Raw genomic sequence first — 60,948 nt, forward strand, 5'->3', positions numbered from 1 at the left:
GGCAGGATGGACAGGAGTTGTGGGCAGGGGGATGGGGGATTGAAGGGACCATAATTCACTCTGGGAACCTTGAGAAAAGCTTCTCCAAGATGGGTCCCCACCACACCAGGAAATGTTCCTGCCCAGGACATGATCAACCCCTTATGGCCAGAATCTGTGACGTCCAACTCTGGGGTAAGTCACCCACTCTCCTTCAAGCTCTCACCTTCCCCAGCTTCAAGGAGACCCCATCTTCCTATTTTACTCCTCCCTTCTCAGCATCTCCTTTGCAGTCATACTAACTCCTCCTCCTCCTGCCCCTGGGAACATAGGCAACTCAGCCTGCTGCACACCCTCATTTCCCTAGATTGACAACCTCACTCAGGCCCAGTTACCTTCTCCAAGCTGAGCTCTGCCCTGAGCTCCCAATGTGTAAATGCAGCACCTCCTAGAGATGGCCACGGATGACCCCCAAGCCCCCCAACTGAACTCGACCCACTCTGGACTCATCGTTTTGCTCTCACCTCCAACCTGCTTCTCCTTCTGAGCTCCCTGTCCTAGGGCATCACACCTAGATGTTGTCCCATGTGATTTCTGCTGTCTTTGTCCCCACATGCAGTCTTCAGTCCAATCAACTGCATCTCCCCATAGCTCTAGAATCCATCCCCTTCTTTCCAGCTCTCCTGTCGTTGTGTACTTCACACCCCCTGGTTCAGGACTCTATACGCTCTCATCTGGATTATTTTAACAGCCTCTTAAACTGTTCCTTAAACTCTTCCTGTCTCAGGTCTTATCCCTCACTTTAGCTGGGGGGATCTTTCTGAGACACAGGTCTTGTTTCTGCCTCAAACCTTTAGTCATCCCTTGGAGCCTTAAGGGTATAATCCAAACTCTTCCTCCTCCCCTTCAGTGCTCAGCTGGGCAGACTGATACTCTCCTCTCCACCCCACTGTCTCAGCATTTTGCACAAAAAGCAAAATTGAACTCTTACTAAATGCTTATATCACGGTGAGCCAGTTATCTTTAAAGTTTTATCCAAGCCTTATAGCATCCCACGATTGTTATTCTTTATTGATGAGAAAACTAAGGAAGAGAGAGGCAGGGTAAGCTACCCAAGGTTGTATGTGAAAAAGTGGAAATGTTAGTTGCTCAGTCAAGTCCAACACTTTGTGACTCTGTGGACTGTAGCCCACCAGGCTCCTCCATTCATGGAATTCTCCAGGCAAGAATACAGGAGTGAATAGCCATGGATCAAACCTCGGTCTCCTGCATTACAGGCAGATTCTCTACCCTCTGAGCCACCAGAAACACCCACCCAAGTTCAAACAGCTAGTAAATAGCACAGCTGGGATTTGCACCTGAGTCTCTCTAGCTCCCAAGTTGGTGCTCTTCACTGCTCTGATCTTGAGCCACTTCCTCCCAGTTGGATCGTGTTCTCATTTTTTGTGTCTTCCTTGATATCTAAGGAAGCTATTAGGTGGCTTCCCTGATAGCTCAGTTGGTAAAGAATCCACCTGCAATGCAGGAGACCCCGGTTCAATTCCTGGGTTGGGGCGATCTGCTGGAGAAGGGATAGGCTACCCACTCCAGTATTCTTGGGCTTCCCTAGTGGCTCAGCTGGTAAAGAATCCACCTGTAATACGGGAGACCTGGGTTGGGTTCGATCCCTGGGTTGGGAAGATCCCCTGGAGAAGGGAACAGCTACCCACTCCAGAATTATGGCCTGGAGACTGCCACTGACTGTATAGTCCATGTGGTCGCAAAGAATCAGACACAACTGGGCAACATTTTTGGTGTCTAAGAGGATAACTAGAATATGATGGATGACTTTTAAATTAATGAAACCACTCTATCCACACTCCCATTTGATTCTTACAACAACTCTGAAAACCACAGAACTTAAGAAAAAAACTTTATTATGTAATATTTGGTGAATACCAAAAGAAAATGTGTGATGAATATCTGGTTTATGAAGACGACAACAATGAACCCACTGCCCCAGTTTAGGAACTAGAACTTCACCAGCACTGTTGAAACCAAATATATGTTTCCCCAGTTCTGTTCCTTGCCTTCCTCCAGAGTTCAACACGATCCTGAATTTTGTGATCACCATTCACTTGCTTTGAGAAAAAATACTGTCACTTTATGGGGATGCATCCTACACAACATAGTTTTGTTTGCTTTTTGACTTTTATAAAAATAATATGATGCATAGGTATTCTTCTTTGGCTTGACTTTTCATGCATCACTAAGTTTCTAAAATACCTACCTGATTTTACATTTTAGCTGACATTCACTCACTTTCTCAGCTCTCTAGTATTCCATTGTCTAAGTTAGACCTCAGCTTCTTCATCTATTCTCCAGTCAATGAGCATTAGGTCGTTCTAGTTTTTTTGCTATAATAGTAGGTCTGCCATGATCGTTCTTAAACATGTTTCTGGCTGCACAGAAGTGAGAATTTCTCTAGGCTGCATATCTGAGATTGAAATTGTGGGTCATCAGGTATGCAAATGCTTAACTTCACAAGTGCTGCCGAGTTTGTTTTCCAAAGTACTGTACCCATGAACACACCCCTCTGGCTGCCAGGGGGGATGAGAGTTCCAGTGGCTCCACACCCTCACCAACACTTAGTACTACCAGACTTCTTCATGGTGCCTAATATGTCAGTTGTCATTTGCATTTCCCTAACCAGATGAAACCTCTTTTCATTTATTTATTTTGCCTCCTGGTTTCTTTCTCAGTGAATTGCCTATTCAAACTTTCGCCATTTTTCTCTTAGGTTGTTTAAGTTTTTTTTCTTACTGCTTTGAGGCAATCTCAGGGAAGTGTTTTGGTTTTGTTTCTTAATAGAGTTGTAATCGGAGACCCAAGTTCACAGGGGACAGAGCTGGATCCCAGTCCCATGTCTATCTGATTCCAGGGCCCTTTGTACCATCCCTCTCATTCATTAATTCATTCATTTATCCTTCAACTGTCTACTGATGACCTTCTCAATAAACACTGGAGAAGGAGGAGAGAGTTGTGGCTGAGGATAGACTGTGGAGTCCCTCTGCCTGAATTGTAATCTCTTCTCTGCCACTCACTAGCTGTCACGGTGGGTAAATTTCTCACCAATCTCTACTTTAGTTTCCTTACATGTAAAATAAGGATGATACTGGTACTAACAGGACCTCTTTTACAGGACTGATTTATGGGAACTGAATGTGCAAATTCATTTAAAAGGGTTTAGGACTGTATCCAGTAGTCAGTGCTGAATAAATAGCTAGCACAAGCCAGGTGGTAAGCTAGTAGGGTTCTTGTTCTTCTGGAGACATGGGGATGAAAAGACAGGCAAGGACACTGTCCTCATCAAACTCACAGTCCAGCAAAAGGAGCCAGACACAAAACAAGCTGATGAGTTAACTAAGTAGGCTTAAAATAAGGGCAAGGAAGAAGACCATGGGTGACAAATCAGAGTGACCAGGCATTGACTCAGTTGGGTGGTCATGCAGGGAAAGCCCCTGGAAGAGGTGACATTTATGCTGAAGTGTGGAGGGTGAGAAAGAGCCACCCAGGCAAAAAGCAGAGAGGACAGCAGCCCAGGGTTATCTTCCAACAGAGGTAAGAGCATGCACAAAGACCCCCAAGGCAGGAAGGGCAGGGCATGTCCAGAGACCCCCAGGAGCACAGCACCGCTCAACCAAATGAGTCAGGAGGTGAGGGGCAGGATGGAAGGGTGGGGAAGCCACCAGGGCGAAGAGTCTAAATTTCCCTACAAGTACAGTGGGAGGTTCTGGACAGTGAAGTGTTGTTTATGTTTTTAAGAGATGACTCCAACTGCTGTGTGAAGATCAACTATCTATGAATTCATCTAAATACTTCTTGTAGCCACTAGTATTTTTAGCCAGTACCCCCTCAGTGCAGAGCAAAACTTCCCTTTATTGGTCTTAAATTTACTGCTTTCAGGTTTCGAGGGGAGCCCCCCTTCTGCCTTGTATCTGAGGGCTATCAGGCCCCAGAGATCTCTGGTCAAGGTTTTCAGAGTGGTTGAGAGGAAGGTCTCCTGGCTTGAGCCTTACCCACCCGTGATGTTTCCTCACCTGTGAAATGAAAATAACCCAGGTGTCCACTTCAGAGGGGCTCTGAGGGTGAGGTGAGATGCAGAGTGGCAGCAATGAAGGCCAGATGCAGGCCAGCTCCCAGGAAGATGCTCATGGTGCTGATGACATGATGATGGTGGTGAGAGGATGCTGGGGGCCCTGCTGGGTGACCTTGGGTGTGTCACTGAAGCTCTCCAGCCTGAGCTGAGAAATCACATAAAATCAGGGTGTTACAAAACAAGCCTATAAAATAAGGACACTGGACCAGAAGATCTGAGGGGATCCACCCAGCCCTGGTGCCCCAGAATCCCCTGATTTACATCCCCTCTTCTTCCTTTCAGCCTACGTTATTCTCCTCCCTGCCATTCTGCCGATCCCTACTGACAGTTGATGAGAGATGGAGCAACTTGGCCCAGAGAAAACTGGCCTGGAGTCAGGAGGCCTGAGGTTCCAGCTGTGCTGTTATACCAGAGTCCCATGATGGTGCATTTGGCTTATTTTGTGGTTTTTTTTTTTTTTTTTTGGTTGTGCCATGCCCAGCATGTGAGATCCTAGATCCTAGTTCCCCTGCCATGGATAGAACCCCAGCCCCCTGCATTGGAAGCTTGGAATCCCAACCACTGGGCCACCCTGGAAATCCCTTAGTTTACATTTAAACACACGGAGAAGGAGAAAAGAACGACAGCGATGGGCAGGAATCATGGTGTGGAGTCACTCCCCTCCCACCACGTGAGCACGCATACTCAGTAGGAATGTGACTTAGTGTGACCTGCCCTGCTCCCCCAGCTGGTCCCAGTTGCCCCGCATCCAGCAAAGTGTGAGCTCTCACCATGCCCAGGGTGATCCTGGCATCCAGTGGGACTTTATACTGCCCTAAATATAAGCCAACCTCTTTATCTGGGGGTCAGCGGAAGCCACAGCTCTCTGTAACAATACTGGAGAACGAACCTGCCGCATTCGCTGTCAGCTGATGAATGACCCTGCTTCCTGTTTCACTGGAAAAACAGAAGCAATCAGAAGGAAGCCCCCCCTACCAGACTCCCACCTTACCCTCTGCTCACCAGCCGTCCTGGGCGTCCTTCCTCTGCTTCTCCCCATTAAGTGGATGCTTGGAGTGTACACCTAAGACCACGTCCTCCACTTGGGCGATGCTCTCGGTGCCTCTTGCCCCCTTTGCCCCACATCCAGCAAGTCCTCGTTGTCTCTCTGACAGCATTGGTTTCCTCCCCTTTCTACTGGCTATTCTCATCAACACACAACCATGCTGCAATTCTCCCCATCTTAAACACACACACGCGCGCGCGCGCACACACACACACACACATACACACACACACACACACTCTGTAAACAGTCAAACTTCTCCAAGAGTTTTCCAGATTGACACTCTGAATTGCTCTTTTCCCTTTCTCCCTCTCTCTTCTCTCTCTCTTTTCTAAAGATTTGCTTATTTTCACCTGTGCTGGGTCTTCCTTGCTATGTACGAGCTTTCTCTAGTTGCGGCGAGTGAGGGCTACTCTCTAGTTGCGGCGAGCGGGCTTCTCATTGCGTTGGCTCCTCTGTCGCAGACCACAGGCTCTAGAGTGCAGGTCTCAGTGGTTGTAGCTTGCAAACTCTGGTGCACGGGCTCAAGAGCTGTGGCACACGGGCTTAGTTGCTTGGATGCATATGGAATCTTCCTCGACCAGGGATTGAACCCATGTCTCCTACATGGGCAGGTGGATTCTCAACCACTAGACCACAAGGGACTCCCCTCCCTTTTGTTCTTCAATTCACTCTAATTGGGCTTTTTCCCCCACCACCCCACTGGAGCTGCTCTTGTCAAGGTCCTCACTGATCCCATGGACCATGCCCAGTGCTACGGTCAGTTCTAGGTATCCTTACCAAAAAAAAGTTGAAAGAAAATGTGGCTATTTGGGGATAGAATGATTTGGGGAGATTTTTGTTTGTTTGTAGTTTCATTAAATTTCTACAATGAGCATCTACTACCTTTACAAAAATGATGAAATTATTTAAAAATAAAAGATAGCCTGGGAATTTCCAGGTTAGGATTTGCTGCTTTCACTGCTGGGTTCAACCCCTGGTCGGGGAACTAAGATCCTACAATCTGTGTGGCTCGGCTGAAATATAAGTAAATATTAATAAATAAAAAATATCTCATCATACAAAGTGTCTTTTACTTTAAAAAAAAAGAATAGTTGCCTTGATAGTTTAAAATCAAAAAGGAAAAACAATAGCAATTCTTGCAAATAGAGAGTTGGGTAAATAAATTATGAGAGTCATAGAAAGACTATGCTACTGTTTAAAAAGGTGTTATAAAAAAAGATATTATAGTACTTTAATAAGTGAAAAAACAGGCCATAAAGTCTGTATGGTATTAACTCATTTTTGAAAAAACAATGTATAACGCCTACCCAGAGAAACAGCTGGAAATATCCACTCCAAAATGTTAGCAGTAGTTTTCTTTGGGAAATGGAATTACCAGTATTTTTTTCCTCCTTCCTATTGCTTATTTGAATGTCATTAGTCAGTTTTGTCCAATAGAACTTTGTGAGGTGATAGAAATGTTTTATATCTGCCCCGTCCAATATGGTAGCTGCTAGCCACATGTGGCAACTGAGCACTTGATATGTGGCTAGTGAAACTGAAGAACTGAATTTTAAATTTTACTTAATTTTAATTCATTTAAATCTAAATGACCACGTGTAGTAAGTGGCTATTGCATCAGGCGGCACAGTTCTGAAGTGTTTACAAAGAACACACACTGGCTTTGCAAAGAGGAAAAGGAGCTTTTCTGGACTTCCCGGCTGGTTCAGTGGTTAAGAACTCACCTGCCAATGCAGCAGATGTAGGTTTGATCCCTGGTCTGGGAGGATTCCACATGCTGCAGAACAACTAAGCCCATGTGCCATAGCTACTGAGCTGTACGCTTAGAGCCCATACTCCACAACAAGAGATGCCCAAAATAAAAAATTAATTAATTAATTTTTTAAAAAAAAGCAAAAGAGCTTTTCTTTCTTGTTTGTTTCATTTGTTCATTTGCTTTGCCATGCTTCTTGCAGAGTTCCCTTGAGATCTCAGCAAGAGGCAGTGAATGCAAGGGCTTTGCAAACTGTAAAATGCCATACTCCTGTTGGTGGGAATGTATATTGATACAGCCCCTGTAGAGAACAGTATGGAGATTCCTTAAAAAAAAAACAAAACTAAGAATAAAACTACCATCTGACCCAGCAATCCCACTACTTGGCATATACCCTGAAAAAATCATAACTGCAAAAGACACATACCCCAACATTCCTTGCAGCACTGTTTACAATAGCAGGACATGGAAGCAACCTAGATGTCTGTTGATGGATGAATGGATAAAAAAGCTGTGGTACATATATACAATGGAATATTACTCAGCCATAAAAAGGAATGCATTTTAGTCAGTTCTAATGAGGTGGATGAATCTAAAGCCTATTATACGGAGTGAAGGAAGTCAGAAAGAGAAAAACAGATATCATATATTGACACATATACATGGAGTCTAGAAAAATGGCACTGATGAACCTATTCGCAGGGCAGCAATGGAGACTCAGACATAGAGAACAGACTTGTGGAAGGAGTGGGTGAAGGAGAGGGTGGGATGAACTGAGGGAAACATATGCCTTACCGTATATAAAACAGATGGCCAGTGGGAATTTGCTGTATGATGCAGGGAGCTTAAAGTGGTGCTCTGTGACCACCTAGAGGGGTGGGATGGGATGGGAGGTGGGAGGGAGGTTCAAGAATGAGGGGACAGATGTATACCATGGCTGATTCATGTTGATGTATGGCAGACACCAAGACAATATTGTAAAGCAATTACCCTCCCACTAAAAAACTAATTTTTAAATAATTTTGAAAAAAAATAAAGCATTGCACTCAGGAGATGCGGCTGTACATGACTCTCCTTCCTCTTGCCCAGGCCCCTTTTCTCCCCACCTCCTTCTGGGCTTTGATGTGGAAACTTGACGAGAGAAAGCACCTCCTGGGGACTCCTGGAAGGTGGAAAGTGTGTCCTGGGGTCTGCCCTCTGCAGCTAGGGAGGCGTTCATTCACTCATGCAGTCATTCAACAACCTTTGCACGCCCTCCCTCTCCTGACCAGGCCCTGCACTAGGCCCCGGGTATAGAGGGGTCATGGCATGTGGAATCTGCCCACATGGAGATGAGCCAGGCTTGGGAGGCTTAGAGCGAAAGGTCACAGGGTGTGACCACAGAAGGCCTGGGTTCGTGCCCCAGCTCAGCCTCCTCTGGGCAGGCCACTTCGTGTTCCCAAACCTTCATTTTTTCTTCTATGAAAGTGGGAAACTGACCAACCTCGACAGCATATTAAAAAGTAGAGACATTACTTTGCCAACAAAGGTCCATCTAGTCAAAGCTATGGTTTTTCCAGTGGTCATGTATGGATGTGAGAGTTGGACTATAAAGAAAGCTGAGCGCCAAAGAATTGATGCTTTCCAATTGTGGTGTTGGAGAAGACTCTTGAGAGTCCCTTGGACTGCACGGAAATCCAACCAGTCCATCCTAAAGGAGATCAGTCCTGAATATTCATTGGAAGGACTGATGTTGAAGCTGAAACTCCAATACTTAGGCCACCTGATGCCAAGAGCTGACTCATTGGAAAAGACCCTGAAGCTGGGAAAGATTGAAGGAGGGAGGAGAAAGGGACAGCAGAGGATGAGATGGTTGGATGGCATCACTGACTTGATGGACATGAGTTTGAGCAAGCTCTGGGAGTTGGTGATGGATAAGGAGGCCTGGCGTGCTGCAGTCCATGAGGATGCAAAGAGTTGGACATGACTGAGCAACTGAACTGAACTGAACTGAACTGCCCTGCTAATTTCTTGGGGCTCATTAGGCCTGGGAAAGCAAATTGCAAAGACCTGCAGTGAAGTTCATGGTCAAAGACCATACTCTCCTGGGGAATAAGTGGGCGATTTGATGTAGATAATATTATTGTTAATATTTTATCATAGATTCAGTTTGAAGATTTATTTATTTTACTTTTTGGCTGTGGTACGTCTTTGTTGCTGCCTGAGGACTTTCTCTAGTTGCAGCAAGTAGGGGCTACTCTTCATGGCGGTGCTGGGGCTTCTCACTGCGGTGGCTTCTCTTGTCTCCAAGCACAGGCTTTAGGTGCACAGTCTGGGTAGTTGTGGCTCACAGGCTTAGCTGCTCAGTAGCAAGTGGGATCTTCCCAGACTGGGGACCGAACCGGTGTCCTTTGCATTGCAAGGTGGATTCTTAACCCCTGGACCACCGAGGAAGCCTCAGATTCTTTTGTTTTGTTTGCTTTTGTTTTATTGAAATATTTATTTATTTGTATCACGTCTTAGACTTCATGTCCATGCAGGATCTTTTCTTGCGGCCTGCAGGCTTTTCTAGTTTCAGCCTTTTGTCTTCTCCCTAGTTGGGGCCCTCAGGCTCAGTAGTTGCAGCAAATGGGCCTAGTTATTCCACGGCCTGTGGGATCTTAGTTCAGCCAGCAGGGACTGAACCTGCACCCCTTGCATGGGAAGGCAGATTCTTAACCACTAGACCACTAGCGAAGTCCCCACAGTCTCTTTTCTGCTTGTGTTGCTGTTTAGTTGCTCAGTCGTGTCCGACTCTTTGCGACCCCAGGGACTGTAACCCGCCAGGCTCCTCTGTCCATGGGGATTCTCCAGGCAAGAATACTAGAGTGGGTTGCTACCTCTCCACCAGAGGATATCTTTCCAACCCAGAGACTGAACCTGCGTCTCTGTCTCCTGCATTGGCAGGCCGGTTCTTTACCACTGAGCCACCTGGGGAGCCCCCAAGGGATATAAGCATAATTAAAGTATCAACCTTAGGAAGGCCAGAAAAACATGCACCATTCATTCATGGGACATTTACTCACCCTCTATGTTGTTTCAGGCCAAGGTGGGGTAGGAGTCTGTCTGGAAACACGGACCTGGATTGTGTCCCTTCCCTTGGAAGGGGACAAGGGGGCAGAAGGTATACAGGGAACTGGACAAACTTCGTTCGGCCGGTCCACCGCTGTTTGCCAGGTCACTAGGGACGCAATGGGACCAGACAGCCTCCGCTCTCAGGAAGCTTTCAGAGGAAGTGAGGGAGGCAGATATTCATCAAATAGCCACCCAGATATGTAATTACTGACTGTGATAAGGTTAAGAGGAGGAAGCGCTGGGTGCTATGAAGGCATATCGTGAGGGATCTTGATCTAGTGGCGGTGGGAGGGTCAGAAATGTCTCTGAGGACCTGAATGGGTTTTAATAAGAGGTGAAGGGGTGCAGAAAGAGGGTCTGGGTGGAAGAAACCATGTGCGCAAAGCCCAAGGTGGGAGGGGGAGGAAGGCTCCTGAGTCCAGAGTGGCTGGAACCCACTGGGCGGAAGAGATGGGCTATGTTACGTGGTTGGGGGCAGGGCAGAGCCCAGAGGGTCCGGTGGGCCCTGTTTGGGAGCCAGTGAAGGGCCTGAGGGGAGGGGTGGTGAGGGTAGTCGTTTCATCCTGGGCATGAACTCTGAAGGGGCAGGGTGGGCACAAGGGTGGCTGGTGTAAGGGCAGTGGCCTTGGGGATGAGGATGGGGGAGAGAGGCGAGAGTCATATGGAAGGTAAATAACTTGGTTTTGGATTTGCCCTGGGGGAGGTGGCAGGAGGAATCCTAGTGTGAGTAGCTCTGTGAGCAAGGAAGTTCTGATTAAAGTGGACTTGAGGGGCCTGGAGCAGGTGGAGAGGCTCTTCCCTGGCTAGGAATGGGTTGCAGCGTCCCTGGTGGAGAGACGAGGGAAACACAGTCTCTGCGGATGAACCCAAGGAACAAAACGTCTGTGCTTGCTTGGTGGGCATGCTGTGAGATGAAACTGACATTTGCTGGATACTGGTGGTTGGCCTGGTCATATTCCAAAGGCTTTACCTTCACCACCTCATTTAATCCCTACTCCTGCCCTACAAGATCAGAGCTTTTCTCACTCCCATTTTATAGATGAGAACACTGAGGCGCAAAGAGGCTCTGCTTCTAGCCAGGCTGACTCCAGAGCTGCCTTGGGGCCATGGTGTCTAACTGCTCTTGTAGTTTGGGGTGACTAGAGCCTGGAAGAGTTAGAGAGGCAAGAGAGATGAGACTGAGGCTGGAGAGATGGGCTGGGACCAAACCCTGAAGATTTGTGTTCAGCTGAGGGATCTGGACTTTATTTAGCAGAATAGGTAGCATGTTCTTAGGGTGAGGATGTTGAGATCAGATGTGCTTTTTTGAGAGTCACTCTAGGACCACAGGGGGAGAAAAGTCAGAGGGGATCGGGAGACAGGTAGGGGAGAGGCCACTGGAACAGTGGAGGGCAGGAGCTCTAAGGCTTGGGCGGGGGAGACCCCAGCCAGACAGTTCCAGGTTCCATTCAACTGGGTGGCTGGCAGGCGGGATGTGAGGGGAGAGCAATCAAACTCGAGGGACTGAATGATGCAGATTATTTCATTCATGCAGAGATCACACTGCACCTACTAAGTGCCAGGTCCTAAGCAAAGTGCTGAGAACATGGGTGGGATTGCTGGTCTGAAGGAGCCAAGAAGAGAGAGGTGGGAAATGATGAAAGAGGAGAAGGAAGGGGAGGCGATGATGAGTTTGGCTGGGGGTGCTCTGCATGAGAGAGACCAGGGGTAGCCATGTGGCAATGCCCAATAGGGCTCTGGAGAGAGAGTTCAGGACTCTGGAGAGAGGTCGAATTTGAGATACACGGCTTGGAAAATCAAATCTTGAGCGCTGCCTTGTATCCCTCCCTCAGAAGAGAAGACGTCATGTGGTTTATTGCCAGCTTTTTGTTTACTTCTCTGGCTTGTGCTCAAAGATTTAATAAAGAAATCAAAGTTTGTGTGTGTGGGGAAACAGTTCCTAAAAATTATCAAATCGTACACTTAAAATGGTTAGATTTTTATGATATATAAATTAGAGCTCAATAAAGTTTAAACATATAGTTATGGTTGGGGGGAGTCTCAAATTTTTTAGGAAGTCAGGAAACCTGGATGGGAAGAACATTCCACACAGAGGGCAGGAGTGACGTCTGGTGCAGCTGGACCTAGGTAACGCAGTGTGGCTGAATCTGGGCCACTTGGGAGGGAAGGGGAGCTGGCGCCTCTCTGAAGCCAGCTGTACCAGTCACATCACTGAGCACTGACCCCCTGCAGGTGCTGCAGACGTCTTTCATCCTGGATGGAATCAACCAATCATCCTAGATGGAATCAGGCAACCCCCGAAGGAAACATGCCATCAGCATTCTACAGATGGGGAAACTGAGGTTCAGAGAGGTTAAGCCAGTTACCCAAAGTCACACTGCCTTGATTAAAGGGGTAGAATCAGTCCTTTGGCCTCTTGATGTGAAGAACTGACTCATTGGAAAAGACCCTGATGCTGGGAAAGATTCAGGGCGGGAGGAGAAGGGGTCGACAGAGGATGAGATGGCTGGATGGCATCAGGGACTCGATGGACATGAGTTTGAGTAAGCCCCGGGAGTTGGTGATGGACAGGGAGGCCTGGCGTGCTGCAGTCCATGGGGTCGCAAAGAGTTGGACCCGACTGAGCGACTGAACTGAACTGAGCTGAATCAGTGCAGTCTGGGTCTGTCGGCTCCAAAGTCTGACTCTTAATGAACACTCTAGATCCAGTTTTTGCCCGCTTCCACAAATATCATCCAAGCAGAGGCAGGCCGCTGTGCCGTGAGGCTGGGACCCGGAGCCCGGTTGTAGGGAGGCGAGGGGCCGAGAGGCGGGCGCTACGATGGCCCCACCTGCTGGCCAAACGTGGAACTTTGGCTCTTTCCAGCACAATTCTCTTTTTCTGCCTCTCTTTCTCGGCAGTTTCCTCCCAACCATCCTGGGAGGCTAGTGGGCAGGGATTGCTGGCTGACTCCAGTTAACCATGAGGAGCCCAGAGCTCAGAGGGGGGAAGTGACTTCTCCAAGACGTCGCAGAGAAGTAGAGGAGGACCCCGGATTCAAATCCGTGTCCGTGAGATGCCCTTCACGTCCCAGCTGCCCTTGCCTCCACCCCGGTGTGGACTTAGCTCCCGGAGTGTCCCCGGAGGGCGTCCAGGCCAATCCTCTCTCTTTCTAGTTCACAGATGGGAATCTAGGCGGGTAGTGACCCGGCCTGCCCAGGTTTATCTCTGCGGGACGACGCCTTGCAGAGGTGACCCCAGGGTCTGCAGGCGGTTTTCTAGGCAGAAGCCCCTCCACCTTGGGGAATGGCTGTCCCTTCCCCCTTCCCCAACCCCTCAGGTCTTCTGGTCTCAGGTTCAGGCAGGAGGAAAGGGAGAAAAAGAAGGGAGGGTGGGTAGAAGGTGGCCGGGGGAGGGCAGTGAGCTAGGAGGGGAGGCAGAGACAGGGGCCCTACAGAGGCAGAAGGGAGGCGTCAGAGCCAGGCCAGGGTGAGGGGTGAAGAGCGAGGGCCCTAAGCTGAGCTACCACTGTTGAGGGACAGACGGGAGGTAGGTGCTTTTTGGGGACATCACCCTTAACCCTCTCGATGACCCTGAGAGGTGGGAAGGATGACTTGCCCCTCATTTACACCGAGGAGTGGCGGTATCAAGGGGCTGGAGTGACGCGCCCTGCCCGAGGTTATGCACAAGTGAGTCTGACGCGGGAATCTGAACACAGGAAGCGTGGCTCCGGGAGAAGCGGACTGATGGAAAGCAGATGGGCTATCCAGACGTCAGGCTGGGAGCAGGGGGCAGAGGGTCCTGCTGCTGGGGGCGGCGGCGGGGTGTCTTGTTGCCGTGTGTCTGAATGTGTGACAGGGAGGAAGCGTGGCTGAGAGACGGCTGTCACACCTTGCTGACGGCCCTGGAGCATGTGTTGTCTGACTGTGGCTGAGCAAGGTGGGTTTGGTGAGGGGCCTAAAAGGCCACTTCCCTGGGCCAACTCCTCGTCACCCTTCCCAGCTCAGCTTAAAAGTCGCCTCCTCAGGCTTCCCTGGTGGCCCAGGGGTTAAGAATCCACCTGCCGATGCAGGGGACATGGGTCCAGGAAGATCCCGCGTGCCACAGAGGAGCTAAGCACGTGCACCACAGCTGCTGAACCAGTGCTCCGGAGCCCAAGTGCTGCAAATACTGAGGCCCACGCACCCCAGAGCCCAGCTCTGCAACAAGAAAAGCCTCCACAATGAGAAGCCCGTGCACCACAACTAGAGAGGAACCCCTTCTCACTGAAACTAGAGAAATGCTGTGGGCATCAATGAAGACCAAGCACAGCTAAAATAAATAAAGAATGTTTTTAATTTTTTAAAAAGTCACCTCCTCTGGGAAGCCCTCCCGCATTGCTAAAATGGCATCAGATCCCCATGTTATACACTTGCAATATTTCTCCTGTTGAGCACTCATACTGTGTGTTAGTGGTTCAGTTCAGTCATTCAGTCGTATCTGACTCTGCAACCTCATGGACTGCAGCATGCCAGGCTTCCCTGTCCATCACCAACTCCTGGAGTCTACTCAAACTCATGTCCGTTGAGTCAGTGATGCCATTCAACCATCTCATCCTCTGTCGTCCCCTTCTCCTCCTGCCTTCAACCTTTCCCAGCATCAGACTCTTTTCAAATGAGTCAGTTCTTTGCATCAGGTGGCCAAAGTATTGGAGTTTCAGCTTCAGCATCAATCCTTCTAATGAACACCCAGGACTGGTTTCCTTTAGGATAGACTGATCTGATCTCCTTGCAGTCCAAGGGACTCTCAAGAGTCTTCTCCAGCACCACAGTTCAAAAGCATCAGTTCTTCAGCGCTCAGCTTTCCTTATAGTCCAACTCTCACATCCATACATGACCACTGGAAAAACCATAGCTTTAGACTAGACGGACCTTTGTTGGCAAAGTAATGTTTCTGCTTTTTAATATGCTGTCTAGGTTGGTCATAACTCTATTTAACTCTTTATATTTAAATCAGTAAATACAAATCTGCCTTTGACTCAGTGGGGATTGGTAATGGGCAGGTAACAGAACTCTAGATAAAACTAGACATGTGGGATGGATGGCAGAGAGACCCACTGGCCTTGAACCCTCAGTCTATCCTGAGCTCCAGGTTATGGGTTTTACTGAGAGAATGGATGGTGGTGGTTAATCCTCGAGTGGGTTCACTGGAGTTTTATCAAGCCAGCTTCCACGGGGTCTGCTTCCTATCCATCTTTCCGCCCTCTTCTCCAGCCTGTGAGGGTCAGGGTAATGATCTTGACTCCTGCTGTTTCCCCAGCACTTTACACAAAACCTCACATGTGGTCCTGGCATCAGGTAAACCCTTGCTGAAAAAGTGAGTGAATGAATGAAGTCGGTGGGTTTGGGCACAGGCTGGGGAGGCCAGGTGTGTTGTGAGGGTGTGCCGCAAGGAGACCCAGGCCGCACTGGCGCCACGGGGTAGCTGGGAGCCCCCAGGACACTTAAAGTCCCCTCTGCAAAGGCCTCTCCTGGAGTAGCACGGGGTGGGGCGCATCTGGGGGCCCTGAAACAGCGCCTCTGCGCTGGGCTGGCTTCCCTGAAAGGCTGCTGGGAAGGAAAGCCTGGAGAAGGCAAGAAGCGGGTCCCCCTTCTCAACACCCCCACCCCAGATGGCTGGGCCCCTCTTTGCCCACCCCCTTCCTGAGGACACCGAGGAGGTTCAGCAGTCCATCCTGGGGCCAAGGGCCAGGCTACCCCACCAGCACCTGGCTGGATACTGTTCTTGAGACTGTCAACTGCAGCATCCCTGGGAACAGTGGCAATAGAAATAGACGACTCCCCCCAGCCCCCACTCCACCTGATCTGGAAGGAATGCTTAGGGAGAAAATGACCGCGGGGAGAAGGCAGTGGATGAATTCACAAGATGAATACCTAATCTTTATCGCACTTCCTGTGTGCCAGCTATATGCTTCACACTTCACCAGCACTAATCCCTTAATCCTCACACAAGGCTGTGCCTGTTTTGTCGTAAAGAAGAGGCATCTCGGGCACAGCAGGGCACACAGCTGGTATAAGGGGTGGAGCTGGGACTTGAACCCAGACAGTCTGGCTACAGAGCGGGTGTCCCTAACCATGCTGCTGCATACTTGTATTATCTGGTCAGCAGCCTCTTTCCCTTTGCTGTGTCATGAGGGAGGACCAGCATCTTAGACTTGCTGCAGTTTGTTCAGCGCAGCATTTTCTGATCACTCACAGGTGCCAGGCCCTGTGCTGCGATGGAATGGGAGGCCACAGAGACTTCCCTGGTGGTCCAGAGGCTAAGACTCCACGCTCCCAGTACAGGGGGCTCCAGGTTCGATCCCTGGTCAGGGAACTAGATCCCACATGCCATGACTTATAGAGTTTGCCTGCCAGGACTGAAAATCACGCACACTGCAACTAAGACCTGGTGCAGACAAATAAGTAAGTATTAAAAAAGAAAAGGAGGCCACAGAGAGCTCTTAGTCTGTCTCTCCGTCTCTCAGTGAGACAGACACATGAAAATCCACACTAGCAAGTGGTGGGTTCCACGACAGTGCTTCTACAAGGCACAGAGGAGCCTGAGGACAGATTCGACTGAAAGCTGGATAGCTGGCTCAAAGAGAATGAATGTAAGCTGAACAGGGTCTTGAAGGATCAACAGGAGTTTGCTCGGCCAAGAAGAAGAAAGAACACTCCAGAGAGAGAGAAGAGCATGTGCAAAGGCAAGGGGGCGTGAAACCCCATGGGAGGCTCAGAGCAGAACATAGGCAGTAAAACTGGACATAAAGAGGGGGAGGGGGTGGTGTGAGCATGTTTGCAGGAATCAGGGCTCTTGACATTGCAGCTCATGGCAGTCCTTACCGGGCAAGGCTGAAAAACCAGCTGTGTGGACTTGGGCAAGCTCCTTCACGTCTCTGAGCCTCTACTTCATTTTCTATAAATTGGGATACAATAAAAACTTCCCCATAGGACTGTGAGTGTGTGTGTGCGTGCGTGCGTGCGCATGCTCTGTTGCTCAGTCGTGCCCGACTCTTTCCAACCCCGTGGACGGTAGCCCACCAGGCTCTTCTGTCCGTGGGACCTCCCAGGGAAGAATACTGAAGTGGGTTGCCATTTTCCGACCCAGGGATCGAACTCGCATCTCCTGGGTGTCCTGCACTGGCAGGCGGATCCTTCACCACTGAACCACCTGGGAAGTTCCCCATAGGATTGCAGTGAGAGTGAAATGAAGTAATATCTGTTAGGTGCCTGAAAGAAAGTGGTCAATAAATGTGAGTAGCTGTTATTACTACAATGAGTACGTGTAAAACACATACTTAAAAAAAAAAAAAAAGCAACAAGCGAATCTTCTTAGAGATGGAATCCCAGAAGAGACGAAGGAACTCAGTGGATCAGACATAATGAATAAACAAAGCTGAATTATTTACACAGTTTTCCTCCCCCAAACTTCAAGGCAAAGTTCACAGTTTTGTGTTAAACTCCCAGGAGCACCCCAAACCAGGGAACATGGGAAGAAAGCCAGTGTCTCCAATAACCCTGGAGTTTTGTTTCAAAGTGTTTATAGAGTTATGTGTCAATCTGTGCAATTTATCTTTTTAACTTTTTCTTAAGTATAATAAACACACACAAGAGAACACAAATCCTAAGCGTACAGCTCAGTGCATAGACGCAAAATAAACATACCAGCATGGCCTAAGCCCAGACGAAGGAAAAAACATGATAAGCATGACCAGCACCCCACCCTAGAATCTTCTCTTTCCCAGCCCTCCCAGTCACTGCCTCTGCCACAGGTAGTTACTACTGGGTAATTCCTTAGTTATCCACGTGGAAAGCACCAGTATCCCCTATGCATTATTTTCCTGTCTTAAGGAAGTACCACAAACTTGGTGCTTTAAAACAACAGAAGTTTGTTCTCTCGTAGTTCTGGAGGTCAGAAGTCCAAAACCGAGGTGTAGGCAGAGTCAGTTCCCACTCCATGCCCCTCTCCTGGCTTCTGGTGACTACTGGCAGAACCCTTGGTGTCCCTGGGGAGGTGACTGCTATCCAGTCTCTGTTGCTTCCACAAGACCTTTTTCTCTGTGCCCTTCTGAGTTCTGTTTTGTTTTACAAGAACATTCTTATTGGGTTTAGGCACCACCCCCCAATCCAGTCTGGGGCTTCCCTGGTAGCTCAGCTGGTAGAGAATCCGCCTGCAATGAAGGAGATCCTGGTTTGATTCCTGAGTCAGGAAGATCCCCTGGAGAAGGGATAGGCTAACCACTCCAGTATTCTTGGGCTTCCCAGGTGGCTCAGACGGTCAAGAATCTGCCTGCAATGCGGGAGACCTGGGTTTGATCTCTGGGTTGGGAAGATCCCCTGGAGAAGGGAAAGGCTACCCACTTCAGTATTCTTGCTTGGAGAATCCCATGAACAGAGGAGCCTGGCAGGCTATATAGTCAATGGGTTTGCAGAGAGTTGGATACAACTGAGCCACTAAAAACAGCACAGCACACAGTAATCCAGTGTGATCTCATCTCCATCCTTATTTTAATTATATCTGCAAAGACCCAAATAAGGTCACTTTCTGAGGTTTCCGGTGGGCACGAATTTAGGGGGAGATGCTAGTCAGCCCTCTACACCCTACAAGCCTGCAAGCCCCAGCCGGGCCAGGGGTGTCACTCGTGTTCCCCAGAACCTAGCCCAGGGCCTGGCATCTAAGAGCTGCTCACGAAATGCTGGCTGAATAGATGAATAAACAATACAACGTCACATCAGAGGCACCAGCACTGCACGCCTGACACGTGGTGGGTGGTCAGTAATTGATCGATGAGCAAATGAGATCTGAACATGGGCTGGGAATGAGCACAGAGGGTAGAAATGACAATAGGTGCTATTCACTGGGCTCTTAGCACTCCCTGGCTTCTGTGCCTGGCTCTGCTTCCTCTCATTTCACATATAAGGAGAGAGACCGCATGTCCCCATTACATAGGATGGTCCCAGTCTGCGGTATTGTCCCAGCACCACGAGTGTTTCTTTCTCACTCTCCTCTGATGCCACAGATAAGGCCACTGAGGCTCTCAAAGGTCCTAAGGGATTAAATTCAGTACCTGATTTGCACACTCACAGGCTCTGAAGCCCTTGCCCTCAACTGATAGTAGCTGGTGCGGTGTGGATTCAGAGGGGCTTCCCAGGTGGCTCAGGGTTGAGGAATCCGCCCGCCAATGCAAGAGACACAAAAGACATGAGTTTGATTTCTAGGTCAGGAAGATCCCCTAGAGGAGGAAATGGCAACCCACTCCAGTATTCTTGCCTGGAAAATTCCAAGGACAGAGGAGCCTAGCGGGCTACAGTTCCTGAGGTCACAAAGAGTCAGACACGACTCAGCGACGAAATACACACACGCCAGCACATGGATTAGGAGAGGCTGCTTGGCAGAGATAAGCTGATGTCATCCAGCCATCTCACAAGAGAGGTCACAGGGTGAACAGGTGTCCTCCTGGGACCGCAGGGCCCGCTCCTGCCCTGTTCCTGTTCAGCGATCGTGGGGAGAAGAGGTGCCTGGTGAGAAAGAAGAGAGAGCCTGGAGGATCCCTTTGCAGGACACAGACAAGACCTCCCAGATGGAGGACGGAAAGAGAGGCTTCCCCCTAGCCTGGCAACCCCGCAGGAGAAAGGTCTCTACAGGAGAAAGCCCCCCACCCCCAACCCCCACCCAGAGAGCACTGCCCGTCTCTCCCTACTGCCCAGGAAAAGCAAGCTTGCAGAAAAGACTGGAAAGCTTGTGAACCTTGCTAGGAGGTGAAATCTCCATCTTTCTCCCCAAACTCCTCCTCCTCCAGACTCCCCATCTTGGTCCACGAACCCCACCCATACAGACAGGCTACCTCATTGGCAGGGCCCAATGCAAAATGAAAATGCAGAGCCTCTTGTGTAAAAAATTGTTAATACCCTCAGGACTGCGGCGTCAGGGCATTGAACCAGCCCTGGGCCCTCGTGAGTATGGAGCGTGCCCGTCACAAGACAGTGAAGTTGGCCCTGCAGTCACCAATCACCCGGGCTGGAAACCAACCATCCTTGGTCTCACCCCTCCCAAGCCCCACCCCGATAGATTCAAGTTCACCGAAAGGCTGCCCTTCTTATCCCAAACGACATCCCTCTGATCCAAGCAGCACTTTTCACCTGTGGGCAAGAGTGCCCGTTCAAACAGCTTTAAGTCTCCCCTGCTGTGGACCCATCTTCCCCTCTGTAGCCACAGACAGCTCCTGGAAGGCCAGTCTGACCAACACCTCCCTGGATCTCACCTTCAACGCTGTCTGCTGTGAACTGAGTTGGCGGCACCGTGGTAAAGAATCTGCCTGCCAATGCGGGAGACGCAAAAGACGTGGGTTCGATCTCTAGGTTGGGAAGATCCCCTGGAGGAGGAACTGGCAACCCGCTCCAGTATTCTTTCCTGGGAAATCCCATGGACAGAGGAGTCTGGTGGGCTACAGTGCATGGGGTCACAAAGAGTCGGACGTGATTGAGCACACACATAGACACACGTGAACGGAATTTTGAGCCCTCTCTGCCCTCCCCAATTTCATGTGTTAAAGTTTTAACCTCCCAACGTGACTGTATTTGAAAATAGGACCTTTAGGGGGTAACACAGATTAAATGAGGTCATAAGGGTGAGTTCCCTGATCCAATACAGACACAGGAGACGTTGGCTCTGCCCCCTCCCCACCGCAAGCGTAGAGAAAAGGCCACGTGAAGACCAGGGAGACGCTGGCCGCCCCCAATCCAGGGATAGAGCCTCACCCGACACTGGTCAGTGCCACCTTGATCTTGGACTTGGGCCTCCAGAGCTGGAAGGAAACCAGTTTCTACTGTTTAAGTTAAGAGTCTGGTGTGCTAACTACGGCATTCTGAGCTGATACAGCTCCCCTCTATCTGAACTCTGCTCATGGTGTCCGTGGCCTTGCAAGGGCAGGACGCGCTTCTCTGGGTCATTTTCTTCTCCTTTTGAATATTTATGTTTATCTGTTTGGCCGCCCCTGAGTCTTGGTTGCAGCACTCAGGATGTTGGATCTTCATTGTGGCATACGGAATTTCAAGTTTCGGAGTGCGGGATCTAATTCCCCAACCAGGGGTCGAACCCCAGCCCCCTGCATGGGGAGCGTGGCGTCTTAGCCACTGGACCACCGGGGAAGTCTCCAGACCACCTTCCTTCCTGTCTCTGGGACTCCACAAGCTCTCTCTCCTCTGGGTCTTCCAACAGGCTCCTCCTCTGCTGGAAACGGCCTTCTCCACCCCTGCGTCTGGCCAACCCCTGCTCTACTTTCAGTCCAGCTTAGAAGTGAATTATCTCCGACCTCCCCCACCCGTGAGCAGCAGAGGAGGACCCCTCCTCCCTGCCCCTACAACTCCTTCCATGCTCCCCCTCTTATCAGTAAGACTCGTCACTCATGTCACTGCATATTTTGGGCCTCTCCTGCCTGCCGTCATAGTTGAAGACCTCCATAAGTACAGAACTTATTCTGCTTAGCCCTCTGTCCAAAGCCTCTGCTAGTCTCGTCCTTCATGGCTATGCAGAAAGTTTGAGGCCAAAGAAGAGGGCTTGGAGGATCAGGGCTGAGGTTGTAAGGAGAGAATTTGGCTAACCTTTCACTCCCAGGGAGAATTTCAATTAGAGACGCTTGGAATTTACTTACTGACTTACTTACCCACTCAGTCAACAAACATTCATTGCTCTCCCAGTTAGGGCTGGGCCCTGGGCCAGGAGCTAGGATGCTGCGGGAAGTCACCTGGGTCCCCACCAGGAGAACCACAGACCTGAGTCATTCTGTTGTATTGAAAGGGGATCTTCCGGGTAAGGAGCGGGAGAGAGAGGACTCAGAGGTCAGACAGCTGAGATATAAATGCAGGCTTTCTTCCTCATTGGCTGGTGAGGCTGGGTAACCCACACATACCCCGCACCCCGTCTTTTAGATCTTGAAAGTGGCCCTGACACCCAACTGTGTGGATTAGTGATTCTCAGACTCTTTGGTCTTGGGAGCATTGTCAAGGACCCTACAGACCTTTGGTTTATGTGGATTATTTCTTTTTAGCATCTGCCATCCTGAAAATGGGACTTCCCTTGTGGCTCAGTGGTAAAGAATCTGCCTGCCAAGCAGGAGATTCGGTTTCAATCTCTGGGCTGGGAAAATCCCTTGGAGAAAGAAATGGCAGCCCACCCCAGTATTCTTGCCTGGGAAATTCCAAGGACAGAGGAGCCTGGCGGGCTACAGTCTACAGGATTGCAAAAGAGTCGGACATGACTTAGTGACTAAACAACAACAATAATATTGAAAATTAAAATTGAGAAAGGCTTAAAACCCAGGAATACCCAAACATGCATGCCATCTCCCATCAGAGCAACGGCACAGTCAGGCCCCCAGACCTGTGCTCAAGTAGAACAAGAACCAAACCCCCAGCTCCTAAGTCCAATTTTATGAGAAGCAGAGACAAACCTTTTTTAAAAATTAGTTTTTAAAACTGGCATTACAGATGGGCAACATGGCAGAACCAGTTGGCAAACTATGAAAATATTTCACCTCCGTTTTATCGATAGCAGCTATCCCAAGCCCCGTGGATGCCCCAAGCACCCTAGCAGCCTCAGCCCAACTCAGAGATCCTCCCACTATTGTAAATAATTCTAGAAAGAATACCCCTGTGATTATATTTCCTTTTGATAAACACCTCGAATTGAATCACTGAGTCAAAAGGATGCATACCCTAGGGCTTCAGAGGCATATTCTCAAAACGCAGAGTATTTTGTCAGTTGAAATTCCCACCAAGAAAGCATGGCAGTACCTGTCTCCCCACATCTTTCTCCAGCGATGATCTTTACAGTTTTTCTAATGCTTGAAAACCCAGAAAGTGAAAATGGTATGTTGCTTTAGTTTGCATTTCTTTGATTCTTAGAAATGTTGACTATCCTTTCTTGGTTTCTTGGCCATTGACAGAGCCTGTTTTTAATTGATTTAAGAGAAATCTTTGTATATAAAGGAGATGCAGGGAGTTCCTTCGTGGTCCAGTGGTTAGGACTCTCACTCGCAGGGCCCAGATTCAATCCCTGGTCATGGAACTAAGAACCTGCATGCCTCACACTCTGGCCAAAAAAAAAAAAAATAAAAAAAAAAAAATGATGCAACTGCAGAGTAAATGCTTGATTCCAACCTGATTTGAGTATCGCCTGTTCCTCTCCTACTCACTCTAACCTCCTCCATGGAGCTAGGGGAGCAATCGTTTTTGCCCAACCCAGAAAGGCTTTTTATAAGAGAAATCTTGAGAAGATGGAAAAGAAGAAATACTGAGAGATGCCAAGTGCTTTTTATTTTGGAAGAATTTCCTCTCCAATCTATCCCTCCCTGCTTCAAACTGGAAAGACTGCGATGTTCTCTTGTAGCCAGAATAACTGAGTCATGAAAGGGTGTGATCTTTCCGGCTTGTTACACCCCCTGGGCCAAATGGTTCCCCACCCAGGAGATCACCTCATTCTTGAGTTGTGCTGACCCAGGTAAGACCCAGCTTCTTGTCATCTCAGCAAGCCCTGACTCACTGCGTCTCTGCTCCTCCCCGGCTGTGTGTCCTTGCAGGAGTCCCTTAACCTCTCTGTGCCTCAATACCCTCTGAAATGGGGAAAACACGACCCACTTCTCAAGGGTAGTGGTGAAGATTAGAGGAGGTAAAGTGTGTATATAAGGCATTGGACACAATGCTTGGCACAGTATAGCTGCTCAAGAAGCATCTGTCAAATTAACAACTGATGATTGCTTTCCTTTCAGTTTGTTCTTATGGGGTGTGTATGTCTTTGTTTGGTTTTTTCTCTCTCTCTCTCTTTTTTTTTTTGCAACACCACAAGGCATGTGGGATCTTAGTTCCCTAAGCAGGGATGGATTGGAGGCTTCCCTGATAGCTCAGTTGGTAAAGGATCCGCCTACAATTCAGGAGACCCTGGTTCGATTCCTGGGTCAGGAAGATTCCCCCAGAGAAATGATAGGCTACCCACTCCAGTATTCTTGGGCTTTCCTGGTGCCTCAGATGATAAAGAATCCGCCTGCAATGTGGGAGAGCTGGATTCAATCCCTGGGTTAGGAAGATCCCCTGGAGGAGGGCATGGCAACCTTCTCCAATATTTTTGCCTGGAGAATCCCATGAACAAAGGAGTCTGGCGGGCTACAGTCCCTGGGGTTGCAACCGGTCGGACACAACTGAGTGACTCAGGACCGCACAGCCGGGGATTGACTTGCGCCCCCTGCAGTTCCAGGTGCGGAGTCTTAACCGCTGGACCACCAGGGAAGGCCAGGCTTTCTGCTTTTATCTACTGAAAACATAGTCAGCTTTTCTGAAAAATAATAAACCAAACCTCTGCGCTTAACCTAGAAGTGTTAGAAAACTTTGGTGACAAGGAACAGAAGGTAACCAGAGCTGAATAGAAAAGGAGAATCCATTATAAAGACCCAGGGGTGTCTCATGGATCCCAAGAGCTTGAAATGGAGATTCTTTCCTCTGCTTCTCCCTGTGGGCCTGCTGTATAGCCTCCTCTGTTCCTCTCCCTCCTTCCCCTGAGATTGGCTTCTGCCATCGTGGCCACCAACTGCTTCTCCCCGTTAGAGTCTCAACCGAGTGCAGATTCACTCACTGACCCTGAATTCCAAAACCAGGTGCCGACTCCAATCTCAGATCCCAATCAGATGTTCTCCCTTGAGAAATACAGTGATTCACTGCTGGAGGGCAAATGAGTTCGTCAAAGCTGCTTTGTACAGGCCGGGGAAGACCCAGCTGTGGAGCGCAAGTTCTCTGAGAAATTGGGCGGAGGTGACTGGAAACTGAATTCAGAGCTTGCAGAATTGACCCCAGAAGATCAGTGCTTGAAAGAGATTCCTGTATTATCTAGTCCAATCTCTAGTCATATTAAAAAACATTCTGTTTTTTTAATAAAGAAGGAAAGAGGTTCAGAGGTATGTGATTTGTCGCCCCAGCCAGCCAATGACAGAACTGGAATCAGAACTCAGGTCTGCTGACACCATGGATCAAGTTCAAGGTCAAGGTCAAGTTCTCAGTAAGGGAGGCTCCATCACAGTCCCCACTCTCTGTGGGTGCAAGCTGAGGCAGAGTGGCATACCCGAGGTCCCCCTGCTGGACAGTGCCACATCTGAGCTTACGTCCAGTGCTTCCCATCGGCCCCTGCAGAAGAGGGAAGGTGAGCGGGAACCAGAGAAGATGGAAAAGGGTGGAGGGCAGGGGAAGGATGGGGGAGGGGAACTGAAAGAGGGAAGAGAAGAGAGTGCCTCACTCTCGACAGGATCACCCTGAGGGAGCTTGTCCCCCAGGAGGGTTAGGCTCCTCCGTGCCGGTTGTGGCTGTGAGTCTGTTACCAGTACCGCATCTGGTTCTTTCTCTCCATGACCTTGACCTTGACCTTTCTGTTTTCTTGGTGAGCCTGATGAATATCAGCCCCAGTTCACTTCAGTCGCTCAGTCGTGTCCAATTCTTGGCCACCCCGTGGGCTGCGGCATGCCAGGCTTCCCTGTCCATCATCAACTCCTGGAGCTTGCTCAAATTCATGTCCATTGAGTTGGTGATGCCATCCAACCATTTCATCCTCTATCGTCTCCTTCTCCTCCTGCCTTCAATCTTTCCCGGCATCAGGGTCTTTTCCAATGAATCATTTCTTCACATCAGGTGGCCAAAGTATTGGAGTTTCAGCTTCAGCATCAGTCCTTCCAATGAATATTCAGGACTGATCTCCTTTAGGATGGACTGGTTGGATCTCCTTGCAGTCCAAGGGACTCTCAAGAGTCTTCTCCACCCCCAGGTGGGGCCTTTCCTTCCCCTCCTGCCTCCTCCTTGACATGTCCATCTCCTCTACCTGGTTGAAGGCTCTGATGGGAAATAAAAGGTCCAAAGTAGAAAACCCAAACAGAGGCCAAAAACTGGGACCCAAAGGCCAAATTCAATGCTCATAAGGTCTGAGTTTGGCCCAAATAATGATTTTATGAAAGTTTAAACACCTTGAAGAACCAGGTGTAACACCTAGAATAGACACTGTACATGGTCTTGTGACATTTTATTCTCCTTTCATCCTGTTCTTGAAGTTGTCTTCACAGTTAGGGAGTATTTTTCTATGCTTCAATTTTCATCAAACATAAGAAACCAGAAGCCAATGAGGGATAGATGTTTCAAGAAAAAAATAATGGAAGTATCTTTGTGAACGAGAGCTCATTTCTATGTATTTTATTTATTTATTTATTTTTGGCTGTGCTGGGCTTTCTTTGCTGCATGTGGACTTTCTCTAGTTGCAAGGAGCAGGGCCTATTCTTCATTGCAGCAGATATGAAACATAAACTGCAAATCCCTTTGGCTTCCCTGATAGCTCAGTTGGTAAAGAATCTGCCTGCAATGCAGGAAACCCCAGTTCGATTCATGGGTCAGGAAGATCCTCTGGACAAGGGATAGGCTACCCACTCCAGTATTCTTGGGCTTCCTTTGTGGCTCAGACAGTAAAGAATCTGCCTGCAATGCAGGAGACCTGGGTTCGATCCCTGGGTTGGTAAGATCCCCTGAAGAAGGGAAAGGCTATCCACTCCAGTATTCTGACCTGGAGAATTCATAGTCCAAGGGTTGCAAAGAGTAGGACACGACTGAGCGACTTTCACTTTCACCACAGATAAACTAATTTTCATGCAGTTCTTTCTAGATATTCACAGTGGCACTCACACTAAACATACTATTCTATAACACTTCTTACTTTAAAAATGTCCTTGCAGGAACTTCCCTGGTGGTGTGGAAGATAAGAATCTGTCTACCAATGCAGGGGACTTGGATTTGATCCCTGGTCCAGGAAGATATCACATGCTTCAGAGCAGCTAAACCTGCACGCTGAGACTGCTGAGGTCCATGTGCCTAGAGGCTGTGGATATGACAAGAGCAGCCAGGAGAGAACAGCTCCCTGCTTGCTGCCAGTAGAGAGAGCCCCTGCAAAGCAATGAAGACCCAGCGCAGCCAAAGCTGACTAAGTAAAATGTCCTTGCCATTTACACATGTTTAAGAGCTAATGAGTGCTCTATATTGAATCTCAATCTCAATAGCTAATGAGTGTTTTGTATTGAATCTCAAAGTGCTGTAGTTTATTTAGCCATATCCATTATGAAATGAAAATGGTGATGAATGATTGAAGAAATTACTATGTGATCAATACCAGACTAAGCTCTTTACACACACAGAACCCCATGAAGAAGGCACTTTACTCCCATGTGAAGTAAGAAAACTAGGACACAGTTTAGAGTTTAGGATAGCCCAAGGCCACAATCTTCTAGGAATATGGTTTCTAACTTTATTAAAAATTTCTGTAAGCATTTTGGTAAATAAATTTTTGCATGTGTCCTCAATAACTTGATTAGAATAAGTCCCTAATGAAACAGTGGGTAGGCATCATTTTGGAGTCTTCTGACATATCCTGCCCAATGGTCCTTGAGAAAGATTAGAACTGCCATTGGCAACGTGTTCCTTTAGATGGTATTTGAACCTTTGAGCGCCAGGAACTGTCCTTGGTGCTGAGGGTTCCACAGTAAAGAAAAACAAGCCGTACTCATGGCATTCGCAGTCTTGGGGACCTGTGTGTGTGCGTGCAAGTGTGTGGTGGAGGTAAGTGATAATATTTTGGATGATGACAAGTGCCAGAAAAATCTAAAAGGTGAGGGACAAGGTATGAGTGCAACAGTGGCCAAGAGAGAGTCGTCTAAAACGACAAATCTGAAGCTCTTGACGCCTGAGTCCCCACATATTTTGGTAAGTGAGATAAGAGTTTCATGCTTATGTCCTACTGAGGCACCTACCATGTTCTAGATGTTAAAAGGACAAAGCACAAAGCATGCAGTCAGTGGGCTAGATGGAATCCACCTGCCAATGCAAGAGATGCAAGATGCTGTGGGTTCAATCACTGGGGCAGGAAGATCCTGTAAAGTAGGAACTGGGAACCCACTCCAGTATTCTTGCCTGGAAAATTCCATGGACAGAGGAGCCTGGTGGGCTATAGCCCATGGGATCGCAAAGAGTAGGACATGACTGAGCAACAACAATGAGTGGACTAGATTAGTAGACTTGGAATTTAGACTCAGATCTCAAGAACTATCTGTTGCATTGGAGACCTTGGTTTCCCCCGCTTTAAGATGGGGATGATGCCAGTCTCATAGGCTGATTGTGCAGGTCTGTGAGTTGGCACAGAGCCAAGTGAGTTGCCAAATTCATCAGTTATTTGAAGAGTTTGTCTTCATTGAGGAAGCTGGTGTTCGATGAGGAGTTGACTTCATTATCCTGGTTTAGCCATCTGCCAGTTAGTTATTAGTCCTTTGGCAACGTACTTCTGCCCTCAGTTATCCCCTTTAGAAAGAGAAGAAATTTTTAAAAAGTTTGAATTATTTATATAAAATTGCTTATTAAATCTTTTCAAAGCCTCTTATCTCTCCCCTCTCCCCAACACTCTTGTTCTTGTTCTTGTGCTTAGTCATGTCCAACTCTTTGCTACCCCATGGACTGCAGCCCACCAGGCTCCTCTGTCCAGGGGATTCTCCAGGCAAGAGTACTGGAATGGGTAGCCATTCCCTTCTCCAGTGGATCTTCCCAACCCAGGGATTGGACCCAGGTCTCCTGCACTGAAGGCAGATTCTTTACTATCTGAGCCACCAGGGAAGCTCAACCCTCTGAGTTATTGGTAGAAATGGTAGCTCCCTTCCTCAGGTCACTAATTTTTGAGTCCACAAGGCTGACGGTTCTTTGTGGCTTCTGTGCTGCCCAGCTCTGCTTCTCCTCCATGGAAGAAGGCTTCTGACTGGAACCTTTTCCTCCATCCACCAAAACCTTTCCTGATCACCTTTCCTAGCCCTTTCACCCACGGCAGATGTCACCTCTTCCTCCTTCTGAGAGTCTCACTGAGAACTGAGAGTAACCGTTCACAGAGCTTGCCGTGTGTGATCTCAGGGCGAGCGAACCTACCTCTCTATAGTGCTGTGGAGGGGGCTGGTGTTTAATTGATATGGACGGGATACTGAGGTTTGGAAGCCTAGAGGTTTGCTCGAGGATCAATAGCTGACAGGAGGCGCTTCATCAGGATTCCAATTGTCTACCCAATCGATAAGGCCCAAGTGCTGGCCAGCTCGTAGTCAGCCCACCTGACCCTTAATATCAACCACCTTGATTCTTTCTGTGTGTCCTCTGTCGTGGATTTCCAGTTAACTGATACATCTTTGAGGGCAAAGGTGATGCCTCTGATGAGCTTTGAGTAGGGTTTTTAGAGGAGTAAATATAATGTCTGCTTCAAAGGCATGCATACAATGCACTGTCATATTGAAAGTCATCTTCTGGGAAGGTCTTTCATCAGTAATGCACCCTTGCTTATGTCAGCTTCCTTGGTCTTCAGACACTGCAGCACCTTCTTTGGGGTACCTTGGTTGTTGGGGTACCTTGGTTGGAGAACATCTTAGTCTTTAGAAGTTCTGAGTTTTAGAGTACTTGACACTTGTTCTTCTTCTTATCCTGGTTAACTTTTTTTAGAAGTTTTTTTGACATGGACCACTTTTAAAGTCTTTATGAATTTGTTACAATATTGCTTCTGTTGTTTATGTTTTGTTCTTTTGGCCACGAAACATGTGAGATTTTAGTCCCCTGACCAGGGATTGAACAGCCCCCGTATTGGAAGGTGAAGCCTGAACCACTGGACCACCAGGGAAATCCACAATGCTTACTTAACTTTGCTGAGTGTTAACAAGTCCTTTCTCTTCTTTGGACCTCAGTTTTCCCATCTGCGTAATGAGCACAAGGAATGAGATCAAAGGGCTATTCAGATTCTAGGAATCTCTGCTTGCTAAAATGTATGGGCTCAACTCAGGGGCAATGCCTCTGAGATTTCGAGTAACTGCCACTCTTTAGTGGGTGCATAGTATGTGTCAAGTATTGCACTTGGTGGACTGATTGTGATCTTTTGTGTCTTTACACTGGTCTGCAAATAGGCACTGATGTTGCCGTTTCATAGCTGAGGAAGCCCAGGCTCAGAATGTATAAAGAAATTGCTTGAAGTCCCATGTTAAGTACAGGCTGGTACCTAGGACAGGCTTTCTCAGGGCTGAGTAAGCTGCACCTTTGGTGGCTTTTCCAGATGCCCTGGTTCAGAGGCTGGAAGATTACTAGGAAGCAAGGGAACGTGGTAGGCACAATGCTACTAGAAGCCCTAGACTCCATCAAGCCCCCTGCCCACCCTACAGACAAGCCCCTGTGGCTGCCCCTGCCTCACAGCTTGTGAGATCTTCCCAGACCAGGGATTGAACCCATGTCCTCTGTATTGGCAGGTGGATTCTTAACCATTGGACCACCAGGAAAGTCCCTGAAGCCCTTTCTTAATGCAATGTCTAGAACATTCTTTCTTATGCATGGACTGTGACTAGGACTACCTTGCAGTGATCTTGGGATTTACTAAATGAGGTGATGTATAAAACAGCAGGCCTGGGGCCACCTAACAAGTTAGATAGCTGCAATTATTATAATTCATTTTTCTCAAAGGTGAGGGGAAGTAGTACACATCATACTATCTATCACTAATAGATACCATTTATCCTCAGCTCTGCCACATCCTGGATAAGAAATTTGGGGTTTCTTGGACTCCCTGCTGTGAAAATTAAACTGGAATGAATGAGTTTTGCTTTGCACAGAACTTGGTGCACCCCATAGACATTCACAATAACTTACCATGTGTCCAAGGCAGCTGACCCCTTAGCTGGCGAGAGCCACCTCCTTTGAAGGATGCTTGGTTACTGCCCTCCTTATCTGCCATTCCACCCACCTCCTTCTCCCTGGTTCCGGGTGACATCCTTTGCCACCGGCAGCATTGCAGCTTGCTACTCATCCATTCTGGTCTGCCACACCACCTGCAAGTTTGCAGAGCAGAGAGAGAAGCTTGACTGGTGCTTGGGCATGAAACCAGAGGACAAGCCCAAAGCCCTGAAGTCTAGGGAGGCAGGCATCATCCAGATGGTTCTGAGCAAGCCCGTGTGTGTGTGAAGCTCCCCTGAGTGCCCACCCCTGGATAAGCTCCAGCAGCAACTGACTACCCAGACTGCCCCCTCCTCCTCCCGGCTCCAAGGAGCTGGTTGACCAACATGTCACACCTGAGCCAGCAAGCAAACCCTGGTCAGAGGATCTGTGTGCCAGATTAGAAGGGCCCAGAAATTGGAAACAGCCTGCCTAGTGTCACACAGGGAGGCAGAGGCCACTTTAGAGCCTTGCTAACTCCAAGCGAGGTCCGCGTGAGAATCCCCTGAGACTTGGTTAGACATGCAGAATCTCAGGCTCCATCCAGACTTGCTGAATTCAAATCTTCATTTTAACAAGATCCCCAGGGAACTGGGGTGCACATCAAGGTCCGAGAAGCACTGACCCGGAGGAGGTGGACCATAAAGAGAAGAGTAGGGACTTTTTTCCCTTCCCTGACTCTCCGATGCAGTGAATTTCAAACCTAGCGTATCACCAGAACCACTGATGGAGTCTATTAAACCCAGAGGCTCAGGTTCTCCAACTGCTTAGATCCCCCAGGTATCTTATGCATGGCTGGGCTTGAACCTCTAGAACTTTCTGGACTCAATAGTGAGCAGGCAATTAATACTCTGTGCCAGGCTCTGTGCTAACTGTAAGATATTTACGAGTAAACAAGCCCCTGCCCTCAGGGTCTCCCAGTTATCAGAGAAGGGAGTGATCTTAAAATGGCTATTTTTTTTCTTACGGGTTTCTTTTTAACTTTTTATTTTATATTGGAGTCTAGCTGATTAACAATGTGATAGTTTCTATTGTGATTATATAATGATTACTCACTTAATATCATTGTATCATGATTGATCAACAGAAAAATAATAGAACAAACTATGATTTAATAGAAAAACTCACTTTTTTATGTCAATAAGAGCTTTTATTTTATATCATAATCCAATTCTAATCTTTTCCACTGAAAAATGTGCATTTTAGCTGTATTAGATTCACAAAAACATTCCTCCACATTTCATTAGAGCGTTCCCCCTGCTTTTATTCCAGTGCTCAGAAATTTAATGAACAAAATCATTTTGGTGGTTTAGTCACTAAGTCGTGTCTGACTCTTGTGACCCTATGGACTGTAGCCCGCCAAGCTCCTCCATCTATAGGATTTTCCAGGCAAGAATACTGGAGTGGGTTGCCATTTCCTTCTCGTAATAATTTTTTAAAATCCAGATGCATATCAGAATTATCTTGAAATAGTTTTGAAAAATGCAAATGCTCAGCTATTCCTTTTTTTTTCCCTTCAGAGCTCCAGATATGTTTCTAATGAGCAGTCATGTTTAAAAACAACTGGGCTTCATAATGATCGTTTCCTCTTATCTAGTTTGTTTCACTTTTTCCACTTCATATTCAGCACTCCCATTTCATTTAGTTTGTTTTCCAATTTCTCCATCTCTTCTTCTTCTTCTTTTTTTTTTCCATGTTCTTTCTCCAGCCTTTATCAAGCAGAGTAGAAAAGCTTTTGTTGTTGTAAACAAAACAACAAAAGTTGTTGTTTAATCACTAAGTGGTGTCTGACTCTTCTGCAACCCCAAGGACAGTAACCCACCAGGCTCTTCTGTCCATGGTATTTTCCAGGCAAGCATACTGGAGTTGGTTGCCATTTTCTTCTCTAGGGGATCTTCCTGATCCAGGAATCGATCCAGTGTCTCCTACCACCCTCCTGCATTGCAGGTGGATTCTTTACCACTGAGCCACGGGAGAAGCTCCACATATAAATAATATGTGTAATATATATATTTTAGCAAACTTATGAATTTTTGCCCAGCTAAAAAATTTATGACATTTTGTTTCCAATTATTTGATTTGGTACGAATAGAATGCTAGATTTCTAATTTAAAAAATAAATAAATATGCAACAAGCAACAGAGGTTCACTATATAGCCCAGGGAACTACAGTCTTGTAATAATCTAGAATGGAAAATAATTTCAAAAATAATGTATCTGTATAGGTATAACTGAATCACCTTGCTGTGCATCTGAAACATCGTAAATCAGCTGCACTTCGATAAAATAAATATACATTAAGAAAGAAATGTGACAGCTTCAGGTGGACAATCCATGGGTAATTTTAGAAGTGGGCCACAGAGGCTGCCACTGACTCTTGCAATGCTGCATTAGTTTCTCCACCTGCCAAAAAGTCTATGAGACTTGAAGCCAGCTGCCAAAGCCTTGCCCTCCACCACCTGAGGGTGGGGGAGAAATCAAGAACCCCCAAGAGAAGCAACTGCCAGATTCACCATGAAATGTAAATGCAATCCATCCCCCAGGTTTTGATGAGCCCAGAGCATAGGCTAGGAGCCTGGAGGCGGGAGGCATTCGAACGGTTGGGTGGTGGATGCCTCAAAAGCAAGCTTTCCCTGTGTCTTTTACTCGTGGAAGCAGGAGACTCGAGTATCGAAGACTATGAGTGCTGAGGCTTCTGGGTTTCCAACCGTTACAGCCAAGTAAACTTGAATTTCTCTGCCTGTTTTCCCACCTATGAAATGGAGACAATGAGCTCTCCTGTGAGTTGTCGGGAGAATTAAATGAGCTTGTATGTACAACTCTGTGCACACGTACTAAGCTGCTTCAGTCGTATCCGACTCTTTGTGACCCCGTGGACTGCAGCCCTCCAGGCTCCTCTGTCCCCGGGATTCTCCAGGCAAGATGCGGGTGTGGGTTGCCATGCCCTCCTCCAGGGGATCTTCCCGACCCAGGGATCAACCCCGTGTCTCTTAGGTCTCCTGCATGGGCAGGCGGGTTCTGTACCACTAGGGGCACCTAGGAAGCCCCCGTGCAACTCCAGCTATCACTTATTTGCTCACATGACTCCACTGTGCCACTGTCCCCATCCCTTGTCTGCTGGGAGTGCTCCCCACCATTTCTCCACGTCCTGTATCCTAGGTCGATTTGCCACGCAGGACACGAGGCAGACTGTGCCGTCACAGTCATTATAGCCACGGAGAAAAAGCAACTACTAGAAGGTAGAGTCACCTCGGTGACCATAAACCTGCAAAGAAGTGAGAGGCGATGGTCACCCAACCTCTCCAGGCCAGGGCGGCCAGACGGGGCTGCACCCGGGAAGAGTGGCTCAAGGAGAAGACTTGCACTTGCCCTTCTCATGCCTGAACTGTGCTAAACCTGCCCCTGCTAACTCGGTCTTGTTTTTATGGATGAGTTTCAGGGACAGGAATAAAACACAAGTCTTTTGGCCTCCGTTTCTACTGACCTAGATGCCTCACTCAAGGAGGAAGCAGAGGGGGACTGGGTCTAATTCTGCCCCTCTGCCTTCCTCCTCGGGACCTAACTGGGGCAAGACCCAGAGAGTTGGGGTTGTGGGGAGGAAAAGGCATAAACTGGGGCAGCCTGGACCAGCTTCTGGCCCTGGCTTCGTTCATTAGTCCTAGAACAGGACTGCACTCTGGAGTCAGACCTCCTGACTTAAATATGTCTATAAATGTTATTGAACAGGCATTTCTGAAGTCGACAGATTTTGCCAGTGGTCCCAGTAATGTGCTTTATAGGAAGAGAAAATCCAAGATCACAGGCTACATTCACTTGTCTTATCTCTGGAGTTCCGGAGCAATCCCTTCCTTGGCTCTGCCCATCCTAGGGATCTTCCAGAGGCCCCTGCTCTGGACTAGTGCTGGGGCTTGGAAGAGAAGGCTCAAAGGGTGTGCCTTTTCTCTTGGCTTTCTTCCATCATCCCAGGTTCTCAGACGTGTCCTTTTGTCCCTAAGGATGATACAAGGGGAACCTAGAGGCTTCTACCTCCCCCCCAGAGAAGAGAGATGGAATTATGGCTATAGAAGAAAGCCCCTGACTCCTTTTCCACCAAAGCCCAGTATGTTCTCTTTTCTCTATTTCTCCCCATCAGAGAAACTCTCTGACTCAAGGCCAGCTTCCATCCAGATTGTGGTTCCTGGCACGGCACCTCCTTGGGTCCTGCTGATGCAGATTCAGTGCCAACCAAAGGGGGTCTGTCGCTGTCTGAGATCGGGGTCCCCGTCTGTCAGAGACTGATCTGTAAGCCACGTGCCTGCAGGATGACCTTTTCCTAACTATGCACCATGTCTAACACTTCTTGGGGGCGGGGGGAGGAAGTTGCTTGAATATACTGGGTTTATATTACTAGGAAGAAAAGAAGAAGAAAGTGAAGTCGCTCAGCCGTGTCTGACACTTTGTGACCCCAGGGACTGTAGCCCGCCAGGCTCCTCAGTCCATGGGATTTTCCAGGCAAGAACACTGGAGTGGGTTGCCGTTTCCTTCTCCATTCTATTAATAGGAGTACCCACTTGCTGTGGGCCACAACTATTGAAACCTCGGCGCCCTAGAGCCGGGCTCCACAAGAAAAGCCACCTCAGTAAGAAGCCAGCACACCGTGACTAGTAGCCCCAGCTTGCCACAACAAGAAAAAAGCCTGAGCGTCACCAAAGATCCAGCACAGCCAAAAAATAATTAAATAAAATTATGTTTAAAGATTAAAAAATCAGGACTTCCCTGGTGGTCCAGTGGTTAGGAATCTGTCTTGCAAAGCAAGGGACACAGGTTCGATCCCTGGTCCAGGAAGATCCCACATGCTGTGAAATAACCAGGCCCGGCTGCCTGATGTCTAGAGCTGGGGAGCACAAGTATTGAGTTGGACTGCTGAGACCCCATGCTCTGCCACAAAAGAAGCCACTGCAGTGAGAAGCCCACACACCACAACTAGAGAGCAGCCTCTGCTTGCCACAACTAGAGAAAGCCCATGCACAGCAACGAAGATGCAGTGCAGCTGTAAAAATAAATAAAATTTTTTTTAAATTAAAAAAAACAAACCTGAGGGCAACTGAGGCTGAAGGCCATCTATTAATAATTAGTAACCTGCCCCCAAGATCTCATTGCTATTGAGGTAGCCAAGACGACCACATCTGTCTTCACAGCTCGAGACTGTTAGGCCAACGCTGTTCAATTGCTATTTATTTATCTGTTTATAGACTCACTGCGCTGCTGGTGGGATCTTCATTCCCCAACGAGGACTTGAACTCAGGCATTCAGCCGTGAGAGCACACAGTCCTGACCAGTGGACCACCAGGGAATTTCCCTAAATACTTAAATTCCATGCGTTTACACTGTTACAGAATAAAACTCTCACTTCATAATTTGCCTACTTGACTTGGTGTAGTCCTGGCTCCTCTCAAGACGCAAGAACCACTTGTTCCTGAGGCTGTAAGTGGGGAAACAGCATTCAGCTTTTTTTTTTCAACTTAAAGTTTAATACCATTCCTGTGATTGAAACGCAATTTTGGGGAATTTAAAAAAAATTAATTTCTTTATTTTAATTGGGGGCTAATTACTTTACTATATGTGGTGGTTTTTGCCATACATTGACATGAGTCAGCCATGGGTGTACAAGTGTCCCCCATCCTGAACCCCCCTCCCACCTCTCCCCACTTCCCACCTCTCCCCCCATCCCATCCCTCAGGGTCGTCCCACTGCACCGGCCCTGAGTGTCCTGTCTCATGCATCGGACCTAGACTAGCGACCTATTTCACATATGGTAATATACATGTTTCAATGCTATACTCTCAAATCATCCCACCCTTGCCTTCTCCCACAGAGTTCGAAAGTCTGTTCTTTACATCTGTGTCTCTTTTGCCGTCTCGCAGATAGGGTCATCGTTACCATTTTTCTAAACAAACACATTAAAAGATGCTCAACATCACTCATTATCAGAGAAACGCAAATCAAAGCGTTCAGCTTTAAAAAAAAAACCGGGGTTGCAAAAAGCCCAAGTCGGCCCCAGGACCTCCAGAGTCTCCTGCAGTTGCCATTTATGCCCACGAGGGGGCAGCCGACTCTACGCGGCTTCAGGCGCGCCTCTCTTCCTCTCCTTCATCTCGCTGGCCTGGGAAAAGAGCCCGCCTCCTGACCCATAAGGCCCTGGGTTGGAAAGCTCGCCTTCTCTTCCTGTTTCCCGTCATGGCGGTGAGTAGCTGATACCCGGGTTAGCTGTCCTTCATCCACCTCCATCCACGGTCGGCCGAGCTGCTGGGGGTTACCTCGCCCGCCGCCCGAGGAGAACGGAGCCCACAGTGCCGGCCGTGCCGAAACCGGCAGAACCGTGCGCGCCGAGGGCGCGGACATGGACCTTGTCGCCTGTCTCCCCCCCACCCCCCAGGAGTAGGCTTCGGGCAGCCGCCGGAGGCCCAGGAACACGGCCCGCAGGCTGCAGCGAGGGCCAGCGGACCGATCGGAGGGGGGAGTCTGGGATGCGGGGTCCGGGACCTGTGGCTGCCCGCCCCGGGGACTCGACAGTTCAGCCGGTGCTGGGGGAAGCCTCCGCCGGGCTCTCCCCTCGGGGCCGACCCCAGACTTTGGCCGCAGCCTCTATCTAGACGGTTTTCGGATGGAGTGGGGGGCGCTGCACAGCCACGTGCTGGCTTTTTTTTTTTTTCTCCCCCCGCTCATCGGAAAAACGGGGCGCCTTCCGTCATCCTATACGTTGGGCGCCGTGGGGTTCACTCTCGAGCGTCTGTAAGTTTACCCCCCGGTACCTGTCCTGTTTCTCTCATTCCGAACGTAGGGGAAGGAGAGGCAAGACCCTCCCCGAGAGGCCTTCCTCGGTGGCTCCCAGATGAAAGGGTGATGGTCGCTGTTAAACCTGTTAGGACTGCTTTGGGGGATGAGCGGAAAGGTGCTCTGCGTTTAGGCTGGCCACCGTGGCGGGGTTGAGGCGTGTTGACCGCCGCCGCTTCCCTTTTTGCAGCAGGATCAAGGTGAGAAGGAGAACCCCATGCGGGAACTTCGCATCCGCAAGCTCTGCCTCAACATCTGCGTCGGGGAGAGCGGAGACAGGCTGACCCGGGCGGCCAAGGTGCTGGAGCAGCTCACGGGCCAGACCCCAGTGTTCTCCAAAGGTGAGTGGTGGCCGCAGCGGGAGGGCTGGCGGCTGGGGGATGCCCCGAAAAACGCCAGGCCCGTTTTGTACCCAGTGGGAAGGTGACAAGTGGCATCTCTTAAAAGTATTGCTTTCCTGAGCTTTGTGTGAGTCGAGATTAAGCTCAGACTAGCCCCAGGTGGAGATTTTTTCCAAGTAAGGAGGATATGCAGTCAGGTGGAAATGTTTGGAATGCAGAAAATGGCATTTGTTTCGATTAGCAGTGAGGATAATCTAGGCGAGGGTAAGAATCCGTACCTAAACTAACCTGCTTCACCCTTCAGATTCCAGCTGCATCACTTGTAAGTCTTGATTTCTTCCTCTGGGCCTCAGCTTTCTTACTTGCATACAGGGGATGGTAATACTTTTATATAGGATTGTGGAGGGTAGACAGGGTTATTTGAAATGCCTGCTGCTCAGCAAGCACAAGCAGGCATTGCATTTTTTGTTTTTAGAGATTTGTTGCCTTAGGATAATGGAATATGGGCGTTCGCAGCCTGCCTCTTTATTAGCAACTGGTTTGTACAAGGTAGCTTCTCACAGCTTCTGAAAATGGGGATAACAGTACAGTAGGGTTTTAGCAAATGTTGATTGATATAGAATGCTAATTTTTTTTTTGAATCTCAGAGATGGTGTTGTGGGAAGAGGAGAGTGCAGTGGCTCTATGACAACAGCTGACTCCTTGTTATCCCCACCTGCAGCTAGATACACTGTCAGATCCTTTGGCATCAGGAGAAATGAAAAGATTGCCGTCCACTGCACTGTCCGTGGGGCCAAGGCAGAAGAAATCCTGGAGAAAGGTTTAAAGGTGAGGCCTGTCTCTTCCTGGGGTAATAGTAAAGAGCACCAACATAGCACATAGTCACTCTTCCGATGGGGGGAACTTCTAAAGGGTTTTTCCCTGTGTTGGGGAAATCAGATGTTGTTCCTGGCCAAGTTATGTTGCATTGTGTTTGGGGGTCCTGAGTGTTGCAGGCTGAGCTAGATATTGGGGTGTTGAGTTGACAGGGAGTGATTTCTGCATTTTTCTCCTCAGGTGCGAGAGTACGAGTTGAGAAAAAATAACTTCTCAGATACTGGAAACTTTGGCTTTGGGATCCAAGAACACATCGACCTGGGGATCAAGTATGACCCAAGCATCGGTATCTACGGCCTGGACTTCTACGTGGTATGAGCACTGAGTCTTCCCCACTCCGGTCTGGGAGCGGGCGCTGCTCCTCTCTTGTCTGTGCTATTTGGCGGTTACAACGTTGGACTGGGGCTTTGAGTGTTGTCTGTCTTTGCTCCCTGGGGAGGATACACCTCATTGGTGGCAGGCGTGGGGGTGTAGCCCTGACTATGCACTATAGCTGAACAAAGATTCCTACTCTCGTGGTGCTTAGGGTCTGGGATCTATCTAGTGAGCCCTGATGTGGCTCAAAGGTGGATGGAGGAAATGATTCCAGCCACTGAACTAACATTTTGAGAGATGGTATTGAGGTTGCGTTTGGTGTTTGGGTTGGCTGCTCTTTCTCTGCTTCTTCCCTTAGACCTCGGGAATGGGGTGGCTTCCATCTGGGGGCATAGAAGCAGGTTTGATGATGGAACTGTTTGCTTGGGATGGGAATTTCAATGTAGACATGACCATTTGTGTCACTGTAATATTTTGGCCTCCCAAAATCAAAGTAAATAGCAAAACCCTGAAGTCCTGACTAGTGTAAACGTGAAGGACGGCAGCGTTCTGCCTGTTAGATTTGAATATCCAGACAGACTGAGTTCGGTGCTCACAGGCACCACAAACTTTAATTAGAAGCACTTTTGAGCTGAAGCAGAGGAGAGAAATACAACTATTTCTTTGTGCTTCTTGAAATGTTAAGATTTGTACAATGTACATGCTGAAGTAAGGTTTTTTCATCTGCTGTTTTTTAAAATAAGCAGTCTGGGACACGGGAGCTGTGGTGACTCCTTGGCCACCACTGGGAGTTAGGTGTGGGGAGAGGGGAGGTGCTGGGAGGCCAGCCTCCAGAGCAAACCTATCGAGAGGTGATGAGTCGTCCAGGATGCTGGTTCCATCAGACCTTGGAGTCATGGGTCTCTTGCACCAGAATTCACGGGGCCACCAGGTGACTCGCGAAGATCGATCGCTCCAGTGTGTGAGTCGTGTCCGTCTGCTCTTGACTCTGAGCTGGCTAGGTGACTGTTGGTTATTCCTGGGACAGGTGCTGGGTAGGCCAGGTTTCAGCATCGCAGACAAGAAGCGCAGGACAGGCTGCATTGGGGCCAAACACAGAATCAGCAAAGAGGAGGCCATGCGCTGGTTCCAGCAGAAGGTAAAGCTTGACCTGTCTCAGGTGGAGTGGCGGAAGGTGGTGTTGGTGAATGGAGTTGGGATGTGGGGATGCAAAGCCTAGCACCCTTTGGCGGGTAGCTCTTTTAAAGGTAGAACATTTGGGTAGCTTGGCAAATGGGCTTCCAGGGTTTGTGGTTTAAAAGAACACCCAGAACCAGGCTTCTCCCCAGCCCCATGAATGCAGGTAACTGGAAGGGGAGGAATATGACTTTAATAGGAACCCCTTTTTCTCCGGGTCCAGTGCAGTTGAGCTTAGTGGAGCGACTGTTAAAACTGGCAGCTTGCTGTTGAGGATATGGGATTCCAAGCCAAAATTCATGTGTCTGATTTGATTCTCGAGCGTTAGCCATTGCTGCAATCATTACTGTTACCTCCTGTTCTGAAAAAATAAAATCTCTTCTCTTTCAGTATGATGGGATCATCCTTCCTGGCAAATAAATTCCCGTTTCTATCCAAAAGGCCAATAAAACATTTTCAATGAAATGTACAATTACTGTTGTGTGTTCTGTGCAAGGAGCCTGGCCCTATTCAAGTCCTTGGACCTCAAGCCACTTAAAGCTTCGATGGGAATAGCTGGTAACCACCCTGACTTCCCCTTGGACGCCAGTGCTTCCTGGCAGACCCCAGGCTGAGAGCTTCGCGGCACTGCCCGAGCCCACCGCCCCCTTGTTGGCAGGCTGTGGTGCCGTGGCCCGGTGGAAACTGATTGTAGGGGGGCGGCGTGGTTGGGGCTGGGTTTGAATTTAGAGCCTTGATTAAAGTGGGGTGCAGGGCTCCCCTCTGCTTAGTGATTCTGCCGTCCACTAGGGCTTTTACCAGCACTGGTGTCTGAAAGGATCAGAGTCTTTGATGTGGTACTTTGGGGTTAAACACTGGACTCGTTTTTTGCTTTAAAATGAGAATCTAGGGTTGATGAGAATGTAACTAGAGAAGGGGGTGGTGGTCTTTGAGACCCATTGGCTGGATTTGATTCCCCTCCCTGCATCTTATTAGCTCTGTTACACCTTAGATCTGCGTCAGCCTCCCCATCTGTATTGTGGGGGCCGTGATGGTTAACCTCCTTCAGGGTTAAGCAGTTTAATATTTCTTGATTGCTTTAACTTGCACCAGGCACATAGTGCGCAAAAAGGATTAGTTTTGTGCTACTGTCGTTGAGAAATGTCACTGCTACCAGAGTGCCCTCCTTTGATATGAAAGTGGGACCTTTGCCTGTACTTTTCCAGGTCACCGAGACAGTGACATTCAAAAGTCACCTTTTCTCTATTGGAAATAATACTTGGCCAGTGGTTCTAGCACAAGTTAACTCAATATCGTCACTTGTGATTAATGAGTTCAGTTGTCCCTGGGCCACCTTTTCATTGCTGTTAAATGGTTCTTTAATTTATTAGCTGCCTTTGTAAGGTATTTTTAAATCTGGAGATTATTTGGTATAACTAGCTTTTTATGAAAATGTGGCTTACTTTGTTTTCCTGATAGTCTTATCCGTCAGATCCAGATGGTTGAAGGGGAGGATCATGAAATGTGTTAGCATAAGCTCTGTTTCACTAAAAACATCAGCGTTCATTCATTTCTCAGCCTTTTACTGTGGGACTCCACCTGGTAAATGGCTTCACTGTTTTAACATCTCTATACTAATAACTACAACTGAAATAAATATCTTTGAGGACTAACTCTTGGTGAATATATTGGCTATCTAGTACTGGGTGCTGTGGAAGTCAGAATGTTTTCTAGTGATGGGAGTGTGTACTCATTTAAATAAAGCATTGCAGGAAAATGAAAGGTAGAAAGTCTAATGGTATTGCCATCCTCTGCGCTTGGCTGTTAGCCACTTGCTGTGTGGCTGTGTTTTTAAGTTACTGTACTTCCTATTTAGTTTAATAGTGTACATGCCCACCCTTCATTTGGTCCTGCTGACTTGTAAGTGAGTTCACTTCCCATTTAAAAACTGCCTAGGCTTCTGGCCCAGAGGGAACAAAGGCCCTCAGGAGTTTGAGGAATAGCTGGGTTTTGCTTCTAGCTCTAGCTGTGATGCTTTAGGTGAGTGAGTGTGAACACCTTGGGAGCTGGCACAGGCAAGGACACATCCCTGGCCAGTTTGGAGCAGCAGTGCGGGAAAGCATGCCACCCCAGCCCCTCTAGTTAGAGGCGCGTGTGTGTGCGTGCTCAGTTGTGTCTGAGGCTGTAGCCAGCGGGCTCCCCTCTGTCCATGGGATTCTCCAGGCAAGAAGACTGGAATGGGTTGCCATTTGCTAGTCCAGGGGATCTTCCCACCCCAGGGGTTGAACCTGGGTCTCTTGCATTGGCAAGCAGATTCTTTACCATTGAGTCACTTGGGAAGCCTTGTTAGAAACTCGGCTTCCAAACACAGGGTCTGAAGCACTGGTGTTTGCTGGAATCGCCTGGGGAGCGGTCAAAACTACTAGACCCCACTTGAGACCTGAATTCCTTTTAACAAGACCTGCTGGTGATGTGTATGGACCTAAAGAGTAGAAGCGCTCCCCACATCCTAATGTCAGAGGGAGGGAGGGAAGGCATAACGTCCGGGGAGGTTTCTAATAAAATGTAGTCTTCCAAGGTTCCTGCTGTGTTTGTTTTTCTCATTTCCTCAGCTGCTTCCCGTGAAAGCTTACCTCGGTGTTAGGTGACTGCCCCCATGCTACATGTGGTTGTCTGCAGAATGAGGTGGGGTCCCTGGCGGACATCTGGCTGTGTCCCAGTTTCAGGCCCGGGGACATCCAGGCTCAGCTGAATGTTGTCCTGCAACTGGTCTTTAGGACAGCTCTCAAACAGGGTCGATGTTGCCCATCCCCATCCTGGGGTATTTGTGGAGGTAGGCTTTTGATTCACATTAACTAGAGCTGCTATTGGCACTAGTACCTGGAGAAGGGTATCAAACATTCCACCATTAGAAAAGTTAAAGTGTTACAACAAGAGAGCAGTGTGTGGACCCTTGTGACCCCACGGACTGTATGTAGCCTGCCAGCCTTCTCCAGGCAAGGTACTGAGTGGGTTGCCATTCCCTTCTCCAGGGTGGTCTTGACCCAGGGATCAAACCCAGGGGCTCCCGCGTTGCAGGCAGATTCTTTACCGACTGAGACGATCACAGAAATGTGTGAAGCACTGTGGGGTAGGTACAGGGTGGCTACTGATGACCTCGGCCACATGATGGGGGCTGCCGTGCAAACACTGGGAGGTCCTAGTCTGGTTGGGAAGCTTACCACAGCCAGAGAGAGCCAGGGGGGGCGGGGGTAGGTCACATCAGACCTGCGAGGAGCCTGCCACTGGAGGCTCCACCTGCGTTATGGTAGAACAGAAGCAGAATTGTTACACAGATTGGAAATGTAGGTATCATTTTGATTCCTGCTTTTTTCTCCCTCTTCGCATAATGTGTTCTCATGTCCTAGTGGCTTCATAATACGCCATTCCTTTAGATGTATAGGCTCCACTGCCTTAATCTATGCAGCCAGCCCCAACGCCAGCAGTGTCAGTTCCCTCCGTGGAGCCATCCCAGTAGAAGCACTTGTCCGTGTGTCCTGTGAGTGTAAGGTTCTTGAATCTTCAAGCTGTCAGATAGTATTATATAATTTATGGGCTTCCCAGGGGGCGCTAGCGGTAAAGAAGTGGAGGAGACATGAGATACGCGGGTTCAATCCCTGGCTCGGGAAGATCCCCTGGAGAAGGAAATGGTATTTTTGCCTGGAAAATTCCATGGATAGAGGAGCCTGGCAGGCTGCAGTCCATGGGGTTACCTAGAGTCAGACGTGACTGAAGCGGCTACACTAATCTATGCTCTGCTCCTGCCAGCATTGTGATCAGAGGCGAGTAACAGCACACTCTCCTTTCTGGTCCTTTATAGCAGAGCCTGTTTGATTTTGTGCTTTTGCCTTTTCCTGCAGCTTAACCACACATGGAGTTTATCAGTCCCAACCTGTTAAACTCTGCGTGTACACTGAGACTCTCTAACCAACTGTTGGATAAAGACTGCGGTGAATAGGCTGTCAGAGGGGTCTGAGTCTTAAAGGCTTAAGGCCCAGGCTGTCTAGGTGAGTGGTGAGGTCAGGGCCCAGAAACCACCCACAGTTTAAGCTGCCTGCCACTGGGGACCTGGCTGGTGCCTGGGGGTACAGAACACCTTTAAGTGCAGCTTGTTATGGAAACCGCAGTTGCTGTTGTCAGGGGGGAATCCAGCCTAAGGCACCTGGGGGCACCAGGGGGACTGAACTTGACTGTTCAAGGTGCAGGTGCAAGAAAGCCTAGGAAACAAATGCAGATGGTTTCTTTTTACAAATTTGAACAAAATGATGTGTGATTGTACCAATTAAGGACCTTACGTAACATGATTTTAGGATTCTGTTTCATAATTTATCACTATTGATGTGATTTGTTATGTGATAAATTTTCAATAGTTAGAAAAATCTGAAAGTAGCTTTAAAAAGCAAAGATACTAAAACAACTTAAGCAGAAGTGACATTTTATTTATTTATTTATTTTTTTAGTTCTACCAGTTTATTGCTACCAACCCATCTCCCTCCACCCTTGTCCACATTTTAGACTCCCCCAGTTACTCTGCTGAACACATTGCTTTGATAACATGACTTCTAACCCTTTAATACTACGGTGACTGCCTCTGGAAGTATTTTCCTTATAATAGTATTTCCCTCCCTAAGATAGTATTTCTATTTTTTGCTTTCCTTGTTGTTTTTAGCGTGTGCAACTTCTTATGAATCTATATGTTAAAAAGAGTGTAATTCTATGAGAATATACGGTTTACATTATCTCTATTTTCAGAATTCCAAATTTCTTATTGTACTCCAAAATGACTGAAAACAGTCAGGTAGTTAAAAACCACCTATTGAGGGACTTCCTGGTGGTCCGCTGCAGGGGGCATGGGCTCGATTTCTGGTCAGGGGACTGAGTTCCCACATGCTGTGTGACGCAGCCAAAAAAAAAAAAAAAGCATCTATGGGGGGGAGGCAAGGGGGGAGACTGGTTCTGCTTAATCATTGCATGGTACCTCAGAGTGGATCGGAGCACAGAATTTGGAATTTAAGCCTGTCAAATCCCTTGCAGGTCCCTGGCAGATAGTATAGGCTTGTTTTCCATGAAGCGTCCCACTGGCTGCTACTTCAGCCGTTTTGCAACTCTCATTTTAGGAAATGGCTGTGAAGTGGTTGTTATTCTCAGAGTGGTGGTCCAGGCACACACCAGGGGAGGGGCATGCCTTCCCAGATACTGGTTGGGATTCTTCCCTGACACACGTATTAACTCATTTGGTTTTCATAGCTGAGGTGTTACAATGATGAGGACATAGAGAAGGGGATAATTGCCCTAAGTCACAAGTAGTACTGGTAGAACCAGTCTTCAGATGAAGGCAGTCAAGACTCCAGAACCTTGAGACCCGCTGTCTTTTCTGTACAGTTTTATAGCTCTTGTAATAAGGTTAAGCCTTTTTGTAGCTTCTGTTGTAATAAGGTTAAACCACACATCTGCTCCTTGACATGTGCTTGTATCAAATTTTTCTTTAAATTAGGTTGACCAACGCACAAAATGCTGGCCTACATTTTCCAAGTCCCCAAGAGGGCTGACAGTCAGAGACAGAGTTGGTCTCTACTTTTCAAAGGCTGGGTCTATAGGGACAAACGCCCAACTAACAGCTTAGTCGTAATTAAAGGAAGAAAGGTCTTCAGATCGCCAGATGTGTGCATTTTGTAGCTGGTGTTCTGTAACCTCAGACTTGAGGCTGTGTCTCACCACGTGCTCCCAGTGTCTGGCCATCAAGATCGGCTCAGATGCGGCACAGCCAGTCAGCCACACTGCCCGCGACTGCCAGGGTGAGCCCTTGGGCAAGTCAGCCAACCTCTCTGGGCCTAAGGTTTTGTGTAAAGTAGGTCAACACCTACCTTCCAGGGTTATTTTCAAGAATTAAAGGTAGTAAATGCAAATCGCATAGTGTAGGAGTTGCTATCGGGATGTGCAGTATTACAGGTTTATTGAATGTATGTTTGTGGCCTGTGGTAGGCTTCAGTGGGAGAGCTTTTGTGCTGTGACTTGAGGCTTCTCTTTCCTGGAAAAGGAAAGAAGGTGAGGATGGTGGTTATTCACTGTAAAGGCACTGAGCAAGCTCAGACTCGGGGTTATCTTCAGAGAAGTGGGCCTTGAGAATGACAGCTTGCAGAGGAACCAGGCGCAGCTCCCTGTTCTCAGTTCAGCGTTTCTCTCTCGTCGTTCATTCAGCAAATACTCGAGTGCTTACCTAGCTGAGGCATGACATTGAACCAGACAGGTAACAGTCCTTTCTGTGAAGTGGACCAAAAGTACATGTTTCTCCTTGCTGCACTTTTTAGACAAAAAAAAATCCAGTGTCCTTTTTTAATGTTACAAATAACGAAGTAGGGTTCTTCCCCAGTGCTGCAGTGCGCTGACATCACCTGTGCTTTTCCAGATCATCCCTTATAAACATGGAGGGCTGGAAATTGCTCCTCCCAAGGGCATTCCAACCCTCTTCTTCCCCCTCCCCCAGTACTGAAAAGCGCCGCATGAGATGGGTTCTGGAGGTAGCTTTGCGTTCACAGAGCTCAGTTAAGTGTGGTCTAGGGCTACCTGCATCAGTCAGCCATGAAAAATGCAGATTCCTGAACTCCACTCAAAGATTTGAACTTGCTGGGGCTCAGAAATTCAGGCTGTTACAACACTGCAAGTTGAGACTCATTGTTCTCTTTGAGTTTTTTTGACCACAAAAGTATTTTAATATTACCACTTATTGCTTACATATATACTCACCTCTGGAAAATATTTCATGAAACCATAACCTTTACTACAGGTAATGCATTCTCAATTTTTGGTCTGTCTGTTAGTTTGTATTTTTTTTTCCCCTGTTGCTGGTTCTAGCCCAGTAAATCTGCAGTTTGAAAAACCCTGCTTTCCAGGCTAGTCAGTTATGTTTCAATCACAAAGTCAGAGCTTCAGAGCTACAAGAGCCCTCAGAGGTTATCTGAGCCTTAAGCCTTGTCCAGTACTGGGCTGGTTACAGGAGAATCACATGAGACATTTGTTTAAAATATAAATTCCAGCCCCAACCCTAAAGAGCTTAGAATAGGATATAGACTTCTTTTTTCTTTTTCTTTTTTTTTAATATAACAAGCTTCTGAGATGATTTGTGTGCACAGTCAGATTTGAAAGTTCTAGTATGTAACCCTTACGTTGTGAAGGCTCTCCAGAATGAGAGGATTTGAATTTGCCTGTGTGTATATAGAGGACAGAGTTTCTCAATTTGTAAACCACCTTTAAATAATTTCTGAAGTACTATTACTTACCAGATGTTTTCTTTAAAACTCATAAAAGAACCTGTCACTGAATTTACAGGTTTCACATGTTTATTTTATTACTTAATTGGCTGCTCTGTGAGGCTTGTGGGATTTTTGTTCCCTGACCAGGGATTGAACCCAGGGCCATGGCAGTGAAAATGCCAGGTCCTAACCACTGGACCGCCAGGGAACGCCTCTACTTTTATAATAATATACTAAATATAATATACCAGATAGATATGTAACTGTCTTTAAGAAATGTGTCCTGCTCAAGTCACTTATTCTGTAAATTTTTTGAGTGCCCACTCTGTGCCCAACACTGTGTAAAGTTTTTAGGATACATCAGCAAACAAAAACAAAGATTTCTGCCTTTGTAGAGCTTTTAACTTTTTGGAAGGAGATGGAAAATAATGCACAAGTAAATTATACATTTTATATGCTATAAAACAATGTGCACGGTGGAGAAAAGAAAAAGTAGGGTAGGGTGAGGGGGATGGGGAAGGTGGTCAGGGTGGGGCCTCAGTGAGATCTGAGAGGGCTTGAAGGAGATAAGAATTGGCCAAACGGGTCTGTGAGGTAGAGCTTTCCAGAGAGGGAACAGCTTGAGCAAAGGCCCTCCCCGAGAAAAGCATGTAGCCCCCGGGTCGGTAGAGCCCGGCAGAGTTGGATGGGGGCAGGGGGTGCGGAGAGGAGGAGGGGCTGAGGTCAGAGAGGACGGGGCGGGGCGCGGGGCGGGGGGGGGGGGGGGGAGCTGCTGGCCTGGTAGACCACCGGCCTTCTCTGAGAGTGAAATGAATCACTCTGCAGTCAGAGCAGAGGCATCACATGAGCTGACTTCCATTTTATAGCCAGCTCTGCTGTGTTGAGCCTGGAATATGAGGGCGTGCGTAGAAGCAGGAAAGCCTGTTGGAAAGGATTGCGGTAATCCAAGCAATCATGTTGAGTGAGGCAACAGTGCTGAGGGTGGGGAGAAATGGTCAGATAATAGGTTTTGGAGGTAAACCAGCATGATTTCTTTGAATGAATGGAGGAGGGGTATGGGAGAAAAAGAAATCAAGAATGATTAAAATTTCTGACCCAAGCAACAGAAAGTATGGAATTGCCATGAATTTCAACAGGAAAGGCTGTGTTTGGAGCCGGTTTGACTGAAAACTAAGAATTCCATTTTGAACGTGTTTAAGATGTCCACGAATCATCCAAGGGGAGACGTGGAAGAGGCAGCCAGAGTCTGGAGTCTTGGCTGCCAATGTGTATTTGGGGGTCTTTAGCATCAAGATATCCATGTTTAACGTCTTAAGACTGGATGAAATCACAAAAGAGTGAGTGATGGAAGGGCAGTCCAGGACTTAACCTTGGATTACTTCAGTAGTAAGAGGTCTGGGAAAAGAAGAGAAATTGACAAAGAAGACTTTAAAGGAGGGACCCGTAAAGTAGGAGGAAAAACAGGCGAGCCTGGTGTCCTGGAAGCCCGGAGGGAGAGTATGCAGGGAGGGCGTGATGAACTCGGAAGCGCTGCTGATGGGGGTCAAGTGAGGGGAGCGCTGAGACCACTGGGTTCCTCAGCACGGAGGCCATTAGTGACCTTGACCGGAGCGGTGCCCGAAGGATGGTGGACATGACAGCCTGAGCAGAGTGACCGGAGACAGCGGCATAGACAGCTCTCACAGACAGCTTTGCTGTCGGGAGCAAAGATGGGTGAAATATCTTTTTTTCTGGTGATTGGAAAAGTCCATTAAGGGGGGGAAAATTGATGTGAGAGAGAGGAGACATGCTGTAACGGTACCTTTGAATAAGTGAGAAGGGTTGCTTCTAGCACACAGGTGGAGGGATTCGGTTTGGATAGAATCGTGGTTGGTAAGTCAGGAGGCTGAGTGTGCGGGTGTAGGTATTGGTAGGTGGTAGGATGTGAGATGAAACTCCGTGGATGCTCTCTTGTGATTGAGCTTCTGTTTCCTCAGTGAGGTAGGAGAATAAGGGTCGGGGTGAGGGGTCGGGGGAGAGGTGTTAGGCATTAGAGAAGGAAGGAAAGAATCACCTGGAAGAGTCCCACACTAAATACAGGAAAACACTCCTGAAGGGCAGGGCCCTCTCAGCGAAGCACTTGTGAGTGAAGAATCAGGTTGAGAGCTAACGGGTCACATTCAGGGTCACACAGCTGGTGAAAGGCAGAGCCAAGCCCAACCCAGATTGCCCGGTCACCTGGCCTGAGACTTGGTAGATCTGCGAGGAACTATCTTTTCCATGATGGACTCTTTGCTCTTCGTGGCAGCACTCAGCCTGCGGTCTGTCCTGATAGAGAGTGCTGTCTGTCGTGCGAGCAGCTTTCTCTCATCTCTGCTCTTGGTCTCTGGATTCTGTCTTGGCTGTCTTCCAGCCCTGCTCTGTTATCTTTGTCCTACAGATCAGTGATGATCAGACCTAAGAGTGCCTGTAAGACTGTAAGAATCTCCTGTAACACCAGTTTGCTAGGACCCCCACCGGCAAGAGTTTCTGATTCAGTAGATCTGGGGTGGTGTCTGAAAATGTGCGTTTCTAAGTTCCCAGGTGATAACTGAGGCTACTGACTCAAGAATCATTCTTTGAGAGCCACTGGACCAGGCTATCTATGTCTCTGTAACTCATTCATTCAGCAAATTTATACTGTGGGCTTGCAATGTGTATTGGGGTCTTGGGGCTATAGCCATGAAGACAGTCTCTGTCCCCGAGGAGCTCACAGTTTAGTGGGGGAGACAAGTGAGGAAATCATCAGTATACTTCCATGGCTTGTTTCCCTCAGCTTTATTGACTTATAATTGACAAATTAAATTTTATCTATTTAGAGGAGTGTTGGAACTGAGTGGTAGCTCAGATGGTAAAGAATCTACCTGCAATGCGGGAGACCTGGGTTCCATCCCTGGGTTGGGAAGATCCCATGGAGTAGGGAATGGCTACCCATTCTAGTATTCTTGCCTGGGAAATCCTTTGGCTAGAGCATCCTGGTGGGCTCCAGCCCATGAGGTCACGAAGAGCCGGACATGCCTGAGTGGCTGAGCCGCAGAGCAGAGGAGTGTTGTTACGCAGTCACTGAGTCGTGTCTGACTCTGCAGCCCCAGGGACTGTAGCCCACCAGGCTCCTCGGTCATGGGATTTCCCAGGCAAGAGTACGGGAGTGGGTGGCCATTCCCTCCTCCAGGGGATCTTCCTGACCCAGGGACAGAACCTGCATCTTCTGCTTGACAAGCAGATTCTTTGCCACTGAGCCACCAGGGAAGCCCACATATTTAGAGTATACAGTGTAATTATTTGATTAATGTATAGTTGTGACATTATTACTACAATCAAGTTAACTAACACAGCTATCACCTCATAGAATTATCTTTTTTGTGTGTATGTGAGAACACTTGCATATACTTCTTTAACTTTGTTCCAACGCTGCTTTTATTGTTTGTTTGTTTGTTTTGGCCATATCGAGGTAGTTACCTAATGTTTAAGTGGACTCAGTTGTTAAGTTTATTTATCTATTATTGTTGTTTAGTTACTAAGTTGTGTTTGACTCTTGTGATCCCATGGACTGTAGCCTACCAGACTCCTCTGGTAGGGATTTCCCGGTCCATGGGATTTCCCAGTCAAGAACACTGGAGTGGGTTGCCATTTCCTTCTCCAGGGGCTCTTCCCCACCCAGTGGTTGAACCACATTGCCTCCACTGCAGGCGGGTTCTTTATTGCTGAGCCACCGGGGCTTCCCATGCCTCTTTCTGTGTGCATGCTTGCATGCTAAGTCGCTTCAGTCATGTCCATCTTTTTGCGACCCCATGGACTGTAGCCTGCTAGACTCCTCTGTCCATGGGATTCTCCAGGAAAGAATACTAGAATGGGTTGCCATGCCCTTCTCCAGGGGATCTTCCTGACCCAGGGATTGAACCCATGTCTCTTACGTCTGTTGGACTGGCAGGCAGGTTCTTTACCACTAGGGCCACCTGGGAAGCCCATGTCTCTGTATCCTGTTATAAAAGGAACATCACTATCACTAGCTGCTTAGATTCTGTTGCCTACTAAAGACCCTGGGCCTGAGGCTTGCTCTATTCAAGAGCAAATAGCGAAAGAGAACTGTTAGGCTTCCCAAGCAGTGCTGGTGGTAAAGAAGCCGCCTGCCAGTGCAGGAGACAGAAGAGACACAGGTTCGATCCCTGGGTCGGAAAGGTCCCCTGGAGGAGGGCATGGCAACCACTCCAGTGTTCCTGCCTGGAGCATCCCACGGACGGAGGAGCCTGGTGGGCATAGTCCATAGGGTCGCAAAGCGTCAGACACGACTGAAGCGACTAAGCAGGCAAGCAAGGAGAACCATAATAATTATCTGCTCCTAAGCACCTGCCCTGAGCAGGTAACGTGTTATTAACTGTCTTAATCCTTGGAACGACCCCATCTGAAGTCTCATCTGTATAGTACAGGTGAAGAAGCACAGAGAAGTCAACTGGCTCTTAGGTAGCACAGCAGGGACTGAACCCAGGCAGGCTGGCTCCAGAGTCCATGCCCTTCACCACCGCCTGATAACTATCTCTGTGTTGAAACTTCCTCCTTGTAGTCAGAGACTGAAAAAGCATTGGAGAGGGAATAACTGTCTCACTTTGTGATTCAATATTATTTAATATTGTGTCCATATACCCATCCCACACTTGAGGGTACAGCAGGTTAGAAGACTGATGGATGGTGTACCAGAGGTTTGCTCGGGCCGTTCTGTGATTAGTTGTGTCGGGTCAGGAGTGTGTGTGGGGGGGTGGGTGGTATGAGTGAGGAGGAGGGAGGGGTGTTGGTAATGACAAAAAAAACTCCCTTGATTTAAATGTCAGTGTGAACCAGGCAAAGAAAAGGGCTGAGAAAAATCATTTCAGATGAGGCAGTAGTGATCTCTGAGATATGGATGCTGCAAGAAGGGTGTTGAGTTATTTGTGTATGGAGCTGAGAGCAGTGTCTGGGGCATGACAGGCAGGCCTGGGAGTCTGCTGGCTGTGATGGGGAGGGCGCCGGCTCTGGAGCCACAGAGACCAAGGATGGAATCCCCCCCACCCCCCGGCTTTGCTAACCCTCTGCCCTTGGTGAATTTCTTAATTTCTCTGAATTTAGTTTCCTTGATAAATAGGAATAGATAAGTCCTGTCTGACTTGGTTATTATCAAAAGTGAAAATAATGTAAGTGAAGTTATTATGACCCAAATGTTCAAGTTATTATCAGTGTCCTTTGTGTTCAGAAAGTTCCTCCTAGCAGCATCAAAACTATCGAGACATCAAACCTAGCCGGAGACAGAAGCCCCAGGGACGTTTAGTCACGTGAGACAACGTGACCCGAGTTGAGGCAGCTGGAAAGGGGATGACAAGTAGGGATAGCTGAGTGGTGTCTGGCGTTTATGAATTTTAGTCAGGATTGCAGCTGTTTGCAAGCAAACCTGAAAATCTGTAGCAGATTTTAATTTGTAATTTTGCTGGGACACCCTTGGAGGTATCTGTTAGGAAAATCACTTGCCAGTGGGGGTGATGGAGGTGAAGAGAAAATGATGTGCCGCCAGGAAAGTTGGTTTCAGCGACACAGACCCACGGGGGTGAGAGTGGAGGCCGGATGAGGCGGTCTTGTGTCCGCCCTGTGAGATGCCCTCCTGTGGAAAGAATGCCGTGTGCTCTGCGGCGGGGAGCAACAGCTGTCTGTGTCCATCATTTTCATTCGTAGTAAGAATCACTCATCCAAGGAGAAGGAAAAGGCCAGATAAAAGACGACATATTTAATAGCTCTATAAAGCACCGTTGTCCTGGATTTATGTGACCAGTAGGATATCTAAGGGGTTTTTGGGGGTTTCCCCCCAGGTATACCTTATATCATGTTTTGGAGGCAATTATATGGAAGTGTGAATTTGGGGAAGTCTTAAAAATCTCTTCTCTTTCCAGAATATCAAGTGTTCTCTGTAGAATGGATAGGCTTTGGCCTGTAGTTTTCAAGGCAGTACTTTTGTCATGTTTTCAAAGATGGCAGCAACAAATGAAGTCAGAATCAACCACTGACTGACTGATTCTGAAAAGTGATCCAGGTCACGGAGCTTAGTTTGAGATATGTTAATCCGGTATCCCAGTACACTCTTTCAGAATATATGCCACTGACCACGGCATATGTGGAAAGTGACAGTGAAAGCCGCTCAGTCGTGTCTGACTCTTTGCAGTCCCATGGAATGTAGAGTCCTTGGACTTCTCCAGGTCAGAACAGTGGAGTGTGGGTAGCCTTTCCCTTCTTCAGCATATGTGGAAGGCTGGGGTCAATTTGGAAGTTTTGACAAAATAAGGTCCAAGGAGGGCCTCCAGGAATAAAATATAAAAGATGTCTAGACTGTCTGAGATCTTTTGTGCAATACAACTCCTTCATCTAACCTAGAAGCGTATAATTGTCAAGGCCAGTGGGTTCAGCCTAGGTTGACTCCCCTTGAGCCATAACAGCTGTTAGAGATGAAATAAAAAGGCTTTAAATTCAGACCTGCCTTGTACTGTTGAACTTGAGCGTGTGCATTAATCTCTGCGAGCTTCAGTTTTCTTATTTGCAAAATAGCAATAATGCTATTACACAGGATTATTGTTGGAATGGTCCCTAAAAATTACGTGCTCCAGGGTTCACATATTTAAATCCCTGTAGGGGCTATGAGTAAAGAGATGGGTGAAGCAGGTATGGTGGTGGACACTTTCTCAGAGGAAGTGGGGATGGGGAATCTCAATTGTGCCAATTCATCAACCTTTTTTAAAAAATCTTTTTCATTTTGGATTGATTTTAGACTTCCAAAAAAATAGATGTCACAGACACACAAATGAATATAAGTAAAATGGAGAAGATGGGTAGATTATATCAATATTAGTATCCTGATTGTGATATTGTACTATCATTTTGCAAAATATTACCATTGGGAGAAACTGGATGAAGTGTACAAGAGATCTCCATTATTTTTTACGACTGCATGTGAATCTACAGTCATCTCAATAAAATTTTCAATTAAAGAAATGGTGGAGAGTGCCTATAGATCCTTCACCTAGGTTCTCCTGATACTAACATCTTATGGAACCAGAGCACAATGATATCAAAACTTAGAAGTTAATACTGGTAGAAGAATACTGCAGACTTTATTTGGATTGCACCAGTTTTTCTATTCCAGTATCCAGTCCAGACGCCACATTGCATTTAGTTGTTATCTATCCTTAAGTCTCCTTTAGTCTGTGGGAGTTGTTAATCTTTCCTTGTCTTTCTTGACATTGATATTTTTGAAGAGTACTGATCGATTCCTATGTAGAATGTGTCCCTCACCTTGGGACTGTCTGCTGTTTTCTCACGATTAGACTGAGGTTAATACATTTGGGGAGGAATAGAGTTGGCACATTCAGAGGTGATGTGCCCTCAAAGAGGTAGAGGACAAAAACATCTGACATAAGTAACTTTGGACAGTAGTGTATGATTGTAAACTGTAAGGCTAAATACACAAAGAACTGTAGACTACCGCCGTACTAGTTGGTAGGTTTGTTCATCACACTGGGAGAGGGGGAGAGAGAGGAAGAAGAGGAGTGTGCGCTAGTAACTCTGAAACTACCTGATATTTATTCTAGGATTGAACAATGAGTGCTATATTGCAGATAATGAGAACCAGGTTTCTCAGTGTTGAAAAAGAAGTGACCAGAAGAATTCCTAGTAAGCAAAAGGGAAATAAATACTGGAACGAACCCTGTGGTGCAGGGTTGAAGTTTGAAATATTGGTTAGAACTTGAAACAGAGATAAATATGTGTGGATACATGACTTAATTTAAGCACATGTATTTTCTAGCTCTTTCTGCTGAGAAGGCCTAGAAAAAGGAACACCCGAGTAATACCACCTAAACCAGGCAATCAAGGTTAACATCACCAGGGAACTTCTCCGGTGGTCCAGTAGTTAAGAGTATGCCTTGCAATGCAGGGGACGTGGGTTCGACCCCTGGTCAGGGAACTAAGATTCCACATGCCGTGGAGCAGCTAAGCCCATGTGCCACAAGGGCTGAGCCCATGAGCCACAGTGAAAGATCTTGTGTTGTGCAACTAAGACCCAACGCAGCCAAATAAATAAATATTTAAAAAAAGAAAAAGATGAACATCATCAGTGTTAGCTATGAGGAGAGCAGGCTGTAGGGTCACAGAACAGTTGTGGAGGCCCTTGCAATGAGAGGGCAGGGACTAGGTTGGCAGTGGTGAAGACATCCATGGTGAGCAGGGGGGGGATCTGGGTGTTTGAAGACTGGATGTGCAGTATCTGTTGATGGATTGGATACAGGACCTGAGAGAGAATGGCATCAAGAATTCCACCTAGGTTTTTGACTGAAGAGCTGGGTCAGTAGCTGTGCTTGTTCCCAGTGGGAAGACTGCAGCTGCAGCAGGTTCAAAGAGAAAAATCCAGAGTTTGGTTTTAGACACATTTCATTTTAGATGTCTTTTAGTCCTCCAAATGAAGTCACATAAGCAGTTGGATCAATGGGGGAAATTGATACAAACTTGGGAGTTAACCAGGATATAGAATGAATCGGTTTATCCGCTGTGTGTAGCAAAGTGCTTCTCACACTTCAGTGGGTTTACAAGTCTCCTAGAGAGTTTATTAAATAATGTATTCCTGGGCCTCCCAGGGATGCTGATTTAGTAGCTGTTTGGTGGAGTCAATAATTTGCATTTCTAACAGTTCTGCCGGTGATGCTGAGGCCGCTGGTCTTCCAAGCATACTCTGAGTAGGACTTGGTGCTGGCCTTTCCCCCTATGTATTCAGTTTTTCCTTCCTCTCTGTAAGAAGGCAAAATATCATACTCTGGAGGACAAGTATCAAGGTCATATGCCTCAAGTAATTATTATTTATTTTTTTAGAAAAACAAGTAGTATGAGTCTCATTTACTTTGTTGTTGTTTTTAGTTGCTAAGTCATATCTGACTCTTTGTGACCCCGTGGACTTTAGCCTGCCAGGCTCCTCTGTCCCTGTGATTTTCCGAGCAGGAATACTGGAGTGAGCTGCCATTTCCTTCTTAAGGAGTCTTCCCCAGCGCAGGGACTGAACCTACATCTCCTGCTTGGCAAGCGGATTCTTTACCGCTGAGCCACCAGGGAAGCCCCTGATTCACTCTATCTTGTCTGAAATCACAGCATGAGTGAATGGCAGAGTCCGAATATGAACTCAGATCTCCTGAATGCTTTGTGCGATCCCCTACTGCCACATGCAGCCTGCGGAAACTGAGACCCACCTTTCAGCCTCAGCTCTCCATCTGTCTGCTGCCTGGCACCGCTGAGCCACCAGGGAAGCCCCTGATTCACTCTGTCTTGTCTGAAATCACAGCATGAGTGAATGGCAGAGTCCGAATATGAACTCAGATCTCTTGAATGCTTTGTGCGATCCCCTACTGCCACATGCAGCCTGCGGAACCTGAGACCCACCTTTCAGCCTCAGCTCTCCATCTGTCTGCTGCCTGGCTTGAAAAAGAGAATATCGAAAAAAAAAAAAAAAGAAAAAGAAAAAGAGAATATCGGTGTCATGCGAACTCCAACATAGTTTGTCTATCTTTGTGAGGCATTCCCGTCATCATCATTTCGTGTGTGGTCAGTGTTTGTCAATGTGCCTAAGCATTTCAGAACTGGGAATTGTGAGGAGACTCTCAGCTCTAATTGTGGACTGAGCCTCTGTGGGGAGAATGTGTGGAGTATAATGAATTCCTCTGTGCTCTCGAATATGTTTCGTTTGGTCTTTGTTCTACAAATTGCCCCCATGGTGATCAAAAACCTTAAAGGCTTTCCAAAACAGACAATCATGCCTATCAGTGTGTGTGTGGGGCAATTAAAGGAGAGAAGGGAGAACTCACGTTTCATCGACAGCACCTCTTTGGTTCCAGGCCTTGAGATAATCTTTGTAGTTGCCTGATGAATAATGTAATACTGCCATTCCTGTGAATCACATAATATTCCCATTTTACAGGTAAGGAGAGAGGCTCAAGAGTAAACACCCCGAGGTCGTGGTGCTTGAATTCTAACCCTGTTCCTCTGACTCAAAGCTGCAGTTCACAGTGTGCCCCGGTTGCCCCATGAGTGAACCACAGACACTTGGATGTGGTTTTATGTATTTTCTACCCAATAACTTCCAGTGTAAAGCCATAGTCAGGGTGAATCCTGTAGTAACGTGTGAAAACTTTAAAAAGTGTAGGCAGCCTCCATGGGACTTCTAGGAGCTCAGATCCCTGAGGAACTGCTGTCGCTCTTCTTCTGTTTCTTTTTCACCCAAGTCAGCTAAATTGCAAATCATTTATTCATTTAATAAACACTGATTGAAACGCCAGCTTGTGCTGGTCGCAGGAGTAAGACAGACATGGTCCCTTTCTTCACGGTGCTAAGGTCTGTGGTAAGGAAGAGGGCAGGGAGAGTGTAGGAGAATGGAGAAAAGCAGTATGTACTACACAGTGTTACCGTTTGATCTGGGCTTCCCTGGTGGCTCAGATGGTAAAGAATCTGCCTGCAATGCAAGAGACCTGGCTTTGATCCCTGGGTGGGAAGATTCCCTGGAGGAGGAAATGGCAACCCACTCTAGTGTTCTTGCCTAGAGAATCCCATGGACAGAGGAGCCTAGTGGGCTACAGTCCACAGGGTTGCAGAGAGTTGGACACGACAGAGCAACTAACACTTCAGTTTTTCACCATTGAATCCAGAAATCCCATTTCTGGGTATATGCACAAAAGAATGGAAAGCAGGGCAATCATTGTTTATATACCATTGTTCAAAGCAGCATTATTCACACTAGCCAAAGGTGGACGCAGCTCAAGTGTCCATCAGTGGATGAATGGATAACCAAGATGTGGTACATCCATACAATGGAATATTACTCAGCCCTGAAAAGGAAGGAAGTTCTGACACATGCAACAACATGGAGGAAGCTTGAGGACATTATGCTTAGTGAAATAAGCCAGACACAGAAGGACGGATATTGTATGATTCCACTTATATAAAGTACCTGGACTAGTCAGTTCATAGAAAGAACAGCAGTTACCAAGGGCTGGGGAGAGGGGGAAATTAGGAGTTATTGTTTAATGGGTATTGAGTTTCGGTTTTAGATAATCAAAAGTTCTGGAGATGGACAGTAGTACTGGTTGTATGACAAGTGTCCTTAATGCCACCAAATCATACACTTAAAAATGGCTAGAATGGTAAATTTTATATTATGTGTATTTTACCACAATAAAAAGTAATGCATTTTGGACTTTGTCTTGAAGAAAATGAAATGAAGAACTAGGAAAACAGATTCATCTTATATTTAACCACAATAAGGTAATACAAGTAGTCGTATGATGGCCGTCACGCCAGGTGCTGCAGAGGGTGCTCCCTAGAGTTGGGAGAGAAGAGAGCCTGCTCTGGTTAGCAGTGTTAGGGAACAGGGCAGGGCGTCCTCAGGAGAAGGGCGTTGAAACCGAGCCCTGGAGGAGTCAGCCTGGCGAGAGTGTGGTGGCTGTGTCTGGGGGACAGAACGTTGCAGACGGAAGGAGCTGCAGGGAAGGAGCAGCAAAGGCCCTCGGTGCGGTCAGGGGAGCAGGAAGTTTGTGTGTGGAGCAGAGAGGCGGCGGAGTGGGAAGGGAAGGGCAGACTTGCAGGGCCTTGCGAAGGGTTTCAGGCTCCTCCCAAGAGCAAACGAGAGCCACCAAAGGACCTAAGCAAGGGGTTTTTATGTTCAGTCTGCAAGGCGATTGTTTCAGATGAGATTAAATAGAAAGGGAAGGAAATGAAAGCTTATCGAGGGATCGTTCTGTGCCAGCCAGCTCCTTATCTGCCATTCCACTGTCTCTAAGTGTAACACTTGGCCCAGAGGTGCTCAGTAATGGTCCGAATGGTGGATGTTCCAGGTGACGCTCAGGGAGGTGAAGCCAATTGACTCAAGACCGTACTGCCTGCGGGCTTCTGGCCTCTGTGCTTTAAAGGGTCCTTCACTGGACCCCCTCTAGGAGCTGTGGGCCTCCCCACACGACCCAGGAACTGTGCCATCCCAGAGCCCATACCCGCTTCCAGGCCAACCACAAGTACAGAAAACCCACACTTCCTTGCTTAAATGGCCCCAGCTCTCTTCTAGAGCCTCTTTCCTACGGCCCTCCTCCTGAGAACACTGGTGTGTTGCAGTGGCCAAGGGCAGCCACTTAGGACGTGTGACTGGTGTGGCCCCGCAGGTGACCTTGAGACCTCATGGTTCACGGCAGAGCCTGGGCCGTTTAGTAATTTCCTGTTGCTGCTGTAAAAAGTTGTCACAAATGTATCCTCTCACATTTCTGGAGGCCAGAATGTGGTCTCCACATTCAGAAATGGGTCTCAATGAGCTATAATCCAGGTGTCTACAGGGCTGTGCTCCTTTCTGCAGGCTTTAGAGCAGAATGCACTTACTTGCCTGTTCCAGCTTCCAGAGGCCACCCATGTTTCTTGGCTTGTGACCGGGTCCATCCGTCTTCAAAGCCTGCAGTCCTGTTGCTTCCGTTATCACATCTTCTCCGAGTTTGATTCTCTCTCTTTCACTTGGAAGGGTCCTTGTGATTACATTAGGCGCAGCAGGATAATTTCCCTACCTGGAGGTCAGGTGATCAGCAACCTAAATTCTCCTTTGTTCACAGGCTCCGGGGATGAGGTTGTGGCCATCTTGGGAAATTATTCTGCCCGCCACTGGTAGGAAGAGAAACAGTTTTTCTTGTGCCAGTGTATTCCCAAGAACTCTTGAGAATTCAAAATTCAAACCTAGACTTCCAGGTCATTATGAAGATGTATTTATCAAAACAGGAGAATAGAATAAAAACTGTATTTAAATGGTCTATTAGTTTAATTGATAACTTTTAGATATTTGGGCTTCCCAGGTGGCTCAGTGGTAAAGAATCTGCAATGCAGGAGACGCAAAAGACATGGGTTGGGGAGATCCCCTGGAGAAGGAAATGGCAACCCACTCCAGTATTCTTGCCTGGAAAAGTCCATGGACAGTGGAGCCTAGCGGGCTACAGTCCATGGAGTTGCAGAGTTGGACACAACTTAGTGACTAAACGAATGTGTGGGCATGTGGGCCTCCATTTTGCACTTCTGCTACTGGCCCTCCAAATATTGAGGGTAGACCTAACCCAAAGTCACAAAACAAGGAAACGTCCAAATTAGAACACAGATCCTCTCTTAAACCTTTGTATCATCCACACAGGCCACTTCTTCAAGGAGAAGTAAGGGGAAAGTCAACTACCACTGTCTTTTTTTTTTTACTCAGTTTCTTGATACTACATCATGTATCTATCTGACTCCCTGGTGGTTGTAAACTGTCTATTTTTGAACCTCCTGTCCAGAGCCTGGCT

General features: G+C 47.8%; 1 protein-coding gene and 1 non-coding gene across 2 annotated transcripts; one reads left to right on the top strand and one right to left on the bottom strand.

The window, feature by feature from the left end:
* Window positions 1-36,927: 36,927 nt before the first annotated feature.
* On the top strand, window positions 36,928-40,781 carry RPL11 (ribosomal protein L11). The gene is made up of 6 exons (XM_065927518.1): window positions 36,928-37,017; window positions 37,799-37,949; window positions 38,671-38,777; window positions 39,006-39,137; window positions 40,168-40,278; window positions 40,707-40,781. The coding sequence occupies exons 1-6, from the start codon at window positions 37,012-37,014 to the stop codon at window positions 40,734-40,736; spliced, it is 537 nt and encodes a 178-aa protein (XP_065783590.1). The 5' UTR covers window positions 36,928-37,011; the 3' UTR covers window positions 40,737-40,781.
* Window positions 40,782-47,719: 6,938 nt separating this feature from the next.
* On the bottom strand, window positions 47,720-47,792 carry TRNAE-UUC (transfer RNA glutamic acid (anticodon UUC)). Its single transcript has one exon. It is a non-coding gene; the product is annotated as a tRNA-Glu (tRNA).
* Window positions 47,793-60,948: the final 13,156 nt, after the last annotated feature.

This window comes from Muntiacus reevesi, chromosome 3 (assembly GCF_963930625.1).
Source record: "Muntiacus reevesi chromosome 3, mMunRee1.1, whole genome shotgun sequence".
Lineage (NCBI taxonomy): Eukaryota > Metazoa > Chordata > Mammalia > Artiodactyla > Cervidae > Muntiacus > Muntiacus reevesi.

Bases quoted from the DNA above. Each gene is read 5' to 3' on its own strand.
- RPL11 (XM_065927518.1), top strand. The intron at 37,950-38,670 runs GTGAGTGGTGGC...CCCCACCTGCAG, and splicing joins GACCCCAGTGTTCTCCAAAG to CTAGATACACTGTCAGATCC. The intron at 39,138-40,167 runs GTATGAGCACTG...TTCCTGGGACAG, and splicing joins ACGGCCTGGACTTCTACGTG to GTGCTGGGTAGGCCAGGTTT.